Source organism: Papaver somniferum, chromosome 6 (genome assembly GCF_003573695.1).
Source record: "Papaver somniferum cultivar HN1 chromosome 6, ASM357369v1, whole genome shotgun sequence".
Classification (NCBI taxonomy): domain Eukaryota; kingdom Viridiplantae; phylum Streptophyta; class Magnoliopsida; order Ranunculales; family Papaveraceae; genus Papaver; species Papaver somniferum.
In genome coordinates, this window is record NC_039363.1 from 125,021,022 (window position 1) to 125,093,110 (window position 72,089).

The following is a 72,089-nucleotide window of genomic DNA, read 5'->3' on the forward strand; positions in this document are numbered from 1 at the left end:
CATTGTAGAACTTTCATCATCTTCTTTCCCATATTTATCAGTTCCCATAACGCTCTCAATTATTCCTTTATTAGTCAACAGTTGCACAACTTCATTTTCTCCCGAATATTCTCTACATCTTGATATTCATTGAATTAAGATAACCCAGCTCCTCGGTCAAATTTTGCACGTCTTGAGTGATTTCACCGTCTAACTATTAATCTGAATTTTCAAAACTTGTGTTATTTATTGATCAAAGTTTACAATTAAGCAAAATGGAAGACTGAAACGTGCTTTGAAGAATTTAATATTCTGCAGTACTTAGAAAATAATTTTTGGATAATAAATTTCTCTATAAGTTAATAATATATTAATCAATATATAAATTAATAATTATTAATTTATCGGTTAATTAATGTCTTGTTTAATTAATAAATTCTGGTGGTCCCAACACCATTAATTTATAGAGTTTTTATTGTATGTCTACTCCCATTCGTTCTATCTTTCCTCTCTAGCCAAACCACCCAAACAACTGCAAAAGGAATAAGTTTCCACAACTCCTTCCTTACTCCATTAAACCTGAAAGTGTTCCAGATTTGCAGTAGAGAAGTAAGCGATAACGGCATCACCCAAATCACCTTGCATGCATTAATAAAATAACTTCAAATGTCTGTGATTCCCGAACAATGCATAAAAAGGTGAATTTGAGTTTCTGGCTCCCTGTTACAGGACACACAAATGTTGCTGGCAATCTGTACTCCCCTATGCTCTAGCATTATTCTTATAGGAATGGAATTATGAAGACCATCTCAAAACAAGAATGAGACCTTCGGTGGAATGTCCTTAATCTCCAACAGTTCTGTAAACTCCCATTCAACATCTTCTCTATTTAACAGCTCAAAAAGCTTTTTTGAAGAAAAATCCCCTTCCAAGTAATCCTCTTCACCCTCCTGTAGAACTACTGAATTTAAATCATCTTTTAGTTCTAACAAATCAATTCTTCCACCGGATTAAAAACCCTGCTAAAAGATAATGTCCAACCATTCCCCATTACTTCTGCCATAGTACAATGCTTCTGTAAGCTTATCCTAAATAATCTTGGAAACTTACTCTTAAAACTGGTTTTATGAAACCATCAATCATGCCAAAATCGTGTCTCATTCCCACCTCTAACTTTAATCTCTACACACTCCTGCAAATCTTCTTTGCTTTTTAAAATCATCTGCCACATGCTCCTTCAAATAATACACTTCTCCTCTGCTGGCACTAGAAATTTTGAGTCAGTATTACTCTTTTCATCCATAATCAATCTCCACCAAGCTAGCTTCTCTTTCGTGTACCTCCATAACCATTTAGCCATCAAATATTTATTAACTAATCTCAAATTCCTCACACCTAGACCTCCATATTGTTTTGGTTTATTTATCCTACTCCATGAAACCAAACTCATCTTATTGACATCATCAGTCACATCCCATAAGAATTTCCTCATAATAGTATTCAACTTTTTCTCCACTGACACAGGCAAGTGGAAAAGAGAAAGATAATAAGTGGGGAGACTTTGAAGAGAAAATTTGATTAGAGCCAACCTACTAGCCTTGTTAAGGTATTTATCCTTCAAACTGCAAGTCTCTTCTGCATTCTATCAATCACCACATCCCAAATTGCAATATTCATGTGAGTAGCACCAATTGGCAAGCCCAAGTAGATAATAGGCAGAGCTGCAGTTTTACATCCAAGCTCCAAAGATAAGTCCTCTACTACCTATCAGCTCCAATACTTGTAATTGAACTCTTCTCCAGATTGAGCTTTAACCATGTAAAGACCTCAAAAATAACCAGTACAACAAGAAATATTCTCACCTCCTCCTTAGAAGCATTTAGAAAGATTATACTATCATCAGCGAATTGAAGATGGGAGACCACAGTTCCTCCCTCTTTAACTTAAAAACCTCACAACCTTCCTTCTTGAAAAACCTCATCCAACAACTTAGCTAAAATCTCCACCACCAAAATAAAAAGAAAAGGAGACAAAGGATCTCCTTGTCGAATACCTTTTGATGGATTGATTCTATCCGAAGCAACACAATTAACAAGAATAAATAATTGCGTAGAAGTTCCACACCAGAATAACCACTTCACCCATCTACACCAAAATCATGTTTTTGAGAATCATAAATAAAGAATTCCAATTCACATGTCGAACGTTTTCTCCATATCTACTTTACATAAAATACCAGGCTTCTTCTGCTTCAATCTACTATCGGTACACTCATTCGCAGTTAGAATACCATCCAAAATCCGCTTCTCCTTGAGAAACGCTCCTTGGGAGTGTGAAACTAGCTTTGGCATAACAATCTTTAATCATTCTGCCAGTACCTTAGACACAATTTTGTAAAAACTACGAATCAAACTAATTGGTATGAAGTCCTTGGCCGTAAAAGAATCATCCTCTTTGGAATGAGCTTAAGAAAAGAAACATTTAACCTCCAATCTACAACTCCTTCACATAAAATTCCTATAAAGCAAGCATCACATCCTCTTTCGGAATATGCCAACAAATCTTGTAAAACTCCATTGTATATCCATCCGGGCCTGTGGCTTTATTAGAACCAAACATCTTAATCACATTATGCACCTCCTCTTCATCAAAGGTTCTCTCTAACCAAGTATTCTGAGCCTGGTCAATTTGCGGAAAATTAAGATTATCAAAACGCAACATGACTGAATGCGAAGAAGTGAAAAGGCCTGTATAATATCTGTGAAGTTCCGCCTTACAAAATCCGCCTGTATTCTACCCCAAATATCCACTGTGCTAATATGGTTACGAATTTGAAGAAAACATACAAAAAATAATAATTTATAGAATTCTTGTTTTATTTATAATACTATTATTTCATTTATTGATCGTAGATATATTCTTACATATTACGGTCTCAAATTATTTTTCATCCATTAATATGGAATTATGTAATAAACTGATTATCAGTTGCAATACCTTTTCTTATAATCCCTCCACAACTGATCAACGTTTTCTCCCAACAGATCGACAAAGAATCTATCGTTGTAGCCATTCTTCATCTTTCTGTTAAGGTCTGCAACAAACCCACTTCTAAGACTATTACAATACTCCAAGAACCTCGCGGTCACTTCGTAACCCTAGTCCCATCTATCACCACCACCAGTTCTAACCCAATGAGACGGTGCATACTTAGACTTCAACCTAACATAATCAGGGATCCCTTCTATCAAACCTCCTGGAGCATTGCCGTTTCCGTTCCATTGCAAAATGTTTGTAGCCTCATGGTAAATAACACCAGTGAACTCTCTTTTTACGTCCCCGTTGTAACCAGACAAGTAGTTAGCACTTACATGTATCTCACCGTTGCTGGCGTATGAAACGCCGTCCATGTTCTCCACAAACAATTTAAGAGTGTTCACATTTTTCCTCTGGGAAGGGGATTGTTTGAAGACTCTCCAGTTAAATTCTGAGGCTTTTTGTAGGATACTTTTGCTATATTTGACATCGCTTTGGCTTCTGAGACGGGGTCCACCATCCCTGTCTTTAACTTCATAAGTAACTGCATAAGTTCCTTCTAAGGTTACTAATAAGGCTATTAGCAGAGAAGATATTATGGAAATTAGATAATGACGAGCCATTTTACTTAAGCCTCTCTTTTTTGGTGTTGGAATCCGTTGGGTTTTCTACGGAAGGTTACACAATGTTGTTCCTTATTTATAGACTTCTTGTATTGGATTAAAAGAGAAGGCCATGGCATGGTATGAGTCTTGTATACTATGGATGAGCAAATTGTTGTTTAATATCCATTGACCGGAATCTTTGACCACTCAAACCTGTGAACTGCTGCATTAAATAAAGTAGAGGGATAAGGTGAACCACTTGTGACGGTCTATTACATCAATCTACCACTTTTGGACGGGCAACCTCATTTGCACGGCGTTCAGCTTTCGGATTTCGATTTTTAATCCGGATTTATTTAAAGAGCAAAATGGAATCAAAAAAATTAATCACAAGAAAACAGGTCTCCATAAACGAAAAAACTATTTGAATCTATAATGATTTTAGACAGGCACCTCTATGCTTTTTTTTCATAAAAGAGGCAAGCCTCAAAGATACTGATTACAATACTCGATTTTAGGTCGGGTTCCATTACAAGACTGACTCTTAAGTTAACAACAGTTACATAGATTTCAAACAGACAACATAAGACATCAAGATACTTAACAACAAAACTACAAGGCCCATTCTAAGAAAGATTTCCTACCATTCCAACATGATTCAACGGTAACAAAACTAGTTTAAATGGTCTTGGTTGGATAAAAAGTAACACTTCCAACCCAAATAACGAATCTATAATCAATAGAACTGTTAGGATCCGTGAATCCAACCATTTCTCAAAGGTTTTTTTTTCAAAATCACAGTAATAGGTGTAGAAGAATCCATTGATCCAACCCATTATCAATGATTTTGTAATAACAGTAACAAAGGTAACTGGTATAGCTTAACTCGGTTTTCAGGTAACGAAATCGGTCTGGATCGGTTTGGGTCTTCATCTGACTCGGTCTTATAAAACTAATAGTTGCTGGTATCTTATATGTCTTTGTGGTAGCTGTTGTCTGTGTCTTTGAAAACTTTGGTGCTGGTGTCTTTGTTGTTGTTACAGAATAAATCGGAATCGGAGTCATAGGACCTGCTTGGGAACTTTTACGCTATTGGAGGTTGAGTGTTGTTAAAAACTCCTTTGAAACAAGAGCCAGAACTGCTGGAGTGAACATATTAGCAAGATTTTTGAAAAAAAAAACTTGATGAATCTTCAACTCCCAATTAGGAAAATCAACAAACCTTTATAAAATTACCACAACATGAAAATAAAGATCCCAAAAGAAGAACCAAAGAGAAAAAAAAAAGGAGAAAACCGAGCTAAAACTAAAAAAAATTAAAGAAGAACAGATGCGAGGTAATTTCAAAAAAAAAAATCAATCCAGATCCAACAAGTTTCGTTGACCAAATTAAGAAGTTTGTTATATCCTCGAAAATCAAGGAAAATGTCACAACTTGGTGTATCCAGAAAGTAAAGACTATTAAACCTTCATGGTCCAATTTTAAGTCGGATTGGATAATATTCATTGATGCGTCGTATAAAAAAGAGATTTATCCATAGGATATGCTTTTATTCTGTACTCAGTGGACCAAGAAGCTTTTATGCATATTTCATCGGATCAGAATGGGCTTCTTCAGCCCTTTATGCAGAAGCAAAAGCGCTACCGAAGGCTTTAAAATGGTTATAAGAAAATCTACTTTCTAGTGTCTCCATAGTAATAGACTTTAAGCTCCATTCTAAGAAAACTTCCATAAGCACATATTAGATATATAAGTAGAGATCACAATGCAGCGGCGGACTCAGTTGCAAAAGAAGCGAGGATCAGAAAACTTCAAGGTAGGTCAGCGCACTTGCACCAACAAGTTCAAAAGTTGGGCATTATTTTAATGTATTTGATAAAAATGAAATTGTAAACTTATTGTATTACATTGATTAATTTTAATATATTTAACGTTTTCATAATAAAAAATTAAAAAAAGCTATCGTGTCATGACTCTCTTGAGGGCTTTAGTGGGGTATGCCATTAGTATTTTTAGCAGGTATAGTGGCTGAGTCCGTATTCAAATTAATAGTGAGTTATTTAGTTATCTGCGTTCTTTTTTTATATCACATGTATCAGTTAGATAGCGGCTAAATATAAGGTTTGAGGTGTTTTGGTATAAATGATGTAACGAAACTTGTTATTATTCATCTATTATTCACAAGATGGAAACAAGCAACAAGTAATATTTTGAGAATCAGATCGGGAAATGAACCAGAAAAGTCACTGGGTCACGTCAATCATGTTCGACCAGTGGGTCATTAAGTAAATATTTAAATCAATGACTAATATATTCTACTTATCATGTGAACTTATTTGAAGTTCATATAATCTCTTGAAAGTATTAGATCCCAGTGATAGCAAAATTTATATATAATGATGAAAAAGGTAAGGTAATCAACTAAATCATTATTAGCTTTGTATATGTACTGGATACAATATTAATTCTCAATAACAGTGAGTGATCGGTCGTCTTTAAAGTTTGTAACCTTTAAATCACTGGTTCCAGTCTTACCTTTTACAAAATTTCACTTTATCTTTATATTGAGTAGAAGGTTGAACCAATTGAAAACCAGACGGTTCATTCAGTAGGTTTGGTGGTCCAACTAGTCAGGTCATCCGGTTTTGTGGTTAGAGCCCATCTTTCGGAAGATTTAGTGGGTCGGTCAATGTCAACCCAACCCAGATTCATGATTTGTTCACGAGTTTGGCGGTCGGACCGGCAGGTCCGGTCTGAGTTTCAAAATGTTGACAACAAAAAATACAAAAGCACTTCTTCTTCTTCTATTACTTCTTCGAGTTCTTGTTCACAAGGTTCTACTAGCTTGCATAGAATTCTAAAACGACAACAAAGAATTGAGAATAAGGTAAAAGGTGTACAACTTCAACTAAACATTATTGCAACAAAGTGTTCCGACCTTGAGAAAGAATGGTGAACATCCGTGCCACATGGAGTGACTTTGAAGATTATAATGAAGTTGATATTTAACTCCTTCAATAAATCTTCTTTTGTGTTTCCTACTTAACTTCTTGTAAGGATTTATTCTTATTTTTCTAAGGAGAAAAACTTAGTATTTCGAAGTAGTTTATTAATATTTTCTCACATTACAACTTCTAATTATTTTTCAATTATTGAAAATTATTTTGTTAAATTTTATTTTGATGATGATGCTTGCAATACTTGATCTTTATTGATTATTTTTTGTGTATTTTCATGTGACAGTTCTTTGTTTTATCTTAAACTTATGATTAGAACGTATAATGATGAATTTCTCTCATAAGTTACGCTCTTTGCTCTTTGTATTCATAATTGGCTAAAGTAGGAGGAAACTTTTGAGAACAAATTGGGATACGTTATCTTCGTGATTATACTTTGAATATATTGCAAGGAGTTCATAAGATGATTCTTATTCATGGGTTTATTTTTCTCCCTCGTAACCTACAAAAAATAAGATTGGGACTTTATATTATAAGTACGTACGTGGCTAGAACAAAATAAAACCTTATGTAAATCATATCATGGAAATTACACTTGTTACTCTTTGTTTTTAACTTGCTAAGAGGAGCAAATTTTTGTTGATGATTATTTTTCTCTTAAAAAATAATATTTCTGGGTTCCTTTAAAATATAAAATCATTATTTTTTAGCTTCTTTATTCTTAACTGGCAAGAAAATATTGGATGATAATTGTGATAGACCAGAAAATTTTCTTCTTGATGCGTTACTCATAACACAGTGACCGGGTATTAAAGATTCACTTCTCACCAGGCAAATGCACATCTATTATGCCTTTGGAAGCTTGCTTCGCAAGCATGATTCCTTAAACATAGATTCCACACCGTTCCAACTTACCCTTGTTCTGCGAAGGATGAAAGATCATAAAGGCTAAAGATGATGCATTTTGCATGCATTATTGGTTTCCGAGTCCGGTCCAGGCATAGGGTATTACCTTGGACTTTCACATAACCCATTCCAAGCCTATTTCCAGCTTCCTTAGTACACTTCGGTATTCCTAAAAGTATGCACTGATCTTGTTTGTTCCAAGGGTGCATCAGTCAGGCTCATGTCCTACTTGTATTTCATCATCCTTGTGATGAAAGTGGCTTATGCAAGCTCTCCTAACTTGCATAATGGTTTAGCTTCCTTTCCTTGGAAATGTCCAATTCACAATTGGTCTATGCCTACCTTGGACGACTTGATAGGAAGTATTAGCATTTAAGGAATGGACCGCAATTTACCTCGTCAAGTATGACAACAATCATATCTTGCATTTTATTGTCGAGCCTGATGATATGGGTTACCATAATGTCACAATCACCTCGCAATTAGATGATATGAGCGACAAGTTGGTGGATCTCTAATGCTACAACTCATTACGTCTTCTTAAGTACCTTCTTCCGTAGCTCGAAGGGATCAAGCACAAACGTAGTTCATTAACTTGGAACAACCAACTAAAGCCGACTTTTGTTTCAAGTACAATGCCAATCAAAGCCTAGTCCACATATGCCAAAGGGAATTTTGCAAATATACACAAGGCCATGCATAACTGATGCTTCCTTGAGGAAATATCCTTGACTTCCTCCAGGAAACATTCCTGAGCAAAACCACCAATTACCTTCCTCGATTAAGCTTCCTCAAGTAAGCTTCCCCGAGTAAGCAACACGTCTTAATGATGCTTTCGCATAATATATACTATACCAACTAAGCTAGAAGCTTGATGGTGCATTCCTTCTTAATGATCCTTCAAACAAATACCCCTCCCTATATGTTTCTTTTTGACACTTTTACAACTTCAAATTATAGACTACTTTTCCACTCACAAAGTCCAAATTCCTCGAATAAACTTCCTTGAGGAAACTTTGTTGGGGAACATCCTCAACATGTACCACCTGCTTCCCCGACAATCATCGTTCATGATGCTTTCCTGAGTAAGGGACATAAGGACAGTAATACTTCGTTTGGGAAGCATCACGGCACAATGGTGTGGTGTCGCAACATCATTGATGCTTCCACCAGTAAGCAGCACGGGAAAATATTCCTTCCTGGAGTAAGGAATACGCGCATGCTGATACCGTAGCATCACAATGCTTCCACAAGTGAGCTTCACAAACTTAAGATGAGGCTTCATCTCGTCCACTGACGCATCTTTATGCATGCGTTGTGCGAAAATAGCGTGGGTTACAAGATTACGCCCTTTAAAGAATTTCATTTCCGAAATTCAAAATAAAATTATTGTGGAAATCTTTGGATCCGCAGTTGGAAATCCCCAAAATTCACAAGGTTCGTGCTAATAATTTGGTTAGAGTCAAACATGACAAGTCATTATTTCTGTAGTACGGAATGGAAAAAAAAATCAGCGCCAGTAGTTGGATCCGCCGGTTTTTCACTATCCTAGCCCCCACTATTTCCCCCCCAGATGCTATCCTACCGTCTCAGGCGGCTTTCCGGAATATATACAGGTTTTTTCAGACGTTTGTCCTGACATTGCACTCTGTCCCTGAAGAGTGTGGGGTTATCAAGCCCAATTTTTGTAATAATCGGATGTCATCCAACTGTCACTGAAAGTATCCAGTGGTCAAATGCCTAATTAAGGCCCGAGAATTCCAAATTACTCAGAAAAGTCTAATACTTGTCGCGTGAAAGTTAACCTACACTGCCAACTTGGGCATAAGTTTGTCCTACATTTCCAACTATTGTTCTTTATTGTCAAGGAACTTGCTTTATCAATTTATAACGTAAACTCTAACAAGTTCAAACTTACACTCTCAAATGATTCGGAACTTGCTCTGATACCAATTGTGATGAACCGTAAAAACTTTCCTGCAGCGCCTACCTGCACAGGCCGAAACTTCCCTATACACCACTCGTAACATAGTAAAAGGACCTTAAAGCTTCACTTCTCACCAAGAAAATGCACGTCCATTTTGCCTTTGCCTTTGCAGGCATGCTTCGAAATCATGATGCCTTCAACGTGGCCATACCGTTCCAACTTACTCTTATTCTGCGAAGGGTGCAAGTATATAAAGGGTAAAGATGATACATTTTGCACGCGTCGCTGGCTTCCGAGTCATGTCCAAGCGTAAGGCATATGATTTGGACTTGCACATACGCCATTGTAAGCTTATTTCCAGCTTCTTTAATTCACTTTGGCATTACTGAAAGTATACACTGATCTTGTTTGTTCCAAGGGTGCATTAATCAAGATCATACTGTACGTGTATTGCATCATCATTGTGATGCACGTGGAATATGCAAGCTCCACTAACTTGCATACTGTTTAGCTTCCTTTCCTGGGCAATTCTAAATTCACAATTGGTGCATGCATACCTCGAATGGTTTTATAGGAAGTATGAGCATCCTAGGAATGGCGTGCAACTTACCTCATCAAGTATGGTAGCAATCATTTCTTTCATCGTATTGCCGAGCCAGATGATATAATTTACCATAATGTCACAGTCACCTCACAATAGATGATATGAGCGATAAGGTTCCGGACAGCTAATGTTCCAACTAATTGTGTATGCCTGCGTACCCTCCTATGTGGCTCGAAAGAATCAATCACGACCATAGTTCATCAACATCGACACAAGAAACTAAATCCAACTCCTTTTGCAAGGTCAAATCCAAGCAAAGCATAGTCTATATAAGCCAAAGAGACTTTTGCAAGATATGCGCAAGGTCGTGCATAACTGATGTTTCCTTGAGTAAATATTCTTAACTTCATTGAGGAAACCCACCAAGTAATTTTCCTCGGGTAAGAAACACCTCATAATGATGCTTTCGCATCATATGTAATACATCGGCTATGTCTTAATAGTGCATTCCTCCTTAATGAACCTGTATCCAACTAACCCTCCATATATATGTCTTATTGACATTTATTACAACTTCAAATTCTAGATCACTTTTCCATTAACCGATCCCAACTTCCTCAAGTAAACTTCCTTGAGGAAACTTTCACAGGGAACATCCTCAACAGGTACCACCTGCCTTTGAGACAAGCATGGTTCATGATGCTTCCTTGAGCAAGGGACATAGGGATAGTGATGCTCTTTTGGAAAGCATGGCACCATAATGGTATGGAAGTATTATTAATGCTTCTACTAGTAAGCAGCACTGGTAAATCTTTCTTCATCAAGTAAGGAACAAGGATGCCAATGTTGCAGCATTACGATGCTTCCATAAGTAAGCTTCATAAACTTAAGATGGGGATTTATTACGTCCAATGGTACATATTTGTGAATGTATCATGCGAAAGGTGCTGGTGTTACCTTAATGTCCAAGGAAAATCCTTCACTTGCATAGAGAAAGGTCACTCTTGTTGTTCTCTTTAAGATTAACATTAATGGGAGAGCGGTCAATTTGAACTTTTGCTTAAATTTAGTTGATCTTAAATATATCTATAGTTAAGTTATTGTGAGGTGATTGATATTTATAGGATGTTCTTCGGAAATATAAGACCGGATTATCAATTGGTTCCTATTCGGTTTGATTCATAAAAAAACGGACCAAAAACTTCATAGGTACTTCTGTGGGATACAGATTATCTATCAGAATAGATTTATCTGTGGGAAACAGATTTTTTTATAAGTCTTCGACTTTGGGTCGTATAAACTCTTAATTGTGGATGAGATCAGCTAAGGAAATCAAGTGCGTAGAGTCCTGTTGGGATTCAGAGACGTAAGGAACGCGACTGTACCTTAATCAGTGTGAGACTTGGATAGGGATCAACTACATTCTAGTCCAAAGTTAACTTGTAGTAGGATATTATCTGTAGCGGCTTAATACAGTGTGATGTTCAAATATGGACTAGCTCCCAAGGTTTTTCTGCATTTGCAGTTTCGTCCTTAACAAAACTTCTGGTGTATGTGTTATTTATTTTCCACATTATATTTGTTTATATAATTGAAATATCAAAGGTGATGCGTATTTCAATCAATTGGTAAATACAACCTTTGGTTGTTGATATAAATTGATTGACACTTGGAAATTGATCTTTGGTACCATCCAAGTTATTTTTCATATTAATCGGGCTCACGGATTTTTATCTGTTTAATTTCATATTGTATTGAGAAATTGAGATATAACTCTTTAGTATATTTCTTGATTGAGCTCTCTTTTTAAGTTGGTGCTCTCGGAATTATATTGGAGTCAGTTCATATAGATTGCCGAACAAAATATTGGGTATGGTTGTTATACCCCCTCTTTTTCAATTGGTATCAGAGCAGGCAAACACTATAAAATTGATAAGATTGTGTTTGTTTGATCCTAATGTCTGTCCCGATGGGAAATTACTTTGGGAAACTTGTTATATGCATCTGTAACGCACAACAGAAATTATCAAAGATTGTTCAGAGTTTATTTTCCTCAATACCTCTGGTTTTTCAAGATAATCTCAAGTCATCTAATATATTAGAAATCTTAGATGATGGAAAACAATCTAAGGAAAAAAATTAAAGGTTCCTTTAAAAAGATCTGTTGCAGGAAATGTTCGAACAAAAGATCAAGGATATGGAACCTCACTAGACTTCTTCTCAATTTATTTGAGGAATACTATCATGATGGATCGATTGATAAAGATCTATTTAAGGCTTTTGAAAACGTTTTTAAATCACTGGAATAACTGATTTCGATCAAAGAAAAGGTTTGTACTCGTGAAAATTCTGACTCTATCAATTCATGTATTCATGACGTACAGTCGGGTCTTGTTAACAATTCTGGTAAAATCGATAGAAAGGTTTTTGCTATTTTTGTTGCAAGTTCCATATGTCGGAAAACTCCTTTCCTTAATCATACAAAAAAAAAGAGTCAAAAGGTTCAATTAACCCTGAGTATCAGTATTACTTTGATAATACTTCTGGTACATTTCAGAAATATCAACCGGGGATGGTGGGTAAGGGATCCTTTGTCTATCTAGCCTATTGGTAATAAGATTGGCTTCACCATGTCTGTATATAACTTGAGATGGGGCAAGTAACGGGTTAATTAATTATGTGACTTTTATGTATTATGGGTTAGTTATTGCTTTTGAAATGTAAAATACTTATTTACAAGAAAAGCTCCTTTTGAAAAAAATTCTTTCCACATGAGGATTAATAACATCATGTAGTTTTCTATTATCTAAAATTTCCTCAGTGTGCGAACCTCATGGTTCCGGATTTAGAATTGAAATCATGTTTCCTTTTATAGGTCACAGTTCATGAACAGGTCCAAGCCCATCACCGGGTTTTTAAGGGTTTCAGTACGCGTACCCTTCATCTTCATCTCTTTATCCGCGTACATGAACAATGGTGCTTTTTAGGGTTCACGTATCAACTCCATTAAAACCATTATTAGAGGTATAAAGAGGCAAAGGCTTGTCATCATCTTCAAGGAGCATATCAAGTAAGATTTTTCCTTCTCTTCTTTTCTCAATTTTTAGGTTCATGGGAAAAATCAATAATGATGATAAAAACTCAAAGAAGATGTTTAAAATCTTGTTTCTTCTTATTTTATGAATATGAACATACCAAGTGATCAAGACTCTATTAGAATTAGATTCATCAATGATTCTAGTAGTATAACTTTTGAAAAGATTTCTTCCAGTGGATTCATACTGGTAGAAGAAAGTGGTCACAAAGAAGTTTTGGTGTGTTTTGAGAAGTATAATCTTGGTAACATATTTAATGGTCTTGGTGAAGGTTTTAACACTCTCACAAGAATATATTTTATGCTAACATTCATGATGTTAACCTTGATTCCTTATAATTAAAAACTATGATAAATAGGAAAAGGATTCTTGTTGATAGAGAGTTGATTTCAAAGATTACCACAATTCTAATGGGTAATCTTCGCCTTCCTAGACCAAGAGGAGAAAGACCATCGTGTGAAACCATTTCCAATGATCTTTGTGGCAAGAATGTTGATTGGATAAAGGGAAATTTCCTACCCATTTTCTTAGTCTTGCTTTGATGGTTTTCAGAAAACTTGGCATTTCTAATCTTTGTCCCTCCATAATTGAGAACTCTCGGTAGAGTCGTGAATTTTCGGAGTTGGTCTATTTCCTTGAATTGTGTGCTCAAAGTCTTGATATTCGTGGATTTATCATTCTTCAAATGGTCACAATGATGTCATCCAATAAGAAGTTAGGCTTTCCATGCTTAATTGGGAAAATATGTAGTGCACATTCCATTGCTCCCATTGACAACTCTATTGGAACTCCCAAACTTGTTCGTCCTTGTACCTTCAAACGTATGAAGATGAATGTTTACAAAAGACAAAGATATGATTCTCCTGACGGTTCTTGTGATCCTACCACCTTGAGTATTCTTCATCAAATTCGCAAGGGTGTTCATAAGATCAATTCTAAGGTAAAATGTATGCAAGAACAATTATGTGTGATTGCTATAAAGTTTACAGAAATCAAGGAAGAAATGGAAAAAGTTGAAGCCTCTTGGATGGATTCCGATGATGATTGATTTCTCTATCTCTTATCTTTCTTATTTTGTCTAAGAAACTTTTTATGAGAATTTATTCTTGTGTTTAAGAAGGATAACTAGGGTTTGGAATAGGATCTATTGTGATTATACATATCTATTGCCAATAATTTGTCATCTAGCAATGTTTTAGATTTATTTATTTAAATTCTAAGTTATTTGGAAGATGATTTTGCAGTATTAATCTTTATTTATATATTGCAAAAATTTATTATGGGATATGTGTGTTTACGTCCGTGAAATATGGTTATCTCATATATGTCAAAAGTTAAGTTTATATTATATCTTTATGAAAATATGGATAAAACATAGAATGAACTTTTGAATATTCCTCAGTATTGATCTTTCCCTGTTCCACTTCTATGTGAAAGTATTGTATGGCTCCATAAGTTTTCTTATGTTGAGCATTTCCGACTAAATTAATCTATAAGGTCTTCTTGTGATTAATTTGTTCTAGTTTTCTGGATACAAATTCATATTTCATATAATTTGTTAATGTCCAAAGAAATCCTTCTTTTGTTGCTAAAAGTAAGGTCGCTCTTGTTGTTCTCTCGGGAATGACATTTTATGGGAGGAGAGTTCTTAATTGAACTTGTGCTTAATTGCCAAATCTTTGTGGAGAGTGAGGCCGTGGAATATTGTAGGGGTTATCTTGTATCTTTATAAACTCCTTGATGAATATACTAAGTTTCGATTATGTTAAATAATCGAAACAAAGTTGATATGTTCTCTTTTAGTCATGAATTATATCTTTGAGAATTTCATTATGATCCCGCAATTTCCGTACCTTTGCCAACTTATATTGTCAAAAAGGGGGAGAATTATTTGGTAGCTCACACTACATACATATGGTTTACAGATCATTATGTAAGGGGAAGTGGTTTTCATTGTGAGATGGAAGTATTGACTAAGGGGGAGTGATACATATCACCGTAGTATTATTGTCAAAGTTGTGATACAATTGGACTTTGATGTTGTATAATAATACTATGACAATGTATAACACTGATTGAGAACAAATGTTTTTCATTTGTTTTCTTATTGTTATGGCAACGGATCTTCAACAACAATGATGTTGAGTTGAACATATTCAGAATCACCTGAATTACTTGAAGTGGCAAAGAATTCAAGGAATGTTGAAGAACTAAGGAAATCAGGCATGATGGATGAGAAGCTACAAATTTTATTTATTTTGTAATCCATATGTATTGATATTTTTGTCACTAAAATTGAAAAAGGGGGAGATTGTTAGAGCATTGCTCGGTCGAACTTGAAAGCGTTGCTATCTCAAGCTTGTTTGTCAAGTTTAGGTGATCAAAACTATAAGTCTTGATTTCTAGTATACTTATAGCTATGTCTCGGATTAGGATAAAATTTGTAGTTGAGCTTTAGACGTCACGACGTTCATCGATTAAAGATGAAGATCTACTGAGGAGATCTTGGAGGAACTTCATCAACAAAAGGTATGTGGATACCAAAACTTATCTATCACTCAGAACTCTATTCTATTTTATCTCCTAATGAGACTAAGTCGTATAGCTATATAGACTTTTATATTATACACATTTAATATTTTGAGATGAGTTTAACTCGGTTATCTATTTCTCGAAATATGTGTTGGAATATTTTTGCTTTAGATACGTTCATCATATTCTTGACAAGTTTAGTTGGAAACAATTTATTTGTTGGAAACTAAATAATAAGTCAAAAGATGATCATGTGAAAATTGCCTTGAAACATCTTACATGATTTGTGTGAGACAATCATTTGATGTCGACTCGTAAAGTTTCGTATTGATCATTCAATCACTTGAAGATTACTTATAAGCTAATAGTTTGTGTGAGACAAATATTGTCGTCTTCTAAGGATGTTTCAATGATTGAAATGAGAGTTTAGAACAAATTAAACTTTGTTTGGATACAAAAAAGTATGCATACAAGTATGCAAACTATTGTGGATTCAGGTCTGGAAACCTTGTTTGCGTATCAGTATGCAAACGGTTTTAACTGTTAAAGTCCGGGAACCAAGTTTGCATACCAGTATGCGAACGGTTCTACCTAAGTTATGGTCTGAGACAACAGTATGCATACCGGTTTGCAAACTGCTGGACAAGACCAAAGTTCGGAAGTTATAGTTTGCGTACCAGTTTGCAAACTTAGTGGTTAAAGTTCTAAAATCGGTTAATTATGTTTTCATACTCATGAACAAATACATTTATGAATTAAGGAATGGAATCTTTGCAAATCGTGGCTTAATGTTCATGAATTGATTCTCATGAATCAACCCGATTTTGATTTAATTGGTTCATATATATTTCTGTGAAATAATGAACAATTGAACAACTTTATTTGAAACACAATTGGATTCATTTGATTATATTTCATGTTTGATTGATCATCATATTTGATCTAGTAGTGCTAGATGAATGTGGTTAAGACAAAAGTGTTCATATGGGTAACTTCGGTTAACTATTATTGATCCAACTCAATATACACGTTTAGGTACGTTTACCCATATCTAAATGAAAGTATATTTCATTTGTGTGTAACAAGATAAGACCATCTAAGGGTGGAGAGATACTGCTTTGGTTTTAAGCAGACTTAGCTTGAATCTTAAATCAGGTTTTCATCTAACGTTGAGTATTGAATGCTTTGTTACTAATCTATCTTAGATTTGATTGAAAGCAAACCCTGATTTGAAAGACTATATAAGGGAGAATCTCTACCAACTGGAAAACCTAATCCCGACACTTTCATGTGTCCTAGTTGTGACTGTAGTCGATTCTCCTTTAACCTAGGTTTTTCCAAAACCATTATAAGTTAACGATTTGAAGAATTTATTATGGATTCGTGAAGCCAGACCCAACTATTTTCTCTGTAGTTGGGTGATATAATCTTACTTGTTCTATCGTATTGAGTACTATCTTCTCTAAGATTAACTCGAGATTTATCTCCGATAGGTAATACATAAAAAGTAATCACAAAGCTCTTCATCTCATTCTTTGTGATTCCACAATAACTTCTTCTACTACCATATAGTTAAATTATTATGAGATGATTGATATTTCTAGGATGTTCTTCGGGAATATAAGAACAGATTATCAATTGGTTCTTGTTCACCTTGATTTACCAAAAGATGGAGCAAAAACTTTATAGGTACTTCTGTGGGAGACAGATTTATCTATCAGAGGGACTTATCTATGGGAGAAATATTTGTTTATAAGTCTTCGACTTCGGGTCGTAGCAACTCTTAATTGCGGGTGAGATCAGCTAAGGGAATCAAGTACGTAGAAACCTGCTAGGATTCAGAGACGTAAGGAAAACGATTGTACCTTAATCGGTATGACACTTGGTTAGGGATCAAATACATTACAGTCTGAAGTTAACTTTTAGTAGGCTAGTGTCTGTAGCGGCTTAATACAGTGTGGTGTTCAAATTTGGACTAGAACCCGGAGTTTTTCTGCATTTGCGGTTTCCTCGTTAATAAAACTTCTGGTGTCTGTGTTATTTATTTTCCGCATTATATTTGTTTATATAATTGAAATATCACAGCTTGTGCGTAGTTCAATCAATTGGTATCCAACCTTTGGTTGTTGATATAAATTGATTGACACTTGGGCATTGGTCTTTGGTACCGTCCAGTTATTTCTCATATCAATCGGGCTCACATATTTCTATCTGTTCGATTGCATATTGTATTGAGAAATTGAGATATAACTCTTTAGTATTTTTCTTGATTGAGCTCGCTTTTTAGGTTGGTGCTCTCAGAATTATATCGGAGTTAGTCCATACAGATTGTCGAACAAAATATTGGGTGTGGTTGTTATACCCCCGCATTTTCAATAACTACTATGATATAAAGGATGTCATCTAGGCGAATCAATTGTATAGGGTCTTGCGAGATTTAAGATACGCAAGGAGCACGACTGATGTTAAATTGATCGAAGGGTCAATTCAGTCTCAACTACATTCCATTCCAAACTCTGATAGTATGGTAGTGCCGGTAGAGGCTTAATACAGGATGGTGTTCAAAACTGTTTTTATGTACATTGCAGTTTTCCTTGTTAACAAATTTTTTGGTATCTTAAGTTATTTCTTTTCCGCATTATATTGTTTATCACAAGTTTTTTTTTTTTTTTTGTAACTCAATTTTCATCAATGGAAATAAAAATTCCATAGATCTCGAGTACATCAAATTCAAAAAGTAAAAAGAAACAACAAGGAAAAGAAATAACTCCGACAAGATTGAAAATTCCGACAAGGAAAAGAGAAGAAGTTCCAAATACTGACCTAATACAAGTATGCAAGAACCGATTGAATCAGAGAGAAGATGGTCTTCATAATATTCATGGACCATTTGATAAATATTCTTCCTGATGAAGTGATGCTCCAATGGTATAGGAGTAATCTGCAAATTTGTTGACCGGAGAATAGAGAGTAATCAGAATCCTCCGATGTACTACTGTTTATTACAAGTAGTACGTTCAACAACCTAGATATTTTTTAAAATCAAAATGTACAGATCCTACGAGACTTACTCTTGTGAATTTGTATCGTGAAAAATAAAATTACAACATTTGTTTTTGTTGGAATTCTGTTACATACTAGGTTGAATCGTGGATATTAATTTTTAAGATCGTCCAAGTAAACTTGTTTACAACTCAGGCACAAGGATCTTTACTCTTGATCTATAATTATTGATTTTAACAAGTTTGTCCATACAGATTTCCGAACGAAAAAGTTGGCGATGTACTTAGTACCTACTCCTTTTCACAGTGCTCTAACAAAAACTCCTCGATTCAAAACTGTCCAACGATTCAAAATCTATACTGTGCTCAAAATCTACTACCTTGGCCTAGAATTGCTTTGTGATTCCGACTTTGCTAAATGACCAAAGTGTCTCGTTCTAACTCAAGCAATTTTCATTGTGACAAAATATCTACAAAGTGGCCTAAAACTTATATTATGATCCACAATCACCTCGACATTCAAAAACATCACATGGTCTAAATATGCTACGTCAGGCCTATTTTGTTTTTTGATTCCTTGACCAATTAGATTTTCCTTTAATCCAATGTCAATTTTTTTTTTGTTCTAGGCAGTTTTATTTTTCATAGGTTAGGAGTTGCGATTCAGAAAGGTGTTGGTGCCCAGCTTATCGCTCCGTTACCAACTAAGGTTGTGTATAAGTCCTAATTTGGGCCAATTTCATCTAATCACCTTGGATTTTCCAAAAATAATAAAACATAAATTTTATTTTCTACATTTCTGAAAAATGATATTTTTACTGGGCTAGCTTTGCCTACGAGGGTTGTCACCCGTAAGTTGTAGTGTATGACACAACCCCTAAGAGTTAAGACCACACAACTAACAGGGGGTTGGGTTGGGTAAGACCCGTCATGGTATAACCTCCAAAAAACAACTCATATTGGGTTTAGCATATTGGTACTTTTATTCTTAATAGACAACGATCGTAAAGTGAAATGACGGCCACTACTGAATCCATGATACTCTTTTCTTAATCACACCTCAAGCTGGAAGGTTATGATTTAGGTTAAGTCACAAATAAATTGAACTTAATAGTAGGTTGTTGATGGGACTAAATATGGAGTTCGGTTGCGAATTTGAAGATAAACTTTAAGTTCGTTTGTTTCATTTATAATATTATATTGCATTTATGATCAATAAATCCTCTTACATCATGTTAGGACACAATAAATATCTGATGATCAAATGAACACCGTATTCTTGCTTAGCTGTCAATCTAGTATTGGTTGTATCTTAGCTTAGCTGTCAGTCTAGTCATAAGTTGACTCAGTACTGTCGAGTCCATCTTTAGATTCTTCTTTTCTTCTTTATAAGCTAAAGTCTGTCCTTCTGTGTAATCTTAACCAAGAACCATTTTTTTAGAACATTTGTACACCGACTTTGTGTTTCTAACATGGTATCAGAGCCATCTCTGATCACCAAACCCTAAAAAATCAAAAAAACAAATTTTATCTTTCTTTCTTTTTTCAATTCAATCAAAATTTTTCAAGATCTTCATCATCTTTACATCAACAATGTCTACTTCTATATTTAATCTTCCAAATCCGTTAAAACTTAGTTTCTCTCCTCCTGCAAAACTCAATTCCGCCAATTTTGTTCTCTGGAAATCACAAATTGTTCCATTAATGAAGAGTTTTGATCTTTATAAGTATATGTATGGATCTACACCAGTACCATCTGAATTTGTTCGAGATCCAACTACTCAAACTCTAATTGATAATCCAGATTATCTTCAATGGAATCACCAAGATGAGCTTCTACTTTCTTGGTTGATTTCATGTCTCTCCGATGAAACTCATTTCTCCGTCCTTGGAAGTACATCTTCTTTAACTGCTTGGAAAACATTGGAGAATAACTACAACTCCTATATCAAATCAAGATTGATGCAATTGAAAAATGATTTACAACATCTATGCAAGGGAAATGAATCTATGCAAACCTATTTCAGTCGTGCTAAATCAATTTCTCATCAACTTGCTCAGGTTAGTCGTCCTATTCTTGATGAAGATCTCGTTTTTCATATCTTGAATGGTTTACCATCATAATTCAACGCTTTACGCACATCAATTAACACTCAACAACTTAAAATCCTAGAATCAATTACCTCTTCTGATCTCCTTAGTCTCCTTTTAAGTAAAGAACACCAAATTGTTGATTCTACATCTGATGTTCCACTAGCTTCTGCTAATATTGCTCACAACACCACAACTTCTTCAGAATCATCACATTCTACCAATTACCGCTTTAACTTTCACCGACCTTCTTCTAATTGGAATTCTGGACTGTTTTATGGTGGTTTTCGGAGTCGTGGTGGTGGTAGATATTTCTCTGGTTTTAGAGGTGGTAGATCTGGTTATCGAGGTGGTAATGCTAATTCCTATGGTGGATATAGAGGAGGAAGATTTGATAGAGGTGGTTTTCGAGGTGGTTATGGTGCAAGGCACAACAATTTCTTTTCTCCTCCATCATCATCATCATCTATTGTGTATCAAATTTGCATCAAACCTGGACATCTTGCTCCTGATTGTCGATATAGGTATAGTGATGGTATCTCTGATCATTTTCAAGCTCATAATGTCTACTTTGATGATGGCTACTATGAGAACTCTTATGATGATTACTGGACTCCCGACCCTGAGGCATATGCAGTTTATAGTGATGATGATTCTTCTTATTTTCCTCCAAGCACAAGTGATCATTGGACTCCAGATTCTGGAGCAACTCATCACATTACTAATGATTTGAATAGTCTCAACTTGCACTCTGAATATCAAGGGTCTGAACAAGTCAAGGTTGGAAATGGTGCACGTTTGTCCATTACTCATGTTGGCTCATCAAATTTTACTTCTGGATCTTCAAACTTTCTTATGAATAATGTTCTTCATGTGCCTGATATCTCTAGAAAGTTACTATATGTTCTTCAGTTCACTAGAGATAACAGTTGTTACTTTGAATTTCATCCTTTTCATTTCTGTGTTAAGGACCTTCAAACACATAAGGAGTTGCTACATGGAAGTGTAAAGAATGGACTATATGATCTCAATTTCAGATCCAACTCCTTCAAGGATTTTATCACCACTACTGCTACTTCTGCTGATTGGCATAGAAGACTAGGCCACCCTGCCTATAGGACATTGAAGCACATTCTATCCTCAGTTGATAAATCCGTCTCTCAACATTTAACTCCCTCTGTTTGTATTGAATGTCAGTTAGCTAAGGCTCATAGTTTGCCTTTTCATAGTTTAGTCAATAAAGCTGCTTATGGTCCTTTAGATCTCATACATTCTGATGTTTGGTGTTCACCAGTAGAATTTGTCAATGGTTTTAAGTATTATGTCAGTTTCATTGACACTTTTAGCAGATTTACATGGTTGTATCCTCTTGCTTATAAATCAGAAGTATTCTCTACTTTTCAAACTTTTAAGACTCATGTTTAGAATTACTTTAGTACTACCATCAAAATGATGCAAACTAACTGGGGAGGTGAATATATGAATGTTTTTTCTATCTTAACAAGTTGTGGAGTTCTTCAAAGAGTCAGTTGTCCTCATGAGCATCAGCAAAATGGAACAGCAAAAAGGAAACACAAACACATAGTAGAAACCGGTCTTGCCTTGTTGAATCATGCTTCCATGCCTTCATCCTTTTGGTCTTATGCTTTTGAGACTGCCAACTATCTGATCAACAGATTACCAACTCCTGTCTTAGGTAATTCTACTCCCTTGGATTCTCTTTATAATTCATCTCCAGATTATACTTTTCTTAAGGTATTTGGTTGTGCCTGTTTTCCATGCATTAGACCTTATAATAAATACAAATTAGAAAACAGGTTTGTTAAATGTCTCTTTTTGGGTTATAGTAGCATGCACAAAGTCTATAGGTGTCTCAACGCTGAAACAAACAAGCTTATCATTTCCATAAATGTCACTTTTGATGAAAATGACTTTCCTTATAAGTCTTTGTTTTGTCCTTCTCCTATTTCATCACCATTTCTACTTTTGTTTTTGTTTCATCCACCATACCTATTTCACCTCCACTTATTCCTCCATCTTCACCACCACCAATACCCCCACCATCACCACCTGCATCATCTGACATCTCTGATAGCTCAACTGCAACTGTGTCTCCTTCTACTTCTTCTGCACCAACAACTATACCAGTGTCCACTACTTGTACTCATCCTATGATTACTAGAAGCAAAAATGGTATTTCTAAACCTCAGTCTTTTACTGCTATAACTGTTGAATCAATGGATACTCCTACAACATTTGCTGAAGCCAATAAATTACCTGTTTGGAGAACTGGTATGTGTGAAGAAATTGATGCTCTAGTGCAAAATGGAACTTGGGACTATGTTCCATATAGACCAGGCATGAATGTAGTGGGGTGTAAACGGGTCTTTAGAGTCAAGAAAAAGGCTGATGGAACTATTGAAAGATGCAAAGCCAGATTAGTTGCTAAGGGCTACAACCAAGTTGAGGGCATTGATTATCAAGATACTTTCAGCCCTGTTGTCAAGCCTACCACAATCAGACTTATGATTTCTGTTGCTCTGTTCAAAGGATGGTCTATAAGACAGTTGGATGTCAAAAATGCTTTTCTTCATGGTAAGTGTTTATGCAACAACCTCCTGGATTTATCAATAAGCAGTTTCCCAATCATGTTTGTGCTCTCAAAAAATCTCTTTATGGCCTCAAAAAAGCCCCCAAAGCTTGGTTTGAGAGACTAAGTCAATTTCTGCTATCTCAGGGTTTTGTTTTATCCAAGACTGACACTTCCCTATTCTTCAACGTAACTGCTCATACCTCTTTGTATGTTCTTATTTATGTTGATGACATTCTTGTTACAGGAAGTTCTGATGCTGCTATTCATTCTCTTATTACTACTCTTGGCACAGAGTTTGCCATTAAAGACTTGGGCCCTTTACATTTATTTTTTGGCATTCAGGCAACTTACAACTCTGCAGGTATTCATCTTAACCAGCAGCAGTATGTCACCAATCTTTTGGAGAAGACTCAACTCTTGTCAGCAAAGCCAGTTTATACACCTATTGCTTTGGATAATACTCATGCTGCTGCTTCTCCATCTGTGTTTCATGATCCACTTTTATATAGAAGCACTGTATGAGCTTTACAATATTTGACTATCACCAGGCCTGATATCTCATTTGCAGTCAACAGAGCTTGTCAGTCTATGCATAATCCCTCTGTAGATGATTGGAGTGCAGTAAAGAGAATTTTACATTATCTTAATGGCAGTAAGTCACATGGCCTACAGTTTAAAAGACCTTCTGCTCTTCCTCTTCATATGTTCTGTGATGCTGACTGGGGTGGTGATCCGGTTGATAGGCGTTCTACTAGTGGCATGGCTTTATTTCTTGGTCCAAATTTGATTTCTTGGTGCTCTAGGAAGCATAAATCAGTCTCCAGATCCATCACTGAGGCTGAGTATAGAGCCATGGCTGAAGCTACTTGTGAGTTGTTATGGGTACAGTCTCTTCTTGCTGAATTGCTTCTTCAACCTTCCAGTACTCCTATACTCTGGTATGATAACATGGGAGCTACTCACTTATCAGCCAATCTCATATTTCATAATCGCATGAAGCATATAGAAATTGCTTTTCATTTTGTCAGGGAGTTGGTTGCTTCTAAAGCTTTTCAGGTCAGGCATATCTCCACCAAAGATCAACTTGATGACACTCTGATTAAAGCTTTAACTTCAGCACGCTTTGAGCTAATCATGGACAAGCTGAATGTCACTGCTCCAGATGCCATTAGCTTGCGGGGGGTGTTAGAACACAATAAATATCTGATGATCAAATGAACACCTGACAGTTAACTAAGCTGTCATTAGTTGTATTCTTGCTTAGCTGTCAATCTAGTATTGGTTGTATCTTAGCTTAGCTGTCAGTCTAGTCATAAGCTGACTCAGTACTGTCGAGTCCATCTTTAGCTTCTTCTTTTCTTCTTTATAAGCTAAAATTTGTCCTTCTGTGTAATCTTAACCAAGAACAATTTTAGAACATTTGTCCACCGACTTTGTGTTTCTAACACATCAGTTATCAAATTATTTTCCACTAATCGAATCAATATTGTTTGTAACGTGATGAAGCAAAACAAACATGGACACTCATGTGCTCATATCTAAATGGGAGAAACAGTTCACATTGCCTTTACAACCAGCTCATCCCGACACACCCACTGCCATATATGATATGTCAGCATACCAATGTAGTACGCCTCGGCCTAGTCAGCCGAGTTACTCGCGAGTAACCCAGGTACCGGTCTTTGGCCGATACGATCCTCAAAAACTCGACCGAGCAGGGTATTCTTTATATACTCGCCGAATTAGACGTGATTCAGACCGAGTTACTCGTGACTCAGACCGAGTCAGTCGGCAGACTAAGATCAAAATAGTTCCCAAACCACTATATAAAATCCTAAAAACTTAAACCAACAGTGGAGGAACAAGTAATATCCAGCTCTGTAAGTTTCTACTTCTTTTTGAACTATTTTTTCACCATTTTTTTCTCCTTCTATTTCCACATCACAAACAGTTAACATATCTAGAAACTATATGCACAAATATGACTCACCGATCGAGTTTCTCGGGTCTGGATCGGCCGGGATCATAAAATACTCGGGGATCGGTCCCCAGCCGAGCCGGGGACGATCCCTGAGTCGTACTACATTGCAACGTACATCACAATAACAACACATTCTAAATAATAGGAAATATTAACAGAGAACAACAATACACTACAGAACAACAGAAAATGTGATTGGGGTTCCAAGAGATTTTCAGGAGTTTATGAATTTGGCAGACAGAAAAAAAAACATTTACCGTATGCTGCTTCACACTATGGAACATATGGCTCGCTAGAAATGCAAGAATACACAATAACAAAATCCGACCCCACAACAAATCTTCCAAATTGCGTTGGTTCTGAGTCAGGAATATAATTGGTCCATCAAACACAAATTTAATACGCAAACAGGAGGAAATCAGTATCCCACAAGCAATCCAGCTCAGCCTAATAAAACCGTTGGGGTGAAATGGATACCATCGCCCCAACATTGACCGAAAATCAACACAGATGGTGCAAGCAAAGGCCAACATGGAGGATCTCCAGACGTGGCAGGTGTGGGGTGGATGTGCAGGAATTCACAAGAATTGGTGGTGATGGCTATGGCAGCACCCATTGGGTCTATTGGCCACCAAAAAGGCGGTATCACAGGGGTGGAAGAATATCCAGTTCAAAACTGACTCCACCACGCTGCTACAACTTTTGAAAAAAAGAAATAACTAGACGCCTTGAATCATTCAAAACATGAAAAGGAAATACAAGACCATCTACAAAAACTAGAACAACACACAATCTTACATTCGTATAGAAAGGTGAATCATGCAACAAATAGGGCTGCACATGGTTCGGTTTTTATCGGTTTTTGGCAAAACCTAAACCGAAACCAAAGTACTCGGTTTTCCAATAATGAAAACCAATGAAACCATATAGCATATTCGGTTTCATTGGTTTCGGTTTCTACTCGGTTTTGTTATGGTTAACCGAATGATTTATAAACAATAATGTGCCAGTGCTTTATAGTTTACACAAACAGTACACCCAATACTACAAGCGGCAGAAAAGTTTATTGGCAACATATCAGAGGCATAAATGACGAGCAACTAAAATGACAGCAAAAGGCTTTAACTCGAATAATCCTCCTAAGAGTCCTAACCATTCATTAACTACAATTCATCAATGTGAAAAGATTCATTCTGTTATGGTAACTATTAATCGGTTAACCAATTGGTTTTTGGTTCGCTTTTGAGATAAAACCTAAACCGAAACCAATACTTTTGGTTATCTGAAACTGACAACCATTAATAAACCATAGCAATATGGTTTCGGTTCGGTTCGGTTTAAAATCTTCGGTTTCGGTTTCGATTTTCGGTTCTGGTTCGGTTTTGTGCAGCCCTAGCAACAAATGGATCGGCAAACTTCGCGACACAACAACAAATACAAATAAGAGGAAATATCCACACATGTATTTGGCATGTCCAGAATTCCTAAATGAAATTGTAATGAATGTTTCGATGGGTCGTTCTTGCCCATAGAACTCCGAAATTAATAATAATTGACTACTCTTAAAAAGAAAATAGAAAAAAAAAAATCCACTAGAATAAGCTGATTATCAGTTGCCATACTTGGTCTTATAATCCCTCCACAATTGATCAACATTCCTTCCCAACAACTCGACAAAGAAGTTATCACCGTAGCCATTCTTCATCTTTCTGTTAAGATCTGCAACGAACCCATTTCTAATACTATTACAATAATCCAAAAATCTTGCTGTCACGTCGTAACCTTGGTCCCATCTATCACCACCACCAGGTTTAACCCAATGAGATGGGGCATATTTAGCCTTCAACCTAACATAATCAGCAATTCCTTCGATCAAACCTCCTGGTGCATTACCATTTCCGTTCCATTGCCAAATGTGTGTAACCTCATGGTAAAGCACACCAGTGACCTCTCTTCTTACATCCCCTGAGTAACCGGCAATGTAATTAGCACTAACATGTATTTCATCGTTGCTAGCATATGCAACGCCATCCATGGTCTCCACGTACATCTTAATGCTCTCCACATTTTTCCTCTCGGAATTCTTGGATTGACGGAAGACTCTCCAGTTAAACTCTGAGGCTAATTGCAGAATACTTTTGCTGTATGTGATACCGATTTTACGGTGAAACGGGTTCCGCCCAGTGTTCCAGTGGCGTTATTTGTAACTTCATAGTGATACGGATTGATTTTGGTAACTGCTTCAGATTCTATTTTAAAGAAATGAAGTGCATCAGTTCCTTGTAAGGTTACTAAGGTTAGTTGCAGAAAAGATAGAATGGGAATCAGATTATGAGGAGCCATTACTTTAATTTCAGTTTTGTGGTTATAGGAAATGTTACAATGTTGTTCAATATTTTTAGACTTCTTCTTCTGGATTTTTTTCTCTTAAAAAAAGAGAGGCTATAGTGACGATATTGGTATGGTCTGTATGGATTATGAGATGGTCAACAAAAAAAAAATAAAATAAATCAAATAACCATTGGTGTTTAATATCCAGCTCTGAGTCTTTGACCAATCAAAATTGGAGTGCCGGCCGGATTTGATAAAATAAAGTAGCGGCATTACTTGACCCAATTGTGACGGGCCATTACAGCTATCTACTGCTTTTGCCCAACCCCATTTCACTGCATTCACAAGTGTAATCGATAACTTCTGTCACTTGGTCGTTTGTTGTAACCTGTTCGGATTTGCAAAACATTTCAAACATAAAAAATGCAAAAGATTGAAATCGAGTTCATTTGACTAACTTAATTTGCGTTGATTGATGGAGTGTAGTAGTATGGAAAGCTCTCAACGGCGTTTACTTGCTTCGAGGACAAAAGAAAAATACAATCATAAAATCTGAAATAGTCAGTCCAAAAAAAATACAGTATATTGTTAATTAGTTGTACCACCTACTAGAGAAGATCTGTCGGGCATGAAAACACACCCTAAAATTACAGTCACTTTCATAAAAAGTTCAAGTAAAACGGTTTGTAGATGTAAAAAAGTTCAAGTAAAACGGTTTTGTCCATGTAAGAAGGTTTAAACTTTGTTTTGTTGTAAGAATGTGAGTTCAAGGGACTACTGCTTGGACTTATCTAGTGCTCGGGTGCAAGCCCAAACCTATCTAATTAAATCGTTTCATGAGAAACGAGGACGGTTGATTATGGTTGATTGGGTTTTCTAGAATCAATAGGCATCAATAGATGATCCATTCAAATCACAGCTTTGTGTGGTTGATGGAGTTTGTAATTCAAATCACGTCTTCTTAGGGGTGTGCAACGGACGGATAGTTGTGGATTAGGGGTCATCCGCAACCAAACCGTCAAAGTTACGGATTTGGAAAATTAAACCGTAACCGGCCCAATCACCCGTGGATTTGACATCCACGGATTAGCGGGTGATGCGGACCGGATGCGGATTAACCGCGGATTTAGAATTTTTTTTTAAAAAAAAGTCTACCTATCTGTGAAAATCCCTTCGTATGGATAATTGATCTCTCTATTTATGTTAATTCATTGTGTCACTCTCATGATAATAAATTAATAACAATGAAGCAAATGCCAAAGTTTTGTTGCACAACATTATGAGTACAATATATACTTCCTAGGTAGTAATCTTAATTAACACTGCAACTGATAAGTGTAGTGATCTTTAATCATTTGATGTAGCACCTTGTTTTTGAAAACGAATTTAATTTCCTCTATGAATTGACAAACAGCAGGATAAATTTCCTGGATTAGTGCTTTAGCAGGATTCTTGTCCACATTAGACCACCTTTGGTGGATAATTAACTGCTACCTTGTTTTGTGTTTATATTCAGTATCAAGAGGAGGGCACAGCTTCTTTTTCCAGTAGTTCTCACAACGCACGGAGTGGATCACATGCAAGCATCGAGAAGCTTAAAAACCTTCAATTTCTTCAAGAAGATTATGCAGATCTTGAAATGTTCTCTGAAGAGGACGAACCTCTTATTCCCATTAAATTAAATTAGAGATATCTAATCTAATCTAAAATCTAGAACTCAATTTTTGCGGGTGCGGGTGAATCCGTAGATTTCAAAGTCCAACCACAACCAAACTGATAAACCTTGCGGATTTGAAAACTCAACCGTGTCCGATCCATAAACTCTTACGGATTGGTTTTCACCCGTAATTTTACGGACGGTTACGGGTGAAAATCACGGTTTCGTTTTTTCTACGCACCCCTACGTCTTCTCTCTCTAATCCTATGGATTGTGGTGGCATCGTCATTCTGAAGCCCAAGAGCTCGTAATAACCGATCATCCATAATAGACAAATTCCTTCCGTGTGGGACCAACCACAGCAAAACCAGCAGGCCACACCGTCGGTCTTGCACACCCACGCACCTTCATAACAAAGAGCGTAGCATTCTCATCTTTTAAGCACAATTCCTTGCGTTTCAGCCAAGTAGTCTCTTTTCAAAAAAAAAACCAAGTAGTCCCTTTTCATGATACTCGGAAATGAAACCTCGAAAGGACTAAACACATCGAGACAAAACCATTGTTAAAAAAATAAGGCACACGCAAGCATGACACATGAAAATCTATCTGGCTCAAACTTTTTGGCATTTCTTTTTCTAAAATAAAGGACGAAGAAAGTTGCTCAAAAAAGATATCCCGCCGCGTAACAGGACATCATCCATGATCCAGTGTCACCAACAGTGTGAAAACTGAAAGGAAGAAGATTTAAAAGTGAAAACCATCCGCACCACACACAGTTCCGTCACTTTACCTACTTATAATAAGAAGAAATTATCAATTTTTAGTCATATCTGACTAAAGTATCAAAACAGATGTGAAAACAAAACTCAGTTAGTCACAAGTTCCGAACAGCTTCTCCCACATTGCTGAACATTATCAATTGGGGTGTTCGCTTTAGAGCGAGGATGTCAACGCGTCTATTGCGGTCTAACAAATCAAATCAAGTCTCCCCTCTGTACATGCAAAAAACAAGGGAAAGGCTAAGACAGTACTAAAAGGACAATTGTTTAGGTAAGCCTCCTTCATAAAGTTTCCAGGTCCCATTCACCGCCCTTCTTCCCAACTAATATATATACGAAGCCAACAATGGAGAGGAACTACCTACCTTACAACTGGAGAGTGCAGACATACATTTTCAATAACCAAGATTTCAAGAAATTCGAAGGGAACTTCAAGTGAGACGAGGGAGAAAGACTATTACCATAAAAAGAAAAGAAAGAAGAAGCAGAGAAGAGACAATGGCGATGAAGAATCTGTCCCAAAACTCAACAATGACATGGAAACTGATAGGTATGATGGTTATGCTTTTAGTAGCGCTTACTCAGCCAAACCTGGTTCATTGCAGAGCTATTAGGTCTACTACCAACAGTAAGGATCATGAGATTATGAAACCTGCAGTGGGGTTCAAAGGACGAGTTAGTGACGGAATAGATTCAACCACGCTACTAGCTCCTCCAGGGACCTCTGTCCCTTCACCGACAACGGATATTACTGCTGCTACTAGTGTTGGTGGTATCTCATCTGTGAGGAAGTTAGCGTACAAGTTAGCAGCAGGACCTAGCAGAAGAGGCCGTGGTCACAAATGACCAACAGTATACTTTTTCTACATACTCTAGCCGACAGAATATATACTCTTTCATCTAAACATTTGTTCACTTGTAGATGGCGTATAACTAGCTAGATTACAACTTATACCGATTCTTTTTGCTGTGCATCAAAATGTGATCACAGTTGTACTCGTAATTTGCGATTGATTGTAACTGTTCTAAATACATCATTAACAACAAATCTCGACAAAAGTCCTATTCAAAGCAACTTGCTCTTCAAACATCAGAATACACAACCAGCGTTCGTCATCAGAACTTAACAAAACTGAATGAAAGTCTTGTCAAATAGTCTCATCTGAAAATTAATACGGAACTACAGAAAATTTTAATTCCTTTAGTGAAACCAAGATGTTAATAGTACACCCTTTCTGGTAAAAATGACAGTAGATAGTTTTATTAAGGAAAAATTTCATCAACTTCTAAAAACATCAACGCAGTAATATGTCAAAAGGTGAGGTGTACATGCAAACTTCAAAAGCAAACTGTTATACATGACTTATTCTTAGGTATGAGATGTCATACGTGTGAAACATGCACGCCATAACAGTCCAGTTAGAGGAGAAGATCAGTGTGTTGTTGTCCTCGTTATAGGACCCATAAATTAGTTCAGAAATATCCACCATTAACTATGTTCAATTTGGAAGGCTATGAATTCAAAACATTCCGACGCTCATCTAAGGCTGGTTTTATTAACAAATTACCACAATCCATAAATCGCCCAACTTTGTTAAAAGTTTGAAATTCTAAAGTGATGGGATCCCTGTATAAGTGCTTTATATCATGCTTCAAAAGATAAAATGTGCTTTATATCGTTGTTAATGGAAATCGGCTATTTTTTTCACCATGGGCAACACGATACAACTTTAAGCATATGAAGCTTTCTAGTTTCATAATGGGTTAGGTAAAAATGCGGAAGAACAACAAAAATACTTTCTAATTCCGCAGAAAGGACAAATTGGCGTTTGAACCCATGCTCGATAGAGAAGTAAACAGATTGCCAACAAAACTGTAAGGGGTTTAACCTTTGCTCATTCATAGTCATACCGTAGAAACTGTTTCTATAAAATTTAACTTTCATACAAGGGTTGATATAGGACAAACTACACTAGATTTTCTGCCATTTTTACAGATAATAACTACAAAAAATATGTACAAACTGGGAAATGGAAGTCGTACCTTCATTCTTAGGTATTGAAAGCTTATGATCAGAAATTAAATCCAGAGAATATGATTCCTGGACAGGTGGATAAGGAAACAGTAGGATGACTTAGAACACTCACTCCTTACCGTACGATATATTCAGGTTTCCCCCGTAGTGCTCGCTAACTGCAGCCTGAAAGAGATTCATAAAGTATCTTCACTATATCATAAATTTGACAGGTAACTAACTCAATTAGGAATTATGAGCCCAATAAAAAATTTAATCCCTTTATAGAAGCAAGCAAGCGTATACCTGAAGGTAAGGGTGTGTTAGCTCAATTACTTGTATAAAAACTGTAGACTTTGCCGCAAACCTGGTGCAAGTGTAGGGTGAGAATGAGCATAATTTACATGTAACAAGGATGCACATCAAAACATGTGAATGCTCATATGAGGTGTTAAGTTATGAAGTAAGGTATACCTCCTCAATAGACGAAAGCAAATATAGATTTCTTCAATGTCATACTTTATCTTTAGACCAATATACTGCTTAAAAAGCTCACACAAGCTATTAATAGAATCATCCTTTCCTTCATTAAATGTATCCAGAGAGGAAGAGTGCAGGGATATGGTAGCCTGCAAAATGGAAGATAACAAACCAGTAGGGAAAGATTTATGATACATTTCACCAAGAATGTTCAGCATGAAATCCCCGCTGTTTTTGAAAATATTCACCCACACTGGTGGATTTCCATTCCAAAGACTATTCTCTGAAGCAAATTCTAGTGCGGTCATTTGGATATGCCCCATGCTTTTACTAGCATGTGGAGACTCCCTTACTGCACTTCTATTACTATCACTGGAACAACCGGGCCTTCTATGGAGTGACTCAAGTATGTCGGCCTTAACTTCTTCAGGTAACTCTTCTAGAACCGACATGTCTACTTGACTTAAACTTGCAGGCATTATATCATTTCTGTCTTCCCCTGAAGTAGTGATATGTGCATTCAAGGACCCGGCCCTTGAAAAAGATGTAGTAAGCTGAATGTTCTTGCGTTTGAACTCCTTTTCCTGAGGGAGGAAATAATTCAGTAATCTGACGAGACTAATAATACAAAAATTATGAAACAGGGTAAACCTTATTCTCAGATGTGTCTATGGTGTTCTCTACATGAGCAGAATGAGAAAAAACAGGTTCCTTGCCCTTGTTCTTCACACCTGAAGCAAGACAGTTATTTGGTTATTTTCTTATAAGCATACCAAAAAAAAAATGGTAAAGAAAAACAAAATAATTACCTTTCACATCTTCAACTACTGAGGTGCAACCGGAACTACTAGCCTTAGTTTTAGTTTTCTTAATAATCTTTGATAATTTCCCATCATACATCTCATTTACTTCTGAAAACAAATCTGGAGGAAGGCTGTCAATAACCCCCATATCCAGTTGGCTTATTGGCGGCAACATAGAAACACTGCTCAATCTAGCTTCACCGCGAGATTGATTAGCAGACAATTGATGTGAAGGACCGGCTTCTCTAGAACCTGTAACAAGCAAGAAAGCACCGTAAGTGAGCGCTCCACTGTAAAACATTTAATACATTGATAACCATGATAGAACAACGTAAACATCCAACAAAATAGCCACATGACACATGCAGACTAATATGTAATTGATTGTTCGCGCATATCTTTTGCATTACCAAACCACATTACCAAAATTCATTAGTTCACAGTCACCTGAATGTGTGTATATTAAATATCAGTGCGTAATAATATAAAGAACTTCATCAGAAATATTACCGCATTCATTGCGCATATCTTTTGATTACCAAACCACATCAACAATGAATGCGGTAATATTTCTGATGAAGTTCTTAATATTATTACGCACTGATATTTAATATACACACATTCAGGTGACTGTGAACTAATGAATTTTCTATATATTGCACTTCCATGTTTCATGCGTTCTTTGCTTCTGCACAGAAGAGATGAGTGAGATGAGATAATGCTGTTTGTCCTGGTACAAATTGTATTGAAGCGTTCCATAAGCCTATAAAAAGTTTAGCTGCTTAAAGAATCTCTTATTTGGGTGCTTTAGAAAGAGCAAAATATGTTGTTTTCACCGATAAGTAATAAGAACACACAGAGACTGCCATAGTGAGACACTCAAGCAAACGACAACCCACTCTAGGGACAATACCTTGGATGTGAAACCTTCCAGACTCATCCATAGTTTCCCTAGCCACAGGGGAAGGTGTGGGAGGTTCCCACCTCCCAAGTGGGAGGCAAAAACGTAACCACAGTACGCAGTGGTGGATCCTAATTGGTAATTTGCTTATCATGATCAGTATTCTGAGTCCTGATTTATCATATTTACGAATGACGAATGCGCCAAAGAAACTAGTTTTGTAACCAACACTGAAACGGATCATAAACTATGATGAAGGATTTGGTCTCACTAACCTCCATCACCCCTCTCTTTTGCTGGACTATAGAGCTTTGCCATATCTGCCGGAGCAGATGCGAGCCACGATGTCAGAGCATTTTTTCCCAGCCCTTCAAATTAGTCAAAGATTCATATTAATAAATGCAGCAGTGCTATCAAAAGAGATCATATTGCATGTAAAAGAAGAGAAATAGGTGCTTCAAACTGCTATTGTTACTATGAGAGGACGCATTAGAGTGTAACTAAAAATCCATGTGAATGCTAAAAAATAATATTTCTGATAGGCACCTTGTCTAGTCACGTCTGCATTTTCCAGTTTTGAGACGTGCAAGCCAACCCCCCGGATCTCCTTCACATCTGAAGGTAAAGGTAAAAACGGTGACAACCCACAAGAGTCTCGATACGTGGGAGAAAAAACTCAAAGTTTATTCTATAAAAAGATTACTTCATTATAACATATTTTAATTCTACTAGTTCTCTGAGAAAAGTTCGCATCAAATCAAATATGATATTCAGATAAATATTTGTTTTACACCGAAGCTCATGGACACTCACTTTTCTAATGAAAGCATCTGAAGACTACTATATAGACTAATTCCAAAGTTACGGCTCGTTACCTATGTGAAAGGAACCAAACAACTGCTTGCTTATTCTCTGAAGCACTTCTGCGTCATCAGTAGCAACTGGAACCTATTAAATATGAAATGCATGGCATAAATTAGGTTTGAGGATAATAACCAATTGTGAACATTATGAAAATGAAAGGAAGTAACGCAAGTTTGCAGCTTCTGACACTACCGTCATTGAGTGGCTCAAATTCTCACAATCTCCACACCCCATATATTTTGTCGGCTCTCCAGCATCCTTTCTTCTTTTCTTTACCTACAAATAAGTGTAATAAGATAACTGTTATCTAACTAAAATAATATGTGAATGTTTACAATGAAACAAGTCACCTGAATATGCAACTGAACAAAATAACAGACACAAGATGATACCTTCAGAGTAATGGTGCGCCCTTGAACTCCACATCCCTGTAACCGCAGCGAAACCTCATTGCAAAGGTTGAGAAGAAAATTTTGACTCTGAAATGGGTTGGTTGTCAAAAATATTAGTACGTAATACCACCATCATGATGCAAAATTAAATCTTTGATGCACCAAAACTCACATCTTTTGTATCATTGAACCTCACCCCCCAGTTCACATCAGCTCCAACAGACTTGGTCTCCTATAAATCATGAAACACACATCACAGTGGGCAGATAATACATGCACAATTGGACCAGAAAGTATATAAGCAAGTAATAACATGGAGAGGTTGAGCTACAGCAGAGTATAAACAAGGAAGAGGATAAGTTTTAAACCAATGGACCATCTAATTACTTGGATTTGTAATAGCTGGCAAAAGAAACCATATACTCGTGCAGAAACATCTCTCAGGTCAGATAACAAATATCAAAAAATACCTCTAGAAAATCGTTATTGCTTTTCAGTTCTTGAAAAAGATAAGGAAAGATGTGATATAAATCGCTAATCAAAGAAAGACGATCTTGATCATCTAAACTAATTCTTCTTACCATCTACAAGTGGTTGGTTTAGAACCATTGCAACTTATGATATTAAATCATTGATACTACTTATTTCTATTTGTATAAGAAATTGGGAACCTCCAATATTTTGAGAATAGAGTAGGTCTCAGATAGTCACTGAGAGCTCAATGAACCTTGAATATAATAATCTTGGACAATCGACTCTTTGCCTACTGGTTTTGAAAAGGTGTGCATCCCCAAAGAATAAACATGTAAAACTGTAGACTAGGACTTTCAAAGAACAGAAACTACATCGACCTTAGAAACATTGAATATCACCGTTAAGATAAGAAAACAAAACGCAGAAAACGGGAGCATCTAAACTTTTTTTTTTAAGAAATACATTTGTTCTTTTTTGTTTTTAAAGCAAATATTTATTGAAAAATGCAAGAGAAAAAAGAATGAGGGGGACTGCTGCAATCTCAGAGAGACACATATCAACTCAAGCAATAAAAAGGAAGAAAAAATAATCAAACTAATTGTGCTACTTAGAAGAAACGGTAAAATTAAATATTGGTTCCCAAACCTGAAGTAATCCAACCGCCCTGTTATCAATGCCTCTACAATAATTAAAGAGCATATCACCAGTCTTTTCGCCAAAGTCTTTTTGAAGGGATTCCTGGAAAATGAATGCATCAAAAAGTTACTAGATAGCTGCACATAATGCGACATCATTCCAATAAAGCTACTGACATACTGCTCCCCTATGTTGCACGTTGTGCAAAAATATATACAGCATGAAGCTCGATTATATCTTAATATAGTGGGAGCCTAGTGCTACAGTTCACAATCCAATAGAGAGATAATGATGGATTGGTTCACTATGTGACACATTACATGTACAATATACACTGCAAGAAACTCAGGTATATGTTAATAGAGAGGGAGCCCAATATTACACCGCACATAATTGGTGGATTATTCTCGAGTAGTAAAGCTGTAAAGTAAAACAATTTATCAGTCCATGCTCTCGTTTTAATGAGTTATGGTTTACACCCTACCATCTGTAGATATAGTAGCCATTCTCAAGTAAGGAGGATAACAAGAATGAACTCAGTCAATACATGCAAATTACTCAGTAAATCGGAAGATACATGCAAGATACCAAGTGACAGAACATAATTTGATTAGATTCACCAAATATAGATTCAAAACCTTGGGGATCATGCGAAGTTGACTGCAAGTTTGAATAAACCTGGTTTTCAACTTGTCTTCCAAAACACGCCCGATCCCCGGCAGTGCCTTAATCGGAAGTTCGCTTAAATAGTTGTCCACCTGGGAATAAATACAGGCTGGTTAAAAAACTGGGGTCGAACTTGGTAGTTGGTATACACAAGTAAACAATCAAGTCAATTAAACATATTCTTATACATGAATAGTGATTACTGATGAATAAAGAAGACAGTCTCCTTATAGCACGGTAACTGTGATATGTGGGCAACACATTCAAACTTAATGAAACTATAATATCAAAAATAAAACAAAAGGAGACTATCACCCAAAGCCATCTAATATGGACGTCTAGGGAACCCATTCCTTGGCCCACATACTTATACTTGACAACTGTCAAATTAAAAAGTTTATCATATATCATGACGACATGATCTATTAATGCATCTTAGTATGTGCGGATGTTCAACTTAATAATTCGTCCTTTGCCACTGTGACACTAACTATTTAATTAGCTAAAGAAATAATGGTGCTCTGCTCCCAAATAGTAAATAAGATTGTCAGGCACTTGTGGAACTGTAATTTTAACAAACTAGAAAGGCGAAACAAGTAAAAATATCATAATAACCCACTGAAAACTACCTTATCAGGAGGAATATAGCATTGGCCATCTGGTTTAGCAGTTCTTGTGGCAAGGCGAGCCATGAGTAAATTACCAGCAACTCCAGCACTGGCAGTGCATCCTGTTGTATCAACTATTTCCTGTCTGATTCTTGATGCTAGATGTTCAGGATCTTCATCTTCTCGGTCTGTAACATCTAAAAATGCTTCGTCACAGCTTACTGCCTGTATTCATTTCAAGCACATCCACCATCTATTAGCAACATATAATTCAGGAGATAGTAAACATGTGCAAGTTACAGATTTTTTTTCTAGGTAAGGACCTGAACTTTGTTGCAATGCTTGTGCAAAATGTCATAAAATTGATCAGCAACCTGCAAAATAACAAATAAAATTACTTGATAGTAATTTATGCAGAGGCATCCAAGAACTAAGGAAAATACTACCCCAGATGCTTATTAGTCAGTAACATCTATATTTACCTCTTCATATGCTTCGAAGTTGTACGGCAAGATAACAAGGTGGGGACAAAGAGCCTTGGCATCTCTGACAAATATTCCAGCCCTGACTCCTAAACCAACCAAAAAATGATATGTAAATCAACATCAGTAGGGCATCAACTAATGGAAACCAAATGACAAGCTGATTTCAATACGAAAGCTAAATAAAAAAAACAACCAAAATCACGTGCAGGATAGTTTGCGGAGGAAATTTCAGCTGTCCCCTTGGGATTGTCTGAATGGCATACAGCTACAGGCTTATCCCGTAATTCAGGATGACTTTTTATGACCACAGAAACAAAAAAGCAGTCCTGAAATGACATTTTTAAACATATAAAAATATGAACATGTCAAGGAACAAGGTCCAAGGATTTGTCTACTGTCAACCTGCAAATTATAACTTCAAAAATGTATTTGAAGCAAACATATAAGCAGAAGGCCTATAACAATAAAGAGTAAAGCTATATGAAAAACAAAAAGGTTGGGATGCAAGTGAGTCCAAATACTGATAGAGTAAGTTACCATATCTACATGAATAATTGCAACTTTCTGGGAGACCTTAGGAGCACTAACAACTGAGCATCCAGGACCACTAGGAAAACGTTTGCGATAACGATTCCTCCACGTTCCTATGAAATGCAGCCTTGAGTACTAAAAAAACCGTAGTTTCGGATTATGACATTATTATGAATGACTATAAACTATAACTGAATAAAAATATACTACCCACATATAAATTACCTTGAAGTAGTTCTTCACAAAATTAGGATCACCAAGAGTTGAATGTCGTGGATTCCCCACCCCTGCAATGTTCTGTTCAGATCCTTTTAAGGTTTGCTTATCTGAACAGTAACTGCCACCTGAAACTGATGACTTAAGAGGACTTGATTCAATCGTCATTTTGCCTTTTGTTTCATCATCCACGTCAGTGGGGCGTGGTTCTGTTGCTCTCCCTTCAGAACAATTTTCTTCAGAATCCATGGAGTTTTGTTCTTCCCTTTTTACATCAAAAGGTGTTCCATCGCCAGAAAAAACACTTTCTCCACTACACTCTGCACTATTTTCTACAGAATCACCCGCTTCAGATGAAGATATATCTTTAGATGTGTCTAATCCATTAGATAAACATCTTGCAGTTTCCAGCTTCACATGATGATTAGAGGGAGTTTCAGCCCCCTCAGAGCTCGTATTACTTTTAAGAGGAAAGAATGCAGATAATTTTGGCTGTCGACTAAGTTCAACGAGCTGGTCCAATTGGTATGGAACCCCTAAAACATTTCACAAAAACATAACAACCTCAGAGACTGTGTATGAAACACTTCTGCAATAAGTAACCAAATATGAGCTATCACACAAGGAAACAACTACACATAAGTCATGTACACAACCAAAGTAATAATAACTCACAATTCAGAAGTTTATTTGCAGCGACAGAATCAACTATCCACATTGGCTTTACTACTGGAAGACCACCACTAAAAGATCTACATAAAAACAATGAAATGTAAGAAGCCAACCAGGAACTAAACAAACAACAAAAAGAGAAATCAAATTTCATAAAAACTTAAAAAGAATTTGGACAACCTAATATTCTTAAGTTTACTGTCGGGGAGGTTGCTACAGATGATATGAGTCACTCGGTGCCTCGAGAAGTAGTTCTCAAATCGTCCACCATACTTCAACATATAACTTCGGAGCTCCTAAAAACAAAATTTAGGGTGTAAAATTCTCAACTCGGTTCCAAATTGTAGAATAAAGGATAGGTTTCAAAGGATACCTGGCTAGAAGGAACAGTAAATCCATCCACGAAGATAGTCACCCCATGAAAAAGGGGTTTACCGGAGTCACCAAGTGAAGTACCTGAAGCGTCCACATCAAACTGATTTCGAAGCTTCCGATTCTTCTCTACCATATAACTAGAAACGAGGGATTACAAATTGGATGTTCTATGAATCTCAGATAATCTTATAGGAGGGGAAATGAGTGAGCGAGTAAAGAAAATTACCTGCCAAAATCAGAGAAAGGGGAATTTCGAGAAGCAGATTTTGAAGAAGAGATAGAATTAGCACCCCAAGCAACACCTAGGGTTTTCTGATTAGTTTTTCTTTTCTTGTTTTGTTCATTACTGTTGTTGGAATTCTTCGATTTCCCGCCTGAATTATTGGAACGAGATGAATTCAAACTCATTTTTCACGATCTCAAGTTTCGATATGAACGAAGAAGTAGATCATCAGTAATCGTCAATGAAGACGGAAATGGTAACGGATTCTTAAGATTCACCGATGGAAATATTTGGCGGGTTTTTTGTTCTTAAGATTCCACAAAAGAAATCAAAACGAGAGGAGAGAGGTCTTTTTGACAAAAAATGGGGGATCTAAGAGGCGTTTCGTTGGGTTATAGTACTTGTATCTGCACTCCAAAATGATTTGAGCACCTTGTTTATTTCTAGAAGGCACCCGTATCTCTGACGATACCACAAAGAGTCCCACAAAAAGAGAGAAATAGATTTTGTATAGATATTGTGCTTATTTTGCATCTTAACGACATAATGAAAATGAATTGATATTATTTTCATGAATCATGTGATCATACAAATAAACGGAAAGGAAAAACAAATGCAATCAAAAACAGCAAAGAATAGAACTGCCCATAGATGAAATTCATCATCTAAATATTATTCCTGGATGCGTCGATGTGGTTCATGGGAACATAAGAGTCATTAGGAGGCATCATCCAGGCATTACCATTGTTGACGACATCTCCGAGGCTGCCGCCATTATAATAAGTTGCTGCTGGCATTGGTGGGGGAACTCCTCCTCCTCCCATCATCTGATTATCCATTTTTGTTGTATTGATCTCCTCCAACAAGGTTAAGATAATTGGCCATTTGGTCATCAGGCTGAGGAATTGAAGGTGGTTTCATTACATCCATGTACCATGGTTGGCTTTGTAAGGCTTCCATAGATGCCCTCATTTGATCTAATGTCATGAATTCTTGCCCACCAGTACCATTGATCTTATCACCACCACCTTGATTATGATGGTTGACGACTCCACCATACAGACCACCTCCCGGCACAGTACCACCATTTACGCCAGATCCATATGCACCACCAACATTAACGTTAGGATTCATAATATTGGTACTAGCATTAGGGATAGCAGTAGTGCTACTAGCATTAGCAGGAGAAGTTTGTTCTACTGGTGTTGAAGCTTTCTTAAGTGCGGATAATCTGCGTTGGACTTCTTTCTTTTTTTCTTCAAGCACATAAGCCAAATCTCCTAAATCAGTTGGAAGGACGTCAGAGATTGAACACTTACCAGCAATAGCAAGATTATATAACCCAGTGATTTCCATATAACGATTTTCTCGTTGTTGTTTCTTGAATTGTTCGCTAATCTTCCCAATCCGATTATAAGTGAAACTCTCTTGATTCAGTTGCTTCTTGTTTTGATCCATCTCTGGCAAACTCTTGAACCGCATCAGTACACGATGTGCTTCGGATTGCTCTGGCCATATTTCTGGTTGTCGATCATATGGTCCATTCACAATTGCACAAGCACTAACTCCACACAAAGTGCTCAGTTCGCTGACTTTCTTCATCAAGCCCTTCCTTCTTTTCTTGAATGTTGCTCTCCTTGCAGTATCATTAGTGATATAAGCAAGCTTCACCTTCTTCCTTGCCATGAATTTTGATCAAGGAAAACAAAGGAAAAACAAAAACAATTGGAAAGAAGAGATGTTTGTAGAAAAAACACAATGATGTGGGTATATATAGAATTTGTAGACAAGATAGATAGAGAGGAAGAATGAATGGTAGAGGCTTGAAAGAATTTCTCGTGTTGTATTTTGTGTTTATTTTCTTTTAATTCGACAACTCACAAAATAATCAGCATAATCAATGAGATTATACACAATAAAATCTTGTAATAATCTAGTATTATGCTCCTAAAAACACTAAAAATCTTGTTGTCATCATAATACACTAGAGAGTTATCACTAGTAAGTGTCTCAATTGTCAAGCCATTATCGTGAAAAAATGACCAAATACGTGAACCACTAAGTGGCGCAGTATGACTAGCGCATGTCCGTGAAACGACAGACATCTCAAGCGAAGTATGCTCTGAAGTTGTCAAACCAGTGTTTGGTAAAAAGTAGCATTCTTAAAATTCGCTTAAAAATTGAAAATGCATTAACGTTTATAAAAATCGTCTATTCTTAAACTAATGATAAAAAGATATTGCGATTTTAACGCCAAAATATTCTACCACCAGATAATATAGTCCTAGCTGTGGTTTTGTGGATGAATTTATGAGTTAAAGCTGCATATTATTAACAACGTAGCAAAATTTAACTAAATTGTCTATATCATCAAAGCTAATCTTTTTATGAGTAACCAAATACAGAATGCAAAACAATATATGGAAAAAAGTTCCAACATACGTAACCAGTTGTAACAATGCATGTTTTAGGAATATCTGGAGAAATGGAACACACCAAAATTATATCGCATACATGATGCATCAACTTGTCAGAAAGATTAATTATGCATTGCAAAAAGTAAAATCCGTACCTGCACCAAAATAATTTGCATTTACAAGCATCTAAAAATCACAATTAGTATAGTAGTACCACTAATTGTAGAGCCAAAAAGAACAACAAACGTTTAGGAACATGTAATTAAAAGTTGTAGTGTGTCAAATGCATCAAAGCATCAGCCACAAACATTCTGTTCTTAGTATAAAACTGCTTCTTCATTAGTACTACCGGGCAAAACTGATGAAGCACCATCGAACATGCCATATACACATATTTATATGCATGTAAAAGTAGTAAGCTACAGCTAGCGTCTACTTTGCAAAATTCAAAAACATATTTCCAAGACAAAATGAAAACTATCAACTTATTATTCTACTGATCATCGGTTAATTGGCATTCTTGATGTTTCCCATGGCAGCTGCTGGTGACCATAAATCAGCTCCATTACAATTTGCAACATGAAGTGTATACTCAATTGGTACCAAACACAACCCTCTAGTCTTCAGACCAGTTCCAATACCTGCTGCTGCTCTTCTTCCTCCTTCCTATACAGACAAACAGAACTTAGCTATCAAAACCAAAAGAAAGTGGAATACAGAGAGAAAGAGTCAAAGATGTGGCTTGTAGTAGTGCTTACTGCGAATGGACCAGACAAGGGCAGCTTTTGTAAATAAGGAGAACTCAGAACCTAAGCAACAAAGAAACAAAATATAAATCAGATTGATCAAAAAACAACAAAAATTACTTCTTTTTGCAGCTTAAAAACTTGTATTTGAAGTTACCTGAACTTGGTCATGAAGAAATCTGATGTACCCCATTGCTTCATGAAGAACAGAAGCAGTGTCTGTCTGCATCATCAAAGAAAATCTCAGTCAAAGTCAAAGACTACTCAAAAGCGACAAAGTCATCGTTATTTCCACCCCACTCTGTTCTCAATTCTCTTCTTTAAGGCTAACTGTAAACATCTGAACAAGCATCCGCCTAGGAATTCCAAATTGTACAGTTACTTAATTTTGTCTTCATAATGATGATTCATTCAAACCCCTAATTCTATGTCCATTGGAACTTGTAAGAAAAAAACTCCATTCCCGAATTCCTATCTTTTACTGACATTGAAAAAGAAAAATTTGATTATACCTTGCCAAATGGTGAGACTAGTTGTTGCAATGCTGCAATTCTTTCTCCGATTTTTTCTTTCCTCACCTGTCAATTTCATTACCAAAAATCACTAATAAAATCTCTGTTTATGAAATCTAAATCCTTAATGAGACTAATTACAAAGAGTTTGATGACATGCAAAGATGAAATTTTTTACCTTGACAGGTGCTCCAACTGAAGGTGGGGTTTCTTTTTTCGGCTTCTTATTAGTAGTAGTTGTTGTTGTTCTTTTGGTTGTTTGAGAATTAGTACTACTCCCTAAACCTGGTATTGGGATTGGATTGTTAGAACCATACCCACTCTCTCTATCTTCTTGCTCTGTCTGTCTAAGGTTTCCAATTTGACCCCTCTGCAGAAAGAACCATCAAAATCTGTGCTTTAAGAGGTAAACTGGAAAAGAAAGTAAAAAATGAAATCTGGGTTTTACTCATACCTTTGATTTAGTGATACTATTGCTACTGCTACTGTTATTACTTGAAGAAGCAGAAGAAGAATCACTACCACCAGTAATTCCTGATTTCTGAATGACTTTATTTCCTCTGTCAACGAACCCCAACTCTTCATCTAGCTTCTTCTTGTTGTTGTTGATACTGCTGATGCTAGTGTTGTTGTTGTTAACATTACCAAAACAGAGCATAGTTGGTGGTTTTGGTGATGAATGAAAAGTTGAATACATAAAACTCTGTTCCATATCTTGAGAAGTAGAATCAAGTAACTGTGAATAACTGGAAAGTGAGTCTTCATGATCAAAACTCTCATTAGTCCCCATTAGAAACAGCTTTCAGAAAATCAAAACCCCCTTTCTCTCTGCTGGCCGTTGGTTCTCTGTAGCCTCTACTTAAAGTCTTTGAACCAATTAATGAAGTAACAGAAAGAAACAAAAACTAAGGTTGAAATTTTGAAACTCCTGCTACTAAAAGTACATACAGCTTTGACAGAGCAAGGTGAAATTATAAAGGGAAGGGTTTTTGTACAGAGTAAAATGTGGTTTTAAGGAAGAGGAAAGTTCAGAACCTTCTTTGAGTTAAGTAATGACAATTTTATTTTCTCATCTCTGTCTGTCTGCCTGCTTCGGTTTCTCTGTTAGTCAAAACTACTTTCCATGGTTTTATGTTTTTTTCAATTTTTTTATCTTCTTCTGATGCAGTAAAAACCGGTTTTCTGTTTTGCCTTGGCGGTAAAAACACGACACGAAAACACAGAGTACACAAATCTCACTCACACACCGACTCGCTATCTCTAGTCTATCCTCGTTCATATCGTTTGTTCTCTCGATCAGCTAATCAGGGTTGTGGGCCCCATACTGTCAGTCACCCTCCTGTCATCAGTCTAGCATGTCACTGGTTCTGATTTGTGGTGGATCAGTGATAAATCAACATCAACGGATGAGATTTTGAGGGGACGGTGTTTTTCCTGTGGGTTGTGATAACGAAGTGTTAGTATGATTTGTAAGACGATTTACATCGACGGCTGAAAAACTAAGATGTATAGCAATTCTTCTGTAGATTGTGACAGTCAAGTCTTCGTATGAACAAGATTCGAAGCAGGGCTAGGCTAGGGTGGACTAGAATGGTCCACCTATATGAAGTTTTGTTGTTTTTCAGATAGTTGGCAATATGTGAAGACAAAAGGACCCGACACGTGGAGAGCAATAAACAGGATTTCAGTTACACGTGGGGTAGAAATATTCTCAGTAAATTTTAGGGAGGAAGTGTTTTCTTGAAAAACAGAAAAGAGAAGGCTGACGCGGACACCAAACCAAACATTTGTGTCACGGCATGCTGGTTTCTTCCGACACCACTTCGATCTTCTCGTCTTGTTCTTCTTCTTCTATGTGTTGTTCGACGGATTTTCTTGTTGTTTTTTTTTCATCGATATGGTTATTTTGGGTACTGTAATTGTTGTTTATTCGGACAATTCATGAAGTGATACTATTTTTCTGATGAAATTTTTTTTTGTCTTGTTGGAGTTATCCCATGCGTAACAACTAACAAGAGTCAAGAAATTACGATTGCACCAAGCTTTCTTAGACCATCTATATACAATGCAGAAATTGACGTTTAATCCCAAACTGGTTGGGCTTTAGACATGATCCTGTCCTCTAAAGCTTAGTACTAGAAAATCTAAATTTACCAAATTATGAACTGGTTAATTCTTTTTCAAACGATTTGGTCCAAAATGAATTTTTACGATGACAAAATTATCCATCAAATATGTAAGTTTTCGTGATTTAGTTTAGTTCTCTTAAATCTAGAAACGTCTTCATCTCTCCGCTTCTCATCTCCGACAAATTTGTCTCTTCCCTTCTCGATCTGCTGAAAAAGAAGGTGGAGTTTACACGTTAATTTCTCTCACTCGATCTGTTGAAGAGGAAGGTGGAATTTATTGACGGAGCCATCGAAAACCATTGGAGGTATTTTAACATTTCTATTTTTTGAGATTTTGAGAATTCAAAGCTTTGATTTCATACAAAATTTATTTTCTGATTCAAAATCAGTGCTTCGATCTATAATCTTGGGATTATTGTCATCATTTTGAGTCAAAAATTATCAAAAATATTTCAAAGAAATTTTTGCAGAATTTTTTTAGAGTTCCTAATTGAATTGCGATCTATCTTTTTCTTCATAACATCATTTGGTTTCATATTTGGAATTATCAAAAAATAAATTGTCAAAAATATTACCCATCTAATCTTTTCAAATATCATTTGGATTGGTTTTTCAGCCAGATATTAACTACATACTGAGTCTACCCACACTATTTAGATGAGTTTCTCGAAAGTTTAGTGTAACCTACTTGATTTTCATATTTTAATTTGCCTTGTAATCTGTAGAAAAATGCTGAACTGAGTCATTATAAAACTTTACCGATTTGGCCAGGCTAATGAAGAACGGATCCGTCGATTGCATACTCTGCTAAAATGCTATATACATTTATTTTTGGAAGAAACTGACTGCAATGGATTCTTGACAAAGCTTTAGTGCGTCACACGAGTAACAATAGGCTTCTCTTGGCACAATTATTGCTTTACAAGTTGTCACTAATACTTCTCAATCTGAGAGGTTAAGGCAAGCATGATGGGTACATTTTTATCTCTTAATTTATATCTGTTAGTTTCTATATTTGTACTTATATAGGTTGTACACCTTAAACCCGAACTTAAAAACAACATTGGTTAATTGAACCAAATTACTGACAACACAGACATCCAATCAATATATAACCTACGACTGAGGTCAAATAACTCGGTGGCGAGAATTGAAATTGGGGTTTTCTTTATTTCTTGGCAATGTTGGCATCCTTGCAGAAAGGATAGCATCTCTAAATTCTTATCGAAGTGGGAAAAAGTTTAAAAGGAACAAATCATTTGGGTGTAAAGAAATTTTGGACTTTAGTCCAACAAATTGAAGCAAGCACCACTGACGGACAAAAAAAAATGATATGGTGAAAAAAAATGATTTGTTTCCACTCGAACACATTTCAAAAGTGTTGTTGGGTTATGGAGATTAGTGGTCGACGTGGAAAAATCTCAACCATAGTTCATTTTTGTGATGGTATGAGCAGTGGTTAGTGGCGATGTAGTCCTTAGTTAAAGGACCATTTGAATAGATTATTTCTCTCTTTTGAATTTTAGAAAATACTAGTCCTTAGTTAAAGGACCATTTGAATTGATATAAATCATCTCTTTTACGTTGTATGTGTATAGATACACATATATATGAGGGATGCACTTGGGTGTGTTCAGCAAAATAACTTCTTGGTTCTTTTGTTTCTTCTTTACACTGTTAAATTTTTGAGATAATACTAATTTTAAATGTGGACGTGTACAAGTTTGTACACTGACATATGCATGAGTATGATTTTAGAATTAAAACAGTCTGTTCTCTAACTGACTTCGTTAATAACGACAGTGTTCTAATGGATCGACCGACGAGACATGTGAAAAAAAGCTATACATCTGTAATCAAACAATGACCGATTATGTGGCACTCTCTCTCTCCCTCCCTCCTTTCTCTTATACTAATACTAATAGTCGTTGAATTTGAATTCGTAATCGGCATTAATAAAGATGTTTTCTTCTTATGGAAAGATTGAGTCAGAGGATTTTTTATGGCACACTCTTGGTCCAAAGCGAGGAAAGCTACGAGATTTCTCTTTCATTCAGTTCAGTACCAAAGAGGTATATCATCCATTACTTTTAACTGCTATAGATTGTTATAATGTATACATTCTTTGTAGGAAGATTCGAAATGCTTGAATACCAATGTAGTACAGAGTGAGCAGGTTCTAAATAATCTTAAATTTTAAGATTCATTGTATGTTAATGTGTACATAGTTGTACACCTATTGATTCTTGATGTGTACATAATTGTACACCTGTTGATTAATGTACACACAGTTGTATAAATGTTGATTTTTGATGTGTACATAATTGTACACATGTTGATTTTTGATGTGCATCAGGTTGTACACTTGTTGATTTTAGATTCACTCTAAAATGTGGTGAAATTCTTTGTTTCACTACTGACTTTTCCATTTGTTATGTTAATGAATGTATTAAAACTGGATTTTGTAACGTAACTTAGATGACTTGAACAAAAGAGTAAATGAGAACCAGTTTGTGCATATTTTGTTATTGAATTATTATCGTGCACATAATTGTACACCTGTTGATTCTTAATGTGTACATAATCGTACACACACTAATTTTTAATGTGCACATAATTGTACACATGTTGATCCTTTCTTATACTTTTATGGTAACTGCAGGGCCTTATGTCACTTCCTTGACCATGTGACGTTCGAGAGAAAAGATGACTTTTTTGAGATGTTCAAAACCTGAGCTCTTTTACTGAACTTAAGGTGTGTCTTTATTTTGTTTGTATGGGTTTACTTTTCCATCTGATTCTTATTCCTTCGAATCCATCTGATCTCCTCCCATATTTTTTTGAAATTGAACTTTGTTATTCTCTTTTATATTCTACAAAGAGTTATTAAAGATGTGTACATAGGCACCATATGGTTGTACACCATTGTATGACCTATTTTATCGATATATATGACCTATTTTGTAGATATGGATGAGGGTTTGTTATAATTTTTTATGGGAGTGTACATGGTTCTACACCATTGTGTTATCTCAATAATATATGCATGTTTTGGGTATTAATGATGGATTTTTGTAAGTATGTACACAGTTATATATCATTGTGCTCTCTCACGATTTTATGTTGTTGTTTTTTTGTATGTACGTTAGATTTGTTGGGGTTTTGTAGGTATATAGTTGCATACCATTGTACAATCTCACTAATATATGCATGTTTTATAGGTGTGTACATAGTTGTACAACACTGTGTTATCTCAATAATACATGCATCTTTTGTGGGTATAAATGCTGAATTTTTGTAAGTTTGTACATAGTTGTACACCATTATCTTCTCTCACGATTTTATGGCCTTTTTTGTGGGTACGTATGTTGTATTTTTGAATTACTGTAGGTGTGTACACCACTGTAGAATCTCAATAATATATGGTTTGTTTTGGGTATGGATGCTATATTTTTGTAGGTGTGTGCTCTCTCAAAAATATAAAAGAACTAATTCTTGATGAAACCCCAAGTAGTTGTTTTTCGATATCATGAGATGATTTTAGTAACATGCTTGCTACGTGTTTAGGTACTTATCGAGGGAGCTTAAAAAAGTGGAGAAGAATAATGGACGGGATTTAGATATTAACGAGGTATCCAATTCCTTCTTACTTGATGATTTAACGGATTTGTGCATATCTTTTACTTTACTTTTTGTTGTAACTATTATGGTTCAAATTATATTAGGTTTGTCTGGACATTAGTTTGTTTTCTCCCTTAAGAACAGTAGTCGCCCTTGAATCTGATTCTAGTAAGCAGTTTAGTTTTGTTATGACTAATATGGTTCAATTAAGCACTTTGTTAAGACTCCCGAGTGCATGGAGTAATAATATTATTAGATTTTGATGGGCTAGCAATGACTGCAAAAGGTTTATTTTGGGATAAAACATCTTTGTTATTTGTGGAAGTTTATGTTACTTTTGTTTCATATGATATCTAGCAAAATCCTCTTGGTTTAGCTATTACAAAAATGTTGTGAGTCATTGTGGCCCTTTACGTGTGCCCCATATTTATAGTAATGAGTTTCTAGAACTGCAACATACTATGAATGAAGGCATATTTATAGTCACCGTGGCCTAATATTTAATGTTGTAATGATTTTGCAGGTAAAGGACTGTAGGCGAGGGAATATTGAGTTTATTTTAAAGCACAAGAACCTCTTTTTTTAAGTTAGTAACTTTTGGGCATGTTTATAGATGTATACATGTTTATACACCAATATAAACTAAGATTTTTAAAAAATGAGAATGGGTACTTTTTTGTATCTCTCGGAATGAGCTTTCCGAATATACAAGGTTTGCGGATTTTGGACAAACGGTTTAAAAGATAAATTGTTTTTAATTTTTTTTTATTATTTAAAATTGCTGACATCATCATGAGTCACTTTGGACTAAACTACCAATATTTGAACTAAATTATAAATCAGGAAGGTTATATGTGTATTTTTCATATTTTAAATAACTTTTGGACTAAATAGAACCTAGTTAACTCGAGATGGACTAGCCGTACTTTTTGACGCGTTTTTGGACTAAACCGTTTTTTTCCCACATACAATGGCATAAGAACATGGCATATATGTTATAGTTTTGGTGGCAATATACGCTTGATATTTTACATCATATTGGATGTTAAAAGCACTTATTGAAACGAACAGTGGCTTAGCCTAGCCGTTTCAGTAACGATAGTTTCTATCAGAGATGTTGTTTCTGTTAGAGCATTGCTCGGTCGACCTCGCATCTGTTGCTATCTCAAGCATGTTTGTCAATGTTAGTGATCAAAACTATAAGTCTTGATTTCTAGTCTATTATAGCTAAGTCTCGGACTAGGATAAAAAGTGTAGTTGAGCTCAAGGACTTCATGGCGATTCATCATACAAGAAGAAGAACTACTCAAGGAACCGGTGGAACTTCTCGACAAAAAGGTATGTGAAGACTTGAACTTATCTGTCACTCAAAAGTCTATCTACTGTATCTCCTACTCTTTGACAAGAAGTCGGATGCTATATATATAGACTTGGATTATACACATTTGGTATTTTGAGCCGAGTATACCTCGCCTATCTATATCTCGAAATATGTGTTGGTAAGCTTTTCGCTTCAACCAAGTTCATCTTTTCCTAGTGACGGAAGTCATGATATGTTTCAATCACTTTGAAAATTGCTTTGACGAGAAATGGTTTGTGAATAACAACTATATAACGTCCTCTAAGAATGTTTCAATGATTGAAATGAGAGTTTATATTACATAACCAATGGTGGACATAAACATTGTTGTGGAAATACATTTATGTATAAGTCCTATTCCTTGAACCAAAGTTTGCGAACTTTGTTGATCAAGAGAAACCGGAAGAACGGCTTGTTGCCAAGTCCGCGAACTGCCGAACTTCTCATCCCGAGAAATTCTGCTGGAGTTGACGAACTAGCTGCGTCCGCGAACCCAGTCCGCGAACCGGCGGAAGGTCTTTGCCAAGATTTTCTGCTGGAGTTTGTAAACTCTACCGGTTGCTTAAGTCCGCCAACCTAGTCTGCGAACTTGAGAAAGGTTATATATCTGAAGATGATTTCTGAACTTAAACTTAAAAAGACTAAGGAATGCAGTATGCAAACCGTGGCTATAAAATTTCATGAACCGATTCAAGTGAATCAAATCATCTTTTCTTCAATTGTGTCTTGTGTAGTACATGAGATTTCCTTGCAATTGAACAACTCTCTAACTAGTTCATTTGAAGTCATTTGAATTAGTTATGGTGAAGAAGAACATGGTTGATATGAAATGCTCATATGGCTAACCTTTTGGTTAACTATTGTTGAACCAACAAGTGCATACGTTTGGGTACGGTTAACAAACCTAGAAGTGCGCATTTTCAAGTGTTTGTAACAAGCTAAGTTTTCGATCTAACGGTTGAGAAATATTAGTTTGAATCTAAATCAAGTTTTCATCTAACGGTGGATATTGTTTGCTTTGTGACCAAGGAAAAACCCTGATTTGAAAGACTATATAAAGGAGACATCTAGTATTGTGCAAAACTAATCCCCACACCTTACGTGAAGCCAGACCGATACTACTTTTATCGTAGTTGTGTGATCTAATCTTGCATCTTCTATCGTACGAGTACAATCAGATTGATTGGCTTGAGATTGATATCTCCGATAGGCAAGATATAAAAAGTAATCACAAACGTCTTCGTTTCATCGTTTGTGATTCCGCAACATCTTGTTTCGCTACCATACGATTAAGATTGTTGTGAGGTGATTGATTAATCTAGGCTGTGCTTCGAGAATATAAGACCGGATTATCAATTGCTTCATGTTCATCTTGATTATTATCAAAAGACGGAACAAAACTTTTAGGGTTTATCTGTGGGAGAGATATTGATCCTTTGACAGACTTGTCTGTGTGAGACAGATTTGTTTATTGTCCTGCGATTTTGGATCGTAGCAACTCTTAGTTGTGGGTGAGATCAACTAAGGGAATCAAATGTGCAGTATCCTGCTGGGATCAGAGGCGTAGGAGCATAATTGTGCCTTGGATCACTGGGAGATTGATTTGGGTTCAACTACAGTCCAGTCTGATGTTAGCTTGGAGTAGGATAGTGTATGTAGCGGCTTAATACAGTGTGTGTTCAATCTGGACTAGGTCTCGAGGTTTTTCTGCATTTGCGGTTTCCTCGTTAACAAAATTTCTGGTGTCTGTGTTATTTCAATTTCCGCATTATATTGTTTTATCTTTATAATTGAAATAATATAGGTTGTGCGTTAGATCATCAATTAGAGTAATCCAACCTTTGGTTGTTGATTGTCATTGATTGATCCTTGGATATTGGTTTTTGGTACCATTCAGGTTATTCCTTGTGTTTGATTAAAGACTCGCTGATTTCTATTAGCTCGAGTAAATCAAAACAAGAGAGAGATATTAACTCCTCGATATACTTTAGTCTAGACTGAGTCTGACTGTCTAGTTGATTCTCTAGCAAAGTATATTGGAGTTAGTTCATACAGATTGCTAAGCGAAATATTGGGTGGTGTTGTTAGACCCCCGCTTTTTCAATTGGAATCAGAGCAGACAAACACTTTTAATACCTCAAAAGTCTGTGTTTGTAGCGAGCTGACTCTATGGACAAGAGTAGTATCTCTGATAAACGCGTCGCCAGAAATAAAAGTTCTGTCTCGTCTAATTCTAATAAAGAGAAAGATACTTCAATCTTGAATATAAACGAACCTTGTGTTCTGACAAGACAGACAAACACTGACATGTGTGATTCCGATTACCCTTCTAAATAGACTTTCTCTTAATGAACGGGATGCAGCTGAAGAGAGTAAATTGATTATAAATCTTGCTAGAATCCAAGCTGATATATTTAATCGATTAAAACACCATGTCAATGTTCTACTTGGCGTTATAAGAGATTGCAAACTCAAAGGTAATGCTGAAGATCAGTCTTCATGCACGACTCTTGAGGCTAGCGTCGAAAGAGTTGCCTTGGAAATTGAACATCGCTTGAGTAATCTATCGATTCAAGGACGTTCAAAGCAATCTGACATGCCAAGTACTTATGACAATGCTAGTGCTGTGTACTCAGAAGTAAAAACAGATGTGCCTAAAGTCTCCATCAATCAAGGATGTTGCACATCTAATAAAGAGAAGAAATCTTCTAACGATGATATTAAGACTATACTTTCAAATCATTTTGATGATCAGAAAGTATGTCTTGTCTGTGAGACAAAGAGTTATGTTAAACGAAAGGGAAAATCTAGGTGGAAGAAAAACTCCTTGGTTCAACTTCAACACACCCTGGATTTAATTCTCAAAGGTGTAACTAACATTCGCATGTCTAAACCAATTGGTTTTCGTACCTACCCTGTGTATGTTACCAGGAAAGTCAGTTCAATGAGTTCCCCGAATTCTCAAGAGCAGAACAGACATCTTAATAAACATCATTTAAAGGAATATCGTGTCATGTTATCTGGAAGCAACATTACCCCTAACGTGAACGAAATCCCAGGAGAAGGAAGGAAAATTGATGAGTTGAGAGATAATCTAAAAGAGTTAATTGAAGGATATAAAGAAATTGTCAACAGGATGTCTTCCGCCTCATGTCAAAATCCTTATGGTAAGAACTCCAACTATGTCTTGTATTTTGATGACATTAAGTTTTATGATAATTTCTCACATCAAAAGGGATCTCGCCCTAGTTTTATGAGAAAAAAAAGACTTGATCATAAACACAAATCTCTTGATGAGCGGGTTGCTCATACTTGTGCTAATTAATCACAAGGAGGAATCTCATTCACAAAAATCCTGGTTGAGTGAGATATTGTCAGGTGTACTTGATGTCAAAGTGTTTTCAGATTCTCTAAACTATTTTCTTATCGTCTTTAGTTGGAGTATCAATCACAAACATTTTTTCATAAGTATTTTTTGTGCTTTGTTTGTTTTATTCTTTTAGGTAATGTTGTACTCGAACGGATACCTGTTCTGGCCCGAGTCAACGGTTCTAAGAAACCCTAGAATATCTTCCCCAAGAATAAATATCTGACCTCTTGGTTACAAGTAACATACGTGTACTCCAGGTTGGTTTCGGGTTTTCAAGAATGTCTTCCTCCTCATCTTGCTACGGTGTTTTTGAAAAAGGATTCCTTGACAAAGAAATTGGTGTTGAATCTAAGAGGAATAGAACAATTGTAGATGAAAGTCATCCTAATGCTTCATGTTTCTTTGTCTATGATCATGAAGATGCTGAGAAGGATAATATGATTTCTGCTGAAGTTGTTCATGAAAGTATTTTGGGGAAGCAAAAGAACAGCTCGTTGATACTCTAAAAGGTCTTGATAAATTGAAAACTGAGTTGGAAAAGGTTGTCTCTGACCTTGGTCTCATAAAGCATCAAATCAATTGTCTTCGCATAGAGAAACATCTCTCCGATGATACAATGGTAGTTGTTCACAAGCTCAAAGACCCTATGACTCGTGAGGATCCTGAACCGTCCATATGATCTTAGTTCGTGTTCGGGCATAGCGATGGAGTCTGTTTTTCTTTAGCTTGTTGCCTAGTATGTCTTCTTTTTGATTTAGTTGGAAGAATAAATAGTGCTTGAATAGCAATGATTGTGACTACACATAGCTATTATGTTTCATCTTCTTATTCTTTTTTAGGTATTTAAATTCTAAAAATATTTGGAGGATGATGTTTTTGCAGTATTAATCTTTATGATTTGTTATATTGCAATTTTTTATGGGATATGTATGTTTACGTCCGTGAACTTGAAGGTCACATATACTGTCAAAAGTAAAGTCGTTCACGAGTTGGTATTCACGTACTTGTAAAAGAATGAATAGACTTTTGAAAAATACAAAAGTTAAGCCTATAATGTCAATTCTTTGATGGAAGATAGGTTAAAATATTTTGTTTTCAAGGATTATGTCTATTAATATCGTTATGCAAATAATGATTGAAGATAGAATGAATCCTTGTGTATTCCGCAGTATTGATCATCCCTGATCCATATTTTATATATTACTGTAAGGCTCCGTAATGTGTCTTATATTGAGCACGATACAACCAAGTTGATTAATTTTTTTATTAGCTTTGTTGGTCGTTCCGTAAGGTACTTTATGTTGAGCATTTTTGAACTAAATTAATCATCTTGTTTGGTTATTTAGTTATTGCTCCATAAGTCTTTTTATGTTGAGCAAAACAAATGGCAATTAAATTGATTACTTTTATAATTAGTTTGGTTGTGTATTCGAATTAGATTAATCATGGGTTCACTTGCAATTAATCTAGTTGAGCATCTTCATACTCCGTAAGATTCCTCTTATGTTGAGTATATGAACGACTATCCTATTCATTTTCTAATGGTTGTGTTAGTCGTATGCTCCGTAAGTTCTCTTATGTCGAGCATAATCAATTAAGTTGATCACCTTTTGTGTTTAATTTGATTGAGTATTCTGATTAAATTAATCATGGGTTTACTTGTGATTAATTTGATTGATTTTTTGGATATAGAAAATCATTCTCATGGTTTTTGGTGTCCATTAAAATCCTTCTTTTCTTTTGAAATTAAGGTCGCTCTAGTTGTTCTTTCGGGAATGACATCAAATGGGGGAGAGTTCTTTTGAACTTGTGCTTAATGGTAATATCTTGAGGGGAGTGCGGCTGTGGAATATTAGAGGGGTTATCTTGTATCTTTAAACTCCTTGATGAAAGCTACTAGCTTCGGCTATATGATTGCATCTAAATTAGATGGTATGCATTTCTCTTTTAGTCATGAAATGTCTCTTACGGAAATTTCATTATGATCCCGTTCTTGTACCTTTGCTAATTTTATTGACAAAAAGGGGGAGAATTAATATGTAGTTCACACTACAAATACATATGGTTTTCGGATCATTGTGTAAAGGGGAGTGGTTTCCATGTGAGATGGAGTATTGACTAAGGAGGAGTGATATATATCACCATAGTATTATTGTTGGAGTTGTGATACAATTGAACTTTGACACTGTGTAATAATACTATGACACTGTATAACAATGATCGAGGGCAATGCTTTCTCATTGTTATAGCTACAGATCTTCAATAACGGTGATACTAAACTTACAACCTTTGGGATCATTGGAGTACTTGGAAGTGACGAAGATTTCGAGGAATGTTGAATATTAGACATGTGGAATAGAAGCTTCTAAAGTTTCTTTATCTTTTTTGTATTCCATATATATTGATAGTTTTGTCACTAAAATTGACAAAGGGGGAGGTTGTTAGAGCATTGCTCGGTCGAAATCGCATGCGTTGCTATCTCAAGAATATTTTTCAATGTTAGTGATCAAAACTATAAGTCTTGATTTCTAGTCTATTATAGCTAAGTCTCGGACTAGGATAGAAAGTGTAGTTGAGCTCAAGGACTTCATGGAGATTCATCATACAAGAAGAAGAACTACTCAAGGAACCGGTGGAACTTCTAGACAAAAAGGTATGTGAAGACTTGAACTTATCTGTCACTCAAAAGTATATCTACTGTATCTCCTACTCTTTGAGACAAGAAGTCGTATGCTATATATATAAACTTGGATTATACACATTTGGTATTTCGAGCCGACTATACCTCTCCTATCTATATCTCGAAATATGTGTTGGTAAGCTTTTCGCTTCAACCAAGTTCATCTTTACTTAGTGACGAAAGTCATGATATGTTTCAATCACTTAGAAAATTCCATGAACCGACGGAAGGTCTTTGCCGAGATTTTCTGCTGGACTTTGTAAACTCTACCGGTTGCTTAAGTCCGCGAACCTAGTCTACGAACTTGAGAAAGGTTATATATCTGAAGATGATTTCTGAACTTAAACTTAAAAAGACTAAGGAATGCAGTATACAAACCGTGGCTATAAAAGCTCATGAACCGATTCAAGTGAATCAAATCATCTTTACTTCAATTGTGTCTTGTGTAGTACATGAGATTTCCTTGCAATTGAACAACTCTATAACTAGTTCATTTGAAGTCATTTGAACTAGTTATGGTGAAGAAGAACATGGTTGATATGAAATGCTCATATGGCTAACCTTTTGGTTAACTATTATTGAACCAACAAGTGCATACGTTGGGTACGGTTAACAAACCTAGAAGTGTGCATTTCAAGTGTGTGTAACAAGCTAAGTTTTTGATCTAAAGGTTGAGAAATATTAACTTTAATCTAAATCAGGTTTTCATCTAACGGTGGATATTGTTTGCTTTGTGACCAAGGAAAAACCCTGATTTGAAAGACTATATAAAGGAGACATCTAGTATTGTGCAAAATTAATCCCCACACCTTACATGTGATACTAGTTTGCATACTAAAGTCGATTCTCCTTTAACCTCTGGTTTTCTTTTCTCAAACCGGGTTAACGACGTAAAGACTTCATTGGGATTGTGAAGCCAGACCGATACTACTTTTATCGTAGTTGTGTGATTTGATCTTGCATCTTCTATCGTACAAGTACAATCAGATTAATTGGCTTAAGATTGATATCTCCGGTAGGCAAGATATAAAAAGTAATCACAAACGTCTTCGTCTCATCGTTTGTGATTCCGCAACATCTTGTTTCTCTACCATTCTATTAAGATTGTTGTGAGGTGTTTGATTAATCTAGGCTGTTCTTCGGGAATATAAGACCGGATTATCAATTGGTTCCTGTTCACCTTGATTATTATCAAAAGACGAAACAAAACCTTTAGGGTTTATCTGTGGGATACATATTGATCCCTTGATTGACTTGTCTGTGTGAGGCAGATTTGTTTATTTTCAAAGCCTGCGATTTTGGATCGTAGCAACTCTTAGTTGTGGGTGAGATCAGCTAAGGGAATCAAGTGTGCAGTATCCTGCTGGGATCAGAGGTGTAGGAGCATAACTGTACCTTGGATCAGTGGGACATTTATTGGGGTTCAACTACAGTCCAGTTCGAAGTTAGCTTGGAGTAGGCTAGTGTCTGTAGCGTCTTAATACAATGTGTTTCAATCTGGACTAGGTCTCGGGGTTTTTCTGCATTTGCGGTTTCCTCGTTAACAAAATTTCTGGTGTCTATGTTATTTCAGTTTCCGCATTATATTGTTTATCTTTATAATTGAAATAATACAGGTTGTGCGTTAGATCATCAATTAGAGTAATCCAACCTTTGGTTGTTGATTGTCATTGATTGATCCTTGGATATTGGTCTTTGGTACCATCCAAGTTATTCCTTGAGTTTGATTAAAGACTCGTTGATTTCTATTAGCTCGAGTAAATCAAAACAAGAGAGAGATATTAACTCCTCGATATACTTTACTCTAGATTGAGTCTGTCCGTCTAGTTAATTATCTAGCAAAGTATATTGGAGTTAGTTCATACAGATTGCTAAGCGAAATATTTGGTGGTTCTGTTAGACCCCCGCTTTTTCAGTTTCAACTGAAAAATTTGATCCCTGACAGTTTATGTTATAGTTGATACCTAGAGTTATATTCTATGAACTTAGGTTTTCTCTGAGAAACATAATTAGGATTACAATTGATAGATTTCATTTTAGGGATTCGTGAAGCCAGGTCCAATTATTCTTACCTTGATAGTTCATGTATTTTGATCTTACTTTTCTGTTATCAAGGTTTTCGTAATCTCTTTCAGACAAGATAGACAGAAATCACAAAGTTTCGTTTGTCTCAAACTTTGTGATTCCTCAAGATAGATATCTGAAAACTTTTTTTAAGTGATAAGTTGAAGATTGTTCTTAAGAGGTGGTAAAAGATCCAGGCTTCTCATCTAAATGAGTGTAAGTGTTCCGGATTGTGAGGTTTGCTAGATTTGTCTATTGTAAATAAATTTCCAAGCCTTGATTTTTGATCTAAAGGGGAACAAATAGGCTTATCTATGAGCCATATTTGTATCAAAAGTCGTTACTGAGGTTGAAGCAACTCTTAGGCTGTAAAGGACGTCATATAAGGGAATCAATTACATAGAACCTTGCGAGGATCAAGATACGTACGTAAGGAGCGCGACTATAACTGAATCGATTGAAGGTTGGATTCATTTTCAACTACATTCCAGTCTGAAGTCTAATAGTAAGTTAGTGTCTATGACGGCTTAATAAAATCTGGATGAGGTCCCGTGGTTTTTCTGCAGTTGCAACTTCCTCGTTAACAGAACTTCTGGTGTCTTGTGTTTTTCCTTTTCTGCATTATATTATTTATCTTTGTAATTAGATATACACAAGTAGTATGTATTCAATCTTAGTAGATACGTATAATCATAATCGAGTAAGAGACTCGTTTTTTGTAGAATTCGTATCTTGAAAGTTAGATAACAATTTTTATTACTTGGCAGAATTCCGGTTGGATTATTTAGATACGGCTAGATTGATCTTGAATATTGATTTTTGGGATCGTCCAAGTACTCTTCTTAACAATCAGGTTCACAGACTCCTTTGTCTATACATACTGATTGAGAAGAGATAAAGATATAAACTATATATACATATCGTTAAGGATCATTAAGTTGGTATGCTTGCAATTGTGTTATAGGTTTTTCCCATATAGCTTGTCTAACATAAAAGTTGGTGGTGTACTTGGTACTCTCTCCTTTTCATATTCAGTCTTAATAGATACGTCCACATAATTGTGATTGATTACGATACTTATTTCTTGTAGAATTTGTATCTTGAAAGATAGATAATAATTTATTACTTGGTAGAATTCTGATTTGGTTATTTGGACACAACTAGATTGATCTTGGATATTGATTTTTGAGATCGTCCAAATACTCTTCTTAATAAGAAGGTTCACGGACTTCATAGTTTATACGTGCTGATTGAGAAGAGATACAGATATAAATTCTATATACATATTGCCAATGATCATTAAGTTGGTCTGCTTGCAATTGTATTAGGTTTTGGTCGGCTCCATTAACTAACCTAAACTCTTACAAGCTCGGAATATAGGGTGTTGTTATGATAATCGGCCACCCACCTCGACCAGTCATATATCTCTAAGCCTCCCTTCTCCGCTCCAAATCATTGGCCAAAGTAGGCTAGTCGGATGAACTATTTATATAAATAATTAAATTAAGGTTGTCCAAGTCGGTCGCGAAATGATCACGACCACACAACTTGGTCGGTCAATCTAACAATCCTGGCTCCTCCTGGAATGACCGAGCAAGCTCCATGATAGCTACCTGCGTCCCCTCTATTATTTCAGCCAATCAGGACGCTCGTAGCCTATAAGCTCCCTTAGACGGCTGGTTTGGCCGGCCTAGATCCAACTTCGAGTAACCAATGAGGTACCGTGATGGCCACCTCCCATCATTCTTCTTAACGGACTAATCATGATGTTCATAGCCTACACGAGCAGCCACCAATGGCCGGCCAAATGAGGGTAAGGAGGGTGGTCACATCATTTTTTTAACTATAAAATCCGCGACTAATTAGGCAATCTCTAAACAACGATGCTTTATATGCATCAAATATTTTGAGTTTCTTACTTGAAAACGATACTTCACATCCACCGTTTGCAAACGATATTTTTAGGGTATCGATCTTATAAATAATTTAATTATTTAACATAAAAGACACATATGCTATCAATGCCACAGCGTCCCAAAGAAATCTTGGATATCCCTGTCTCATCACGATCTTGTGTGAACACACAATGGGGAATAATTTTGGAGATAAGAAAGTCACTAAAACTGTCTCTCAGGGAATTATCAAGCAAATGAGTAAAACTCGAAAAGAAAGAGGAACCATTGTCTCAACTGCTTAAATCTATAGCAATGGAGATCTCTTGTTTCATATTTTACGTCATGAAAGATAATTAAAATGTATTCAGAAACAGATAGCCTTTGTCGCTCGAAATGATCCAGAAACTCATAAAGGAATCTTAGAAATTAATGATGAGTTCTTAAAAGGCGAAAAAGACCAAGACTCTAAACAAGAATCTGATGAGCAGCTGAAAAATGAGGAATAGTACACTCTTATTCCTAAGAAATTAGACATCAGTTTTTGATTTATTTTGATTATTGTATAAGTTTTTTTTTTGAATAAAATTATTATTTTATAATTTTTCTTGTGATAGTTTCCGATTACATAGCATGTGTATATTTTTGCTATGTGTTTTCCGTTTATGAGATGTCTGATTTCAGTTTTTCATAACCTTAATATTCGATCTCATATGTTGTGAACCCTTATGGTTTGCGTGGATTTTTTATTTAGTGGGATTAAGTTCTATCCCATGTTGGTAGGCTTTATCAAAGGATCATAAGGTGTTCCGGTTGAAACTCATATGTGAAAAGTCACAATATGTTGAATCAATTTGTGTTTACATGAGTTGTGTTTAGCATAAAACATACGTGTTTCGGGTTTTCAACTTTTGTTATTGGCACGCATTAGTTAAAACCGATTCAACCTTTCTCTGGTAAAGGTTGCTCTTGTTGTTGTTCTTTTGTTCTTGCGAGAGGATGACAATATACTGGGGAGAGTTCTAACTTGAACTGCGCTTAATGATATATATTTATGGAGAGAAGAGGATGTGGAATATGAGGTAACAAATTTGTTAGTTAATTGTTTTCCTGTTTAAGAAAAGCCTTCTTATATTGCATACATTTTGCTTTCGTTTAACAAAATTTAGGTACAATTGATATATTCCATTATGATGTGTATGGATGTATGTGTGTGTGTGATTCGATTCTTTCCGGTTAAGAAAAACTGTGTCAATTCATTTGACTTATTGTGTGGTATCTTCTTTATTGTTTGGTATCAAGTGTTTTTGCTTAACGAAATTTCGGTGCAATTGCGGTGCTATAATGTCTATATTTGTTTCAATTGCTTCCGGTTAAAAAAATAATTGTGCAAGTCAATTTATTTTGGTTTGTATGTGTTGTTTATGGCTTAACAAAATACGGGATCATTTTTTTAGTCCAATTCGATTACGGATAAGAGAAACTAAGTTAATTCTGATCTTAGTTAGACCTATCAAATTGAAGGATTCGGTTATTTAAGTTTAATCGAATGCCTTGACAAGGAATACTAGTTAACTAACCTATTACTTGTATTGTCTAAAGAGAAAGGTCTAAGTTATTGTCTGAATAATTAGAACCTGATGAAAGAAATAAAGTTAATTCTGATCTTTATTTTAGTCGAAATATTTCCCTACTTGTAGATTTTACATACAAGGTTCATGACATATGTGAGTTGTTGAATAATCACGTACTCATTCTTCAACTATTCATGACCACCTCTCACATGCCGTGGTGGTGGGCCCACTCAACAACTAAAATGCCTCTTATTATTAGTTGTAACACGACTTGCTCCATAACATGTGGACTTCACCATATATACAGGCACGCCTTAGTTCTGCAAATCATGACTAAGAGCCATCATACCAAAATACTCGACACATCAACATGTCACAAACTGAGGTTTGTTCATCTGGGTATTGGTCTGGCGGTATGCAGTATGCGGTGTGCAATACACCCATTATGAGAAAGTGACGGGAAGAGCGAGCAGTTAACGAGTAAAAGAGAAATGGGTACACAACCGTCCAGTCCTACCTTCACAATATGGCATGGTTTCTACCACCTTGACACATCTCCGTTACTTCACTAATCCACACACTTCCACTACCTATGAGATCAGGGTGTTCGACTATGACTTGATATAAATAGATTTTCAATCTATTTAATCAAGAACTAACGAAAGAATACCATAGAATACAGTGAACTTACATGTTCAATTTTTTACAAGCAAGTTCCATTTTCTGAGATAATTCATAAACAATCACATCTTACGGAGCATGTTTCTCTGATCTCAACACCTTCTTTGCTTCACTCCCTAAGATCATCCCTTCCCTTTCTTTTTGTGACCGAAGCAAGACTGGAACAACCATTTCTTGGTTTAGGCAAGAATTGTATAGATTGATCTCTCGAATCTAAAATACACCTTTGTGGTACATTTGTTTAGGGTCTAGACTCGTTTCTCATCAACCTACCCATTTTTACTCTTTTCTCCAGAATCAGTTTTTACCCTACTATAAACCGTCATGTAAAAGAGGAGTCGAAAAAAGTGGATGTTTAGAGATAGAAACTTATGTTGTTTAAATTTCAAATTTAATAAATACTAATTGGGATCTTCGTAATGTACATGTGGCAAAAAAGCCGATAGAGATTCACTACACAGATGATTGTCTCTCCAGATTTGAATTACGTTACGACTTAGAAAAAGTAAGAAAGAATAGTAAATATTTTGGGAATAAATATGTCACATTATTCTTATAATATATAGGCCTTGTATAGAAACACTTTCAGTTGTTAAAGTTCAGGAACATAAGCAACAACAAAAACAAGACCATTTACATCGAGGACAACAAGTTTTTTCCCATAACAATATCATTTTATTTTACGAACCTTGTTGCAAAGTGGACATGCTAGATATTCCATTTCTTTTATTTTTCACTACACAAAATACCTTATATGGAAACAAAAACTATGGTGCTACAAGTGTAAAAACAAAAAGAAGCGAGATATGTATGCTTACCCCATTACATTTTATTTTTATATATTCATATTTTTCGGACGACAAATTGACCCATGTTTTCAAATAGATAAACTAAATTTTAAATTAGGATTCGTCATTGTGAAATATTCTTTACATATTATAAGTTTTTTCATGTTTTAGAAAAATCATATAAATTTCGTTATCAAGAAACTTCGTTTATTTTTATGATTGATTTTAATGTTGATTTTTTTTTTATAAAATTAGCATAACTATATTATTTGAGTAGCTGAAGAACACTTAAGATTTTTCAAAGTTTTCATTTGAATTAGTCTAGATTAATGTTCTTAATCAATTTTTAATCAAAATACTTAACCTTTGGATTTTCTTTGTCATTCAATTACTTATACACTTTGTTTAATTTATATATTCAATCTCCTGAACCTGGTGCTTATGATATTGTTGAAGTATATAGAGTTTTGATTTGATTTTTTTTTATGGTTTATGTGAATATATTGAGAAATCCATCCTTCTACCGCGGAATTTCTTTTTGAATCAGATTTCAAATTCTTTTCATCTCATGGAAAAGCGAGAATGGAAAGTGCTCTAAAAAGACATTCAACGCCAAAAAGTAACTGAAACTCATCAAATTATCATCAACAAATATCAACTTTAAGATGATTATAGTTCTTGAAGATTTATTAAAAGACAGTCACAGAAAGTGGACACACTTTGTATTGTTAAAATTCTTGGAATGATGATATCCTTAAGCCTTTCCTAGAGCTTGTGAAAGCAATGAAGAAGTAATTCTAGTTGTTTGTTTGAGTTTATTAACAATTTAGAGGTATGGGAATTATGAAAAACAAATACGCAATCTCGGTTCATTTATTAAATTTATCTTTAAAATTTTATCTTCATTTTATCATAGTTAAAAAAAATAGAAAAGGAATCACTCTAATTGGAATTTTAGAAGAGGAATAAAAGATAAATATCTCTCGATTTCAAGGGTTTTTAGTTTTAGACTGTTAAATACTCGTCCGGAATAAGTTTTGGTTCCTTGATGAGGTTCAGTTCCTTTTTAGTGTTGAAGGTATATCTAAGAACAATTCTAACTGTTCTTTTTATATTAAATGAAAGGAATTTGTGATCCCATTCAAAAAGAAAATCCTCAATAGAAAGTTGTGATTTCTCTCCATTCATATAAACCATAAATTCCTTCCAAATCAAAAACCTACAAACTTCAACACTAACTCTTAGAGCATCACTCTGTAAAACTCACAAGGTTTGGTATGTCAAGCTTGTTGTTGATTTTAGTTGATCAAAACTATTAGTTTATAAAAATCAGTCTCTGATGTAGTTTTGAAAGTGGTAGTAAATATTCGTTCAACTCAGACTTGATGAGATACGATTTAAGATTTAATAATAGAAAACACTAAAAATAAAGAAAATATATACAAAATATTGCCGCAATATCGTGAGGCACTGATACTCAGGATTCTACCAACTCTCATATTCATATTGTTCAGCTATTAATTCCAGAAAAGTATAGCTTATAAGGTAACAAATATTGACTCTGTTCCTTCCCAAAAGTAGATTCTATAAAGTACTAGATGTAAATGGTTAGAATGGACTATCAAAATTCCGTAAGACTAAGCATAACCCATCAAACTAAATCACAACTAATCAAGAAAAATCATAATTCAAATTAAACTAGTGCAAAAATCATAAAGAAATTAAATAGAATTACCACATGCGTGAAGAATGACTTCCTCCGCTGTCCCAATGTTGAGGTTTAGCTCTTCATGGTGAAAACACGCTCAAAATTCATATTCATAGCTCAAAAAGTGTTTTTATTGAAGAAATATGAGAAAAGGAATGAAAGCAACTCAATCGTAACGTTTATAAGTGTTGCGGATTGATTGTTACAAAAGGATAGTCACTCAAATTTAAATTTAATCGCTAAAAGTCTTTCACAGCTACCATAGCAGTGAAAGGTTCCGCAATTGTTATTGTGTATAGGTTCTTCGTGTTTTTCTTTGCGACAGTTCCTATGTGTCAGCTGCAACCCTTCTTCTTCTTCCTGATGCTGCTAATTTTCTCCTATGCAGCCTTTGTTTCTTCACATCAGCGTACGCAAACTCTAGATATCTCCTTTTGGACCTCCTACCACAACCTATATATATCACAACTACCTCTAGAGCAAGAAATCTTCGAAACAAATCTTTTTTCTCCCTCTGGCAAGTCAAGAGAATAACTTTCTTATAACTTCTTCACGCATCTTCCGACTTTCCTAAACTCGTCCAAACTTGATAAATATGAGTCATAGCAGAATATACCCTCCTCTCTCTCACAAAATTTACAAATTAAGAGCAAAACTCCAACATTTTAACTGCCCTGTTTACCAGGAATAAGATGAAATCTGACTTTATTATCGCAACAAACTACCTTTACCAACGTGTTTTCATCGAAACAGGTTGGTACTGATCTAAGCCCGTAGAAAAACTCGTACAGAATCTTTCCCAAATCGTTGCCAGACCCAACAATATTTCCACCTCCCCTGTTTTACGTAAACTCAACGATTTTTCCTATTTCTTCGAATCTAAGACATGTATCAGTCTTGTGTGACCTTAATAGGCCCAAAGCGATTAAAAACTGTGAGTCTCTCCCAAACGTGTTCATCAATCAAATTCAAATATGCCATTCACTTTAGAAAAGTTCCCACCAAAATTTAATTTTTGAAAATGAGAAGATGAGTGCCCCTCATCCATTAACAGGGCGCCAATAGTAGTTCCCCTGGAGTTCCTTTATCCAAATGAGGGGTGCCTTTATCAATTCTTATTTGTACCCTTATGCATACCTGGTATGTGTACCATGAAGACCACATATACCGAACAATTATTTTCAAACGGGCACATTTAAGAACCTTAAACACAAATCAAGTTAGGTAGACATGAACGATACACAAGGTACATGAATCATTTAAGCGAATAATAAAATCATAAATCTTTCTCAAGTTTAGAGACATACCTTTTTAAAAGAATCCAATCGAATTTTACAACGTTACCAAAAATTCAAAATATCACCCGACATAATATGTGCGCCCCAATTCTTGTGCTTCCATCACCGTATACATAACAGAGCATTTCTTGGTGAGGATACACTTTCAACACAATCAAGTTGTGTTAAGGTGACCAATGTCTTGCTCACCACAGGTGACAGAAGCCGACTTTTCCGCAACCATGGATTTTTTACAATCTATAGTTTTTGGCTTATTTCGTTTCTTCTTCCACCGATTCTTGTGTTCCACTTTTTAATTATCATGAAAAATATCCATTTTAGAACCTTTCGTACCCAAATTCATATTTCCAAAGAACTTTTTAACTTCCAACATCATGGATACTGCCTTCTCCATAGTCATGGAATTTTCTGGGAGATCATTCCTTTTCATACTCAAAGCATTGTTGACTATCTTTGGTACCCACTTCTGAGTGCGTTTAGGAACAATCAGAACCTTCTTCCGATTAGTCTCTTATAAATTTATAGAAAGATAATTGTATTGACGATTCTTTTCCACGACCCTACTTCTCCATCACTCAACTACTTCAACTTCCTATGATATCAGGGTGATTTCAATTATGACTTGTATAAATAGGTTTTCAAACTATTTCAACCAAAAAACGGTTATCAACACAAGTATCCAGAAAACACCAAGAATTTACAGCTTATATTCCGTAAACAAGTTCCACATTCTGATACGAGTCATAAACAACCACACCTTCAGAGTTAACCATTCGGATCTCATCACCTTCTTTGCTTCCCTCCCTAAGATCAAACCTTCTCCTTCATTTTGTGATCGAAGCAAGACTGGAACGACCATTTCTTGGTTTAGGCCAGAATTGTACAGATTGATCTCTCGAATCTAAAGTACTCCCGTGCAGTACATTTGTTTAGGGTTTAGATTCGTTTCTCGACGGCACACCCAAATTTACATTTCCAGCAGAATCAGTTTTTACCCCAAAACAACTGGCTACCACAGTGGGAGATTAATCTCTCGGTTGCAAAAATCATTTTCCCAATTCCATTTTCAATTTCCTAAGTTTCTCAAGATGGTTGATCTTAGGAATGGTTCAGAAACCCTCAATCCAAATTTTACTTCTCCTAGTACTGAAAATACTTCACATGTTATTCTTGAATCCGTTCTTTCATTCAGAACCCTTGTCGAGGCTATGAAGTCTCAATATTTAACAACTATTCATGATTTGATGAAAATCCTGAATGACATTGTCATGGATCAAGCTATTATTGTCAAGACGCAAGACGAAGTATTTACGCTTTTGAAAGTCCTCATGGATCAACTATCAAAGGAACTAACACGTATTCATTCTGGAGAAAACTCCATCAACAATTCATTTTGGATCAATAATGATGGTAGTAGTCCTTCTTCCAAGATTCATATTCCTATTCCTGGTGACGAAGATGAAGCCTATGGTCACGTTGAATGGAAAGGTAGCCACCAACCTAAATTTTCTGCTCATGAAGATCAAGAGATGTTTCCTCAAACTCAGAAAGAAGACTCGTGGGATTTATCACGTTCTCATAAGAGTCCTTGCAATGAAAAGTCGATCTGAACCGTCCCAGAATGAAAAAGCTCGTAAAGATGTTCAGGAAAGCAGGCGTCATTCCAATAAAAAAAATCCAACCTACAGTCAATCACTAGTGAGGGTGGAAAGAGAAGGAATTTGGGGAACGACTATAAACAATCTAAGCGTCTAACTCTCATTTCACACAGATCAAATGAGATCTCATCGTTCCCGGATTTTCCAATTCCAGTGGAAGAGGTGATTGAACTCATGGAGGTATGGATACAAGATGGCGTCATCAATCTACCTCATATTAGACGTCCTCCAACTGAAGAAGAAATGGCAAATCCCAAATATTGTCGTTACCATAGGTTCGTCAATCACCCACCGGAGATTGCAACAAATTGAAGCGTATTTTCAAAGAGAAGGTGGATGCAGGAGAACTTCAACGAAGCACTGAGGGAGTCCACAGAGATCCTCTTCCCGTCAGGAGCTGCATGATTTATGGGGACTCCGTCCACAAAACCGTACAATATGAGTATTTATGTGAGATCATGTATTTCTCCAAGGCGCGGCTTCAATAAATATTCGCAGCCCTCAACCATGTTCCATCAGGCAAGCAACAATAGGCGAGCTTTCGCCAGGGAATCGGAGAGGAGTTGCTTCACCAAAAATAAAAGAGGGTAAATAATAGAAGGATAAATAAACTCACGTATGTGAGTTATATGAAAGGAAGAAACTCATCCTTTGGGCCATAACGGCCAATCAAAGCCTTTTAATGTTCGTGGTCGTGGCTAGCATCACCGCCTATGCTCGCACAAAGCTCGTGGACGTGGCTACCACTACTTATGCCTCTCCGCTCATCCAAGATTCATGGTTGTGGTTACCAAAACCCATGATCACCATGACCACGCCTCTCCATGCCGTGTCCGCATCCACCACTCCTCCCTGTTAAGGATCGTGACCGTAGACATCCAAGCTCCATCCAACCTGTTTTGTTTCCACGAAAATGCAGTCTCTTCTGATCGCAGCTGCTGATAAGAATCGTTGATGCTCCTTTGTTGATACCAGCCAGAGCTTCACCATAGCAACAACAACTACAGACAAAAATAATCCGAAATTTGCACATTTTATTTTCCCATGGAGGAAGCAATAGAGTCACCAGTACGGATGCAAGATGGTGATATCTTTATTATGGTAAACCCACCGACCATACAAGATAGAACCACGTAAACCACACTTGGAGACTGAGGCTCAACACGGAATCCCTTCACTGTCAAGGACATATTCAACTCAGAATATACGGCCAACCAATAAACCTTGACAAGGTCACCACTCTTCAAATATGTAGCATAAGGATATCATCACCTCTCTTTCTGGAAGACGCCTGGCCAACAAGCATTATTTAGTTCAGCCATTCATAAGTGTTGTTGCCAGTGAAGAATCAAAGAGGAAAGTCGCGCCTCAACAAGCCACACAGACCGACCGCATCATGTTTGCCATATCACCTACTCAGAACTCTGCACCGCCTACCCAAAGCCTACATGAAGCTGCGCGTCAACAACCACATCTCCGACAAAGTCAGATTCGGTGTTTTTAGATTTCCAATTTCCTATGGAAGGGGTGCATAGTCTGCCAAAAGTTTGGATACAATATAGATCTATCAAGTGAAACTCCTGCCCATTAATCAACAAGTGACGAATCCAAAAGATTGCCGCCTTTGTCAATTCGTCAACCACCTTACCAACAAATACAATGAAAGTACATATTTCAAGAGAAAATAGGCTCAGGATAATTACACCCCGGGACTGCCAGCACGGGATGCCTTCACGTCCCTCAACCATGTTATTTTTGATATCAACATCATCACAGTCAAAGCTTTACGAGTCGCAGGAATTTCTTAACATGAAGCCGTACACGTGCATTAAAGACTCCAAAATTACGCCTCAGAGATATTTTCACATATACGGCCACGCCGTCGGACCTATCACGCATTTACAACTCCTTACAAGACCGCATTATATTCCCAAGCCGACTCAAAAATACAGTTCTAGTAACAAAACAGAAGTGTAACTGGGGACTGATCATCGCATCTCATTCCATATAACAATCCAAGATTCAGATAATGGTTCAAAGGATGTCGCTTGGAACGAAGTCCTTGAAGACTTGATAGCAGCACGTCAGCAGCGGAACGCCTCTCAGATCGTTTACTTCACTCAACGGCTCCAGAAGATTTTTCCCATACAAGCATTCCAAGCATATCATCATCGCAATCAGAAGGGCAAGAATAAGCCTATGAGCTAAAGAGTCAAAATAAATACAATTTTGTTCCAGTCAATGCTCAGGATTTTAAAGAACATTTTAATTGCGACTCAGCAGTCCAGACACCAAACAACTTAAAGTCAAGGCCTCTTGCAATTGAGCGCAATGGAGTTTGGAAAATTTTGAAATCCACTAGAGAGGCTGGATACTCATTTTTCTGGAGACAGGACCTTATTATACATTCCGGAGAGGATCGATAGAGTTCACTCAGGATTTGATGAAATTTCAAAACCGTGGATGTTATACGTACAACTAAAGTTCATACTTGCAAAAAGAATAAGAAAGAACAAGATGTACTTACCTTGCCGTTGACGATTGTCACGCTCGTGATGGAGATGCTGACAGTAACGAAGAGGAGACGGATGCTGCAGACGAAAGCATGGATCCAGACGAGCAAAAAAAAACAGAAGAGGGTCGATATCCCTTTTTATACGAACGAAGTTTCCATAGTTCAAACAGAAGAAGGATTCCTTCTTGCTATATGAACGGGAATAGATGGATGGGCCCACATCACTCAAACCCCATATCCGAGCTAGCAACACGCTACTACGAAGACAACTGGTCGCGCGGTACCGTTGCTAAAGCCGATTAAAATTTTCCTGGTAATATCTACATGCTTCTCTTTTCAATTTTAATTTCGTTTGTCACCATCTGATGCTTACCCCGCAACAATGTTACTGTTATGTGCTAAGGAGGGGACTTAATGTTGATGGTGATTTTTAGTATAGGGCGAAAACTGTAAAAGTCTGTCTACCTGACCCGACATCATAAGTAGTAGACCTTTAAATGTCTATGTTCCGCAAGGAATTTGAAGAATATATCAAAATCTGATGAGTGTCTATGTCTCTCTTCATATTATATTGAAACTGATAATGCGGGGGTCTAACAACCACACCCAACAATTCATTTGGCAATATGAGAGAACTTACACCAATATACTTTCTAGAGAATCAACTAGACAGTCAGACTCAATCTAGAGTAAATATATCAAAGAGTTTAATATCTCTAA

General features: G+C 36.1%; 3 protein-coding genes, 1 long non-coding RNA gene and 2 pseudogenes across 5 annotated transcripts; 1 reads left to right on the forward strand and 5 right to left on the reverse strand.

The window, feature by feature from the left end:
• Positions 1-2,963: 2,963 nt before the first annotated feature.
• LOC113291445 lies at positions 2,964-3,638 on the reverse strand (annotated as a pseudogene).
• A 23,220-nt stretch (positions 3,639-26,858) lies between these two features.
• LOC113291446 lies at positions 26,859-27,592 on the reverse strand (annotated as a pseudogene).
• A 4,298-nt stretch (positions 27,593-31,890) lies between these two features.
• Positions 31,891-40,706, reverse strand: LOC113289179 (DNA repair protein REV1-like). The gene is made up of 23 exons (XM_026538373.1): positions 40,360-40,706; positions 40,132-40,270; positions 39,939-40,054; positions 39,762-39,838; positions 39,096-39,622; positions 38,877-39,005; positions 38,533-38,665; positions 38,337-38,425; positions 38,178-38,228; positions 37,876-38,079; positions 37,219-37,338; positions 36,590-36,682; positions 35,643-35,702; positions 35,471-35,557; positions 35,271-35,354; positions 35,090-35,162; positions 34,761-34,829; positions 34,490-34,582; positions 33,320-33,565; positions 33,162-33,241; positions 32,505-33,094; positions 32,337-32,397; positions 31,891-32,216 (listed from the first exon to the last, which is right to left on the reverse strand). Exons 1-23 carry the CDS (start codon positions 40,539-40,541, stop codon positions 32,160-32,162), a joined length of 3,360 nt encoding a protein of 1,119 aa, XP_026394158.1. The 5' UTR covers positions 40,542-40,706; the 3' UTR covers positions 31,891-32,159.
• Positions 40,707-41,187: 481 nt separating this feature from the next.
• LOC113291447 (agamous-like MADS-box protein AGL80) lies at positions 41,188-42,067 on the reverse strand. Its single transcript, XM_026540980.1, has one exon. It carries the CDS (start codon positions 42,040-42,042, stop codon positions 41,188-41,190), a length of 855 nt encoding a protein of 284 aa, XP_026396765.1. The 5' UTR covers positions 42,043-42,067.
• A 941-nt stretch (positions 42,068-43,008) lies between these two features.
• On the reverse strand, positions 43,009-45,035 carry LOC113286142 (transcription factor bHLH68-like). Its single transcript, XM_026534841.1, has 6 exons — positions 44,486-45,035; positions 44,210-44,401; positions 44,032-44,097; positions 43,677-43,742; positions 43,532-43,582; positions 43,009-43,439 (listed from the first exon to the last, which is right to left on the reverse strand). Exons 1-6 carry the CDS (start codon positions 44,819-44,821, stop codon positions 43,281-43,283), a joined length of 870 nt encoding a protein of 289 aa, XP_026390626.1. The 5' UTR covers positions 44,822-45,035; the 3' UTR covers positions 43,009-43,280.
• Positions 45,036-46,330: 1,295 nt separating this feature from the next.
• LOC113286143 lies at positions 46,331-50,414 on the forward strand. 2 transcript variants are annotated; one of them, XR_003329135.1, is made up of 6 exons: positions 46,331-46,465; positions 46,932-47,133; positions 47,964-48,232; positions 48,823-48,915; positions 49,728-49,791; positions 50,305-50,414. It is a non-coding gene; the product is annotated as an uncharacterized LOC113286143 (long non-coding RNA). The 2 variants fall into 2 exon arrangements; XR_003329136.1 differs by having other exon boundaries at positions 48,143-48,232.
• Positions 50,415-72,089: the final 21,675 nt, after the last annotated feature.

Excerpts from the sequence above, each read along its gene's own strand:
- LOC113289179 (XM_026538373.1), bottom strand. The coding sequence starts at position 40,541 with ATGAGTTTGAATTCATCTCGTTCCAATAATTCAGGCGGGAAATCGAAG. Across the intron at positions 38,426-38,532 it reads CTATCCTGCACGTGATTTTG|GAGTCAGGGCTGGAATATTT; the intron begins GTTGTTTTTTTT and ends TGGTTGGTTTAG. Across the intron at positions 37,339-37,875 it reads GCTATATTCCTCCTGATAAG|GTGGACAACTATTTAAGCGA; the intron begins GTAGTTTTCAGT and ends ATTTATTCCCAG.
- LOC113291447 (XM_026540980.1), bottom strand. The coding sequence starts at position 42,042 with ATGGCAAGGAAGAAGGTGAAGCTTGCTTATATCACTAATGATACTGCA.
- LOC113286142 (XM_026534841.1), bottom strand. The coding sequence starts at position 44,821 with ATGGGGACTAATGAGAGTTTTGATCATGAAGACTCACTTTCCAGTTAT. Across the intron at positions 43,743-44,031 it reads TAGTCTCACCATTTGGCAAG|ACAGACACTGCTTCTGTTCT; the intron begins GTATAATCAAAT and ends TTGATGATGCAG. Across the intron at positions 43,583-43,676 it reads TTCTTCATGACCAAGTTCAG|GTTCTGAGTTCTCCTTATTT; the intron begins GTAACTTCAAAT and ends TTTGTTGCTTAG.